The sequence below is a fragment of the Pholis gunnellus genome (genome assembly GCF_910591455.1).
Source record: "Pholis gunnellus genome assembly, chromosome: 18".
Lineage (NCBI taxonomy): Eukaryota > Metazoa > Chordata > Actinopteri > Perciformes > Pholidae > Pholis > Pholis gunnellus.
The window spans coordinates 20,291,787-20,361,786 of record NC_136545.1 but is presented as its reverse complement, the minus strand read 5'-3'; the positions used below and the strand labels follow the sequence as shown (position 1 = coordinate 20,361,786).

The 70,000-nt window shown below is 40.1% G+C and overlaps 7 protein-coding genes across 9 annotated transcripts in view; 2 read left to right on the top strand and 5 right to left on the bottom strand.

The window, feature by feature from the left end:
- The first annotated feature begins 5,450 nt into the window (after positions 1-5,450).
- il1b (interleukin 1, beta) lies at positions 5,451-11,352 on the top strand. Its single transcript, XM_079179322.1, has 6 exons — positions 5,451-5,489; positions 7,049-7,100; positions 7,870-8,059; positions 9,826-10,002; positions 10,482-10,612; positions 10,896-11,352. The coding sequence occupies exons 1-6, from the start codon at positions 5,455-5,457 to the stop codon at positions 11,109-11,111; spliced, it is 801 nt and encodes a 266-aa protein (XP_079035448.1). The 5' UTR covers positions 5,451-5,454; the 3' UTR covers positions 11,112-11,352.
- A 6,637-nt stretch (positions 11,353-17,989) lies between these two features.
- Positions 17,990-20,733, bottom strand: purbb (purine-rich element binding protein Bb; the record flags this gene model as incomplete). Its single annotated transcript, XM_079178775.1, has 1 exon — positions 17,990-20,733. The coding sequence occupies one exon, from the start codon at positions 20,731-20,733 to the stop codon at positions 19,804-19,806; it is 930 nt and encodes a 309-aa protein (XP_079034901.1). The 3' UTR covers positions 17,990-19,803.
- A 3,527-nt stretch (positions 20,734-24,260) lies between these two features.
- ved (ventrally expressed dharma/bozozok antagonist) lies at positions 24,261-26,734 on the bottom strand (the record flags this gene model as incomplete). Its single annotated transcript, XM_079178740.1, has 3 exons — positions 24,261-24,587; positions 25,309-25,568; positions 26,515-26,734. The coding sequence occupies 3 exons, from the start codon at positions 26,732-26,734 to the stop codon at positions 24,261-24,263; spliced, it is 807 nt and encodes a 268-aa protein (XP_079034866.1).
- An 8,767-nt stretch (positions 26,735-35,501) lies between these two features.
- Positions 35,502-42,663, bottom strand: polm (polymerase (DNA directed), mu). 2 transcript variants are annotated; one of them, XM_079178961.1, is made up of 12 exons: positions 42,330-42,663; positions 41,523-41,688; positions 40,658-40,756; positions 40,393-40,563; positions 40,233-40,304; positions 39,378-39,498; positions 39,170-39,302; positions 38,530-38,632; positions 37,900-38,211; positions 37,739-37,822; positions 36,491-36,601; positions 35,502-36,306 (listed from the first exon to the last, which is right to left on the bottom strand). In XM_079178961.1, exons 1-11 carry the CDS (start codon positions 42,518-42,520, stop codon positions 36,515-36,517), a joined length of 1,539 nt encoding a protein of 512 aa, XP_079035087.1. In that variant the 5' UTR covers positions 42,521-42,663; the 3' UTR covers positions 35,502-36,306; positions 36,491-36,514. The 2 variants fall into 2 exon arrangements, with proteins under 2 accessions (XP_079035087.1, XP_079035086.1); XM_079178960.1 differs by having other exon boundaries at positions 35,502-36,601.
- A 3,158-nt stretch (positions 42,664-45,821) lies between these two features.
- LOC306710679 (piggyBac transposable element-derived protein 4) lies at positions 45,822-47,935 on the top strand (the record flags this gene model as incomplete). The annotated part of the gene is made up of 3 exons (XM_079179321.1): positions 45,822-45,955; positions 46,135-47,418; positions 47,503-47,935. 3 exons carry the CDS (start codon positions 45,822-45,824, stop codon positions 47,933-47,935), a joined length of 1,851 nt encoding a protein of 616 aa, XP_079035447.1.
- A 1,597-nt stretch (positions 47,936-49,532) lies between these two features.
- Positions 49,533-61,332, bottom strand: cnnm3 (cyclin and CBS domain divalent metal cation transport mediator 3). 2 transcript variants are annotated; one of them, XM_079178955.1, is made up of 12 exons: positions 60,923-61,332; positions 59,745-60,086; positions 58,518-58,852; positions 58,260-58,436; positions 57,479-57,636; positions 56,863-57,006; positions 56,625-56,783; positions 55,505-55,674; positions 54,845-54,941; positions 54,007-54,137; positions 53,267-53,393; positions 49,533-51,145 (listed from the first exon to the last, which is right to left on the bottom strand). In XM_079178955.1, the coding sequence occupies exons 1-12, from the start codon at positions 61,292-61,294 to the stop codon at positions 51,096-51,098; spliced, it is 2,262 nt and encodes a 753-aa protein (XP_079035081.1). In that variant the 5' UTR covers positions 61,295-61,332; the 3' UTR covers positions 49,533-51,095. The 2 variants fall into 2 exon arrangements, with proteins under 2 accessions (XP_079035081.1, XP_079035082.1); XM_079178956.1 differs by lacking the exon at positions 49,533-51,145 and adding an exon at positions 52,182-52,669.
- Positions 61,333-68,779: 7,447 nt separating this feature from the next.
- The window catches only part of LOC306710419 (metal transporter CNNM4), a gene marked incomplete at both ends in the record, with an annotated part of 11,918 nt that continues 10,697 nt past the window's right edge, over positions 68,780-70,000 (bottom strand). Inside the window, 2 exons of the mRNA XM_079178949.1 lie at positions 68,780-69,319; positions 69,759-69,934. Coding sequence (XP_079035075.1) covers positions 68,780-69,319; positions 69,759-69,934 — 716 coding nt within the window. The remainder of the gene's footprint in view (positions 69,320-69,758; positions 69,935-70,000) is intronic.

Here is a 70,000-nt window from a genome sequence, read left to right as displayed (position 1 = left end):
ATTCCAAAGGATACTGTTATTTAAAAAATAAACTATTATATTGAAATGTATTATATTATCTTATATTTCATAATATTTTTTATATATTATAACAAATGTACTAGTGTACTAATTTAATATCATATCAATGCGATATAGAACGTCATTAAATTAAACACTAAATTCGAATTTACTAAATGAATATGATAGTATATCCAGTATAGAGACCCCACAAAAACGTGACAGTTTACCCAATACTATACTAATTTAATATGATATATGTATATAAATATATTTTATTTGATCTATTTATATCTATTTATTATTGCATATATTGTATTGAATTTTAAATGTAAGATAACACTTAATTGATCTCCAAGTCAACGTTTTATTTCATTTTATTTTATAGACTTTATTTAAAAAATGTGGTAACCATTTTGCCAATTTGGGATTTTTTAAGCTGATACCAATATATCGGTTAATATCAGACTTTTATTTCTTCCATGAATATATAATAGAGGAAGACAAAGGTGTTACATTAAAGTACATGTTTAAACACTGAGTACATAATAATGGTGTTGTACTGTGTGTTTGTTTTACATTTCCAACATGTTAACACAAGCGGAACATTATCAACTTAGCAAATGTAGAATTGAGAGAAAGCAGCCAGCCACTGGTGCCCCACTTCTGCTTTTAGTCTGCAGTGACAGGTGACTTGTGAACTTGTATGTTGTAACTGATTTTTTTTTTTTAAATAGTTGTGTACGCTACTACACATGTACATATGTAGGTATTGCCTAGAGATATGTATTATTTATTTGCCATGTTACAATGCGACATTTTATTCCTCGTTGTTGAGTAAACCTACGTGGGTGTAGATTGTGTTTTTGTTGCTGTTCTGATTTGGAACTGTATGGTATGGAAGCCCATTCCGCCCAGCAAAATAAAAAAAAGAAATCCACCCAACAAAAAAAAAAAGATTATGATGTTTTTTTTATTATTATTATTATATTTAACCGGATAAAAGTAAAAAAAAAGAAAAGATCATGATGTTTTTTTTAAATTATTTTATTTTATTTAACCGGAAAAAAGTAAAAAAAAAAAATAGAGATTAGAAGTAGCTCTATTTTTTTTTTCTACTTTTTCCCCCCCAATAAAACATCATGATCTTTTTTTTTTTTTTTTTACTTTTTTCCGGTTAAATAAAATAAAATCTTTTTTTTGGTATAACTGTTTGGAACGTCAATAAAGTTTTGGGAGTAAGAAGAAAGTGTTTTTGGAGAATGATCCAAAAAAAGATCAAACTTTATGAAGAGGGACATTGTTGTGCAGCAGCTGCAGTACAAACAAATGGGAAAGAGTGAAAATATATATAGTATAGAGTGCAAATAAAACCAAATGTAAATAGTAAAGATGATCAATAACGGACTATTATCAGTCTAACCTGTCTCTCTCTGACTTTATAAATCATTGGATTGCTCTTTTTTAAACCCTAAATTAAAGGTGTAGATATACTGCTGGGTTTATATTTCTTCATAATTTCATTTAAAAGGCCCTAAAAACACATTTTCTCAATCTGAGTATGAGTAATAACATTTTGGGTGCAATAAGGAGATGTTGTGCGTTGACAGTTGTGGTGTTTGTGATGGAGTATAACTAAATCCACTCGCAGTATTAGTGTCACTTTATACTTCTGCCCCACTACATACCGGACGGATATATTGTACGTTTTCCGGCACTAAATTTATCTGAAAGCTTAAGTTACTTTACAAAGTAAGATTTTTACACCATACAGATGAGCAGCTTATAAATAACAGCTGTTTTAATGATCTACATAGGTTTTCTTTTAGAACGGTTTCATGGTTCCAGCTTCAGAATGTTCTCGGGGTTATGTTTGACGCCTTTTCTCACTATTTTCACAAATCAATGGATTAATAGAGAAAACAGTAAAATCCTGCTTTTACATGAATGCATGAGTAATAATCTAATCTAATGATAGATGATATAATAGTACAACAGCCACAGTTTGAGTACTTTAATTACATTTTACTGATTATACTGACGTACTTTAACTTGTAACTTCATGTTGAATTAATTATTCATTGATTAATACTGTTACTTCGGTAAAGAATCGGACTACTTCCTCCACCGCTGGGCCGGTGTCAGTATGAAAGCAGAAGATGAGTTTTGGACTGTTGGTATCAGTCACGGATCAAGTGACTGAGTGAAAGGGCGACGCTCCAAGAGACAAAACCGCTTCCCTCAGATTATTGTTTTGGTTTGTTCGACCCCACAGGGGTTACTCTTCTGGTTCTCACACCATTGTGTACAGAGAATATGCGGTTAAAACTCGCTGTTCACTCCCTGCTCAGCAGCACACAGCAGACAGACTCAGGTGGAGACTCGCTGGTGAACATAGTGGAGCATTGAGCCGATAAAGAGACAGATTCTTCCCGATGTTTTTGGTGGTGGAGACCAAAAGCAGAGCTCAAAGAGAGAGAACATTGTACAATCAACAGGTGACACAAACACAACACAACTGTGAACCATCGCGCTGCTCTGTGACTGCTGGGTGTGTAAATAAAAATCAGTTTTTCCAGGTTTAGAGGACAAGGTGGAGACGTGGTTCTGAAGAAGCTTCACGATTCTCACAATGTTGTCGGCTTTTGGTCGCTGTGTTACACACAGCTGGCTTGACAATCTTAACAGTGACAGAGTCGCCTCTCTTTCATGTGCATTCAACAACAACGTGCCTTTCTCTGCGTACGGCGTGCTCCACCGGCACCACTTCCTGCCACAGCAGTGTTCGGCTTCTTGTCAGATAACTATGTAGGTCAGTATGTTGTGTAGTACTACTGGTCTGTCATTCATCTCCTGCTACAATAAAGACTTTGAAATGCTGCACTTCTATTTGATACATCTATTTGCTTATATTAGTCCAAACACAATCTGTTATTACCAGAAACACATTCAATTACGTACATTTTATAGCAACAATCCAGAAGCGTGTGTTCAGGACAGACGGCCCCTCGTCCCTCGACTCTGGGACATAAAGGCGAGTCATGTATATATATATAAGAATTACAATAATTATATAATTATTATAATGTTAAAAATTATCATTATTTAATGATATATTTTTTATTTTGCTTTAGTGCACCTGTGAGTCATTATGCTCATATTGATGATGTAACACATGAGAAATGAGTCATCAACTAACAGCTGTTGTGGAATATTTCTATGTAGATGCGGGATAAGAGTTGATTAAATAAACAGAGTCTGATGAATGCTCAAAGTAGTAAGAGTCAATTTAATGCTTGCAAGCAGGAGAGTGGACACACAGACACGTATCTCAGTGAACTGTGCAAACCACTGTCAACGAAGTACAAGGCACATCATATTTTATGCATACAAGAAATCACGCCTTTAGTTACCTCATAGGAAAGGAAAAGGGAGTATAGGCTTTTGGACAAAGGTTGATTTGTTCCGCTCATTATTTTGAGTCTTCCAGGTGCGTTCAACTGGGAGTCAGTTTCATACAGAGGTCAGAAACAATGTTTCCTTTCATCTTCTTCTTGTGTGTGCATATGAACAACCTTGGAAGATAGGACATTGGTTTCATGAACTAATTAAATACCTCTGTAGGACTGCAGTGATCTTTTCCTGTATCTCTGTACTTTCCCATCAGTAGAACAACATCTTTCAAAACATCCCAAGATACTAAAATATATTTTACCATTATTATACTTAATACATATTTTACCATTACGCAGCTGCACACACAGTGTTGAATTTCCTGTCGTGGAAACTACACCGCGGTGTGTTTCCCCCCCTCCCCCTCATGCTTGTAGTGGTTAAAATGCAGAGGTGGGGGCTCACTTAAGATGCCGTGGCATCTTGAAGATGACATCATATTCCAAAGAATGTACTAATATAATCACTGTCGCTGTTAACCTCAGCAGGAACAGAAGAAGGTCAGAGATGTGAGTCATCTCTTTCTGGGGCATTTGACACCGAGTCTGAATTTATATCTTTTATTAATAATCAGAATCTGCAAAGTCACTAAAATGTAGTGGAGTAAAAAGTACAATATTTCTCTCTGAGACTTCGTAGAACAGCAGAAAACTGAAATACTTAAAGTACAACAGGGTGAATAAATCCCCGACGGGTCGGCAAACAGTTAGCTCGTGTTCGCTGGGTCTTTTCTTTGTCACCACAACATTTCCCATCAAAAGGCGGTTTGTCTGTTTGTATCTGTGACGGCGCTATACAACATGTTTTTTTTACAATTTCACTCCCCCCTCAACTAACTAACCTCCTGCCTTGAAACTGGACGATGTGGGGAAAGTTTTTTCTGTGTTAAAGAAGTTTACTGGGTTAGGGTTAGGGTTAGGGTTCAAAACAAAACCTCAATACATCAAAACCTCAAAACCTCAAATCATCACCTGCAGCAGTGAGTCTCTGAGAGCAGCAAGCTGAATGTAAAACGTCTGAACTGTTTCATTAAAAACAATCATTTTCTGCAAACAAGAGAAAAGCATTTCAAACATTGTTTAAACCCATAAAGCCTCATTTTAGGTTCCAAAAGTGTGCACCACCACCGACGACATCGAGCTAAACGTGTCTAAAAGGACGAGCTGGAATATTTACATCGTTGTGGCGTAACGTGGGAATAAAAAAAGGAAAACAGTCGAGTGTAAAGACAACATGATGTTACACAGTATACTGTTTATGAGATAGCTTTTTAAAGGAGAAATGAACTCCTCTAATAAAAGTGATGCGTGGTTTCACCTGAACAGGAAGGGGAAGAAAAATCATCTGAGAAGAAATTAAAGCTGTCAGACAAATGTAGTAAAATGTACATTATGTACCTCTGAGATGTAGTAAAAAGTACATTATGTACCTCTGAGATGTAGTAAAAAGTACATTGTGTACCTCTGAGATGTATTAAAACGTACATTATGTACCTCTGAGATGTAGTGGAGGAGAAGTAGAAAGTAGCATTACATGAAAATTAATTTGTAATTAAATAAACTACTGGATAAAAGTTGGACCACCATACATCGGATTACATGCAAATTGCCAGATTAGGAACAGGAACTTTATTATTTCCTCTCATAGATAACAGACTAATCTGTCTCGTTATTGTCTCGTGTCACAACATCACAACAGGTTTGACTTGTTTTGTTAATCCGCATTGGCCAGAAATGAGTGGAAGGTATTTTGTTCCATCTGCCCCGGGGAAAGTGTTCCCTTCATGTGGTTCCTGATGTCATCGTGTGTGTGTGTGTGTGTGTGTGTGTGTTTGTGTGTGTGAAGCCACAACCTACTATCAGGAAGCTGAGAAGCTGTGAAAAGAGAGACGCTGGGACTGAGGAGCTCATTCAGCCTGCTGGTGGGACGTGGCTATCAACTGGAAGCTTCAGCGATATCACTGGCTTCTCATATTCAAGCCTTCTTTAACACATCAAGACAATGAGCGACTTTGATCTATCTCAAGCTTTAGACAGGTGAGTTCTTTGTGCCTAAACTTACATTATTTTCTTTAAAATGCCTGATTGGAAATATCAAGATTACAAAAGAAAAGCCTGAAAATAAAATGTGATTTTTAAGTAAATAGTTGAAGTATTGAGGTAAGCTGAGAGCATAAAGAGACGTATTTTAGTGAACTTGAGTTCCACTAAAGATATTTGTCAAAGCAGCGTTACACTGAGAGTGAATGTGTCCAAAACGGAAACAGCGGTCTGTCGGTCTGTTTCACTTCTCACTAACAAGTGTTACTGAACACAACATGATGAAAAACTGGGACAACTGGCAGCGGTGGAATGTACATTTACACAAATAGCAATGGGAAAAAAAAGGTACTTTACTTGTGTATTTTCATGTTCTGCTACTTTATACTTCTCCTCCACTACATCTCAGAGGTACATATTGTACTTTTTACTTCACTACATTTGTCTGAGAGCTTTAGTTTCTTCTCAGATGACAGTTTTTTTTGTGATGACTGAAGGATGAAGTGTTCCTTTATGTGTTGATGTTGAATGTTTGTGATAAACTGAAGGATGAAGTGTTTCTTTATGTGTTGATGTTGAATGTTTGTGATAAACTGAAGGATGAAGTGTTCCTTTATGTGTTGATGTTGAATGTTTGTGATAAACTGAAGGATGAAGTGTTTCTTTATGTGTTGATGTTGAATGTTTGTGATAAACTGAAGGATGAAGTGTTTCTTTATGTGTTGATGTTGAATGTTTGTGATAAACTGAAGGATGAAGTGTTCCTTTATGTGTTGATGTTGAATGTTTGTGATAAACTGAAGGATGAAGTGTTCCTTTATGTGTTGATGTTGAATGTTTGTGATAAACTGAAGGATGAAGTGTTCCTTTATGTGTTGATGTTGAATGTTTGTGATAAACTGAAGGATGAAGTGTTCCTTTATGTGTTGATGTTGAATGTTTGTGATAAACTGAAGGATGAAGTGTTCCTTTATGTGTTGATGTTGAATGTTTGTGATAAACTGAAGGATGAAGTGTTCCTTTATGTGTTGATGTTGAATGTTTGTGATAAACTGAAGGATGAAGTGTTTCTTTATGTGTTGATGTTGAATGTTTGTGATAAACTGAAGGATGAAGTGTTCCTTTATGTGTTGATGTTGAATGTTTGTGATAAACTGAAGGATGAAGTGTTCCTTTATGTGTTGATGTTGAATGTTTGTGATAAACTGAAGGATGAAGTGTTCCTTTATGTGTTGATGTTGAATGTTTACTACCTATTCAGCTAAATAAACTCTTTTAAAAAGGCTCTTGGATCAGATATAAAATGCATCATCACAAAACTGAAAACAGGCTTTTTAGAGATACGAGGTTCTCACAGGACAGAGATAAACGTATGATGATCTCATAGAATATGATGCATTGATGTAGATTAAACTAGTACTTTTGCTGAAGTAAAGCATCTGAATACTTCTTCCACTGCTGGGAATTGGGCGAGGTAAACAGAAGCCTTGTAACTGCTTATTAAGAACATTTATGTTTACGGTATTTCTTTAATATTTATCCGTTTTCTATTTCAGCTCATCCGACTCAGACGAGACCGAATGTGAATCCCGCTGCTTTATCATGACGGTAAGACGATATATTATATATTTATTCGAGAATATGCAAAACTGAATTCACTATCGCTCATGTATTTTCACTCTCATATTCCTACATTTTCGCTCTCTCATGTATTCTAACTTTCAGATGTCCTTATCTGATATTATAAAGAATATATGTATGTGAGATGAGAATGTTTGTATGAATACACTAAATGTCTTTAATAGGGATCGAGGTCATGTCCTTTAATACCGGGCGTCTGCTGATCTTATATTTACATAAATAATGATTAAATATGCTTCTGCATAAAGAAAAGCTTGTTCACTTTACACTTCCTCACTGAGACTGTACGCGTTCTGTTGTGATGATTGAAGCTTCTCTGCGCAGAGAATAAATACTAAAAAGACAACCTCTGATTTTCAGTAGTCTTTATTTTAACATTAAAATACTTTTTATTATTAGCATTAAAGGATTTTATCCACCACACTACTTAATCTGATACACCTCTTACTTTTAACTCGATACTTCATCCAAATACTGAAGTTCCTGGTTCAAAAACATTATATTTAAAATATTTAATATGTGATTAGAGAGATTATACATCACGCAACAGTCTAAATGTATGTGAGGTTAATGGTTTACAGTTTGCACAGAATAGAAGTGTGTATATGCAAGAGTCAAAATACACGATATGTGGAAGAGTCATCACAAACTTTGTGACTCAGATTAGGGGAAGAATCTACATGATGTGATGGTTTCTATTCTATGTGTGTGTGTGTGTGTGTGTGTGTGTGTGCAGGAGGTTCAGGAGGAGATCATCAGACTCCACGAGGGACTGGATCTGGTGGTTTCCCGCAACCCAATAACGCTGAAGTCTGTCACCACCCTGCTGATGGCGGTGAACAGGATGAATGGCGCTCTAACTCGCTGTGGCCGGGGGCTCAGCAATGGCGAGCTCTGCAGCGCCATCATGGAGAGCCTGGTGACCGGTGGGTAACGGCAACGGGACGCGCTGTTTTTTTACATCATTAAACGTTATCCAGAGCCGAAGTGTAGCCAGAACCGTTGGCTCCAAGAGTAAGAAAAACCTCATTGAATATCCCATTGACTTTTGACGGGTTAAACGCCAACGGCTCAAAAGAAGAGGCGATTCTGTGTGATGAGGGCGGAGGTGGAAAGTATTCAGATCTTTCACCTAAAAGGTGCAGAACTCGAAATTCAGAGCATTTTGATTGCCTCCACACGGCTCTCAACATGGCGACGGCTAACAGCTAACTGTGCTAACAGCGCAGCAGGCCCGGCTTTTGTCAACAAAAGCAAGGAGAAATACAAATCTAGCACCTTTAAGTAAAAGTAGTAATGCCACAGTGTAGAAATAGTCCGTTACAAGTAAAAGACCTGTTTTCAAAATTATACTGAAAGATACAGTGTGTGGTATTTATTGGCAGAAGTGGAATATATTATTAATAAGTATGTTTTATTTCGTGCCTAATCACCTGAAAATAAGAATGAACAAACAAACAAACAAAAAACTGTCTCTAGAGGGACATTCCCGTTTTTCGTATCGCCCACCGGAGTCGCTTGGCACACTGTAGAAGTTTCAGTTGGTTGCAATCTGAAAACTCACCACTAGATGTCGCCATTACTACAGTCTGGATCTTTAAAACTACTACACGAAACTTTCAATTTTGGCGACCCCTGTAGATAAAGGTGGTAGTGTTTACGATCATCAGAGTCTCTTCAGAAAACCTCTCATTCTACTGGCGGCAGGGTCTGATGGATGGATGGATGGATAGATGGATGTATGGATGGATGGATGGATGGATGGATGATGGATGGATGGATAATAGATAGATGGATAGATGGATAGATGGATGGATAGATGGATGTATAGATGGATGGATGGATGGATGGATGGATGGATGGATAGATGGATGGATAGATGGATGGATGGATGGATGGATGGATGGATGGATAGACGGATAATAGATAGATGGATAGATGGATAGATGGATAATAGATGGATGGATAGATGGATAGATGGATGGATGGATGGATAGATGGATAGATGGATGATAGATGGATGTATAGATGGGTGGATGGATGGATAGATGGATAGATGGATAGATGGATAGATGGATGGATAGATGGATGTATAGATGGATGGATGGATAGATGGATTGATGGAGCAATGGATGGATGGATGGATGGATGGATAGATGGATGATAGATAGATGGATGGACAGATGGATGGATGGATAGATGGATGATAGATAGATGGATGATAGATATATGGATGGACAGATGGATGGATGGATAGATGGATGATAGATAGATGGATGATAGATAGATGGATGATAGATAGATGGATGATAGATAGATGGATGGACAGATGGATGGATGGATAGATGGATGATAGATAGATGGATGATAGATAGATGGATGATAGATAGATGGATGGACAGATGGATGGATGGATAGATGGATGATAGATAGATGGATGATAGATAGATGGATGATAGATAGATGGATGATAGATAGATGGATGATAGATAGATGGATGGACAGATGGATGGATGGATAGATGGATAGATGGATGATAGATGGATAGATGGACAGATGGATGGATGGATGGATTGATGGAGCAATGGATGGATGATAGACGGACGGGCTTCTTTTTGTAGCCTGGATGCGATGACTTCAGCTTTCTATAAGACGCTCGGTTCTCATTGGCCTCCATCATGTTTCTCCACAGAAACAATCATCACGATGACCGAGCGCTCGTCTGCGGACCTGAAGAGGAGATTCCTGCGTATGAGCAGCGAGGAGGTTTGCACTCTGTGTGACATTTCACAGAAAGATATCGTCCAAACATCTGGAGACATAAAACTACAGGCCATCACTCTGAAGGGAGGAAACACTGAACGCAAAGGTACCTCAAAAACTATTTCTAAATGTACTTCACTTGAGTATTTCCAGTCTCTGAGACTTTTTACAACATTTCAGAAGGACATATTGTACTTATTACTACATTTATTTGATACATTTTTACAGAAACGTGATGTACTTTGATGATGTGATGCAGTACTGTACTACTAACCTACCCAGTAGTATACAAAGTATCTAAAAGTGGCTCCACATTGACGAACTACAACATTGAAATACTCTTATATGGATTTATAAGTGATAAAAACAGAATAATATAATAAAACATGTGTCATTCTCCATGATGAGTACCATAACATTTGATCTTTGTGGTATATTTGACTGATAATACTTTTGTACTTTTACTAAAGTGACATATTGAATGCTTGTCATAACGGAGTATTTTCGGCTGGTATTTCTACTTTTACTGAAGTAAAAGACTCGAGTATCAAAACAAACTCTGTCCTCTCTGTTTTCCCTCATCAGTGAGTTTTAAAGTGGCGAAGTACCTCCCGAGCGTCTCACCTGGAGACAGTCTGACCGTCCTCCTGTCCCTCAGCAACAACCAGCACATCTGCTGCTCCATGGAGGACGGAAAAGCCGTGCTGAAGCTGGAGGTAATACACACACACACACACACACACACACACACACATACACACACACACACACACACACACACACACACACACACTCTGACTGTTATGACTGACCGACTTTTATCTCATATTCTAACTTAAATCTCATATTTCTGACTTTTTATCATAAGTCTGACTCATCATGAACATTTAGTTAATAATGAATAACATTTCATCTCTTTGTTTTTTCCCCCTTTTACTGTTAGAACTGTGCTTTCATACATCAAATAATGACTAAGATGTATTTTCTGTGTTGTGTCAGGAATGCTGTAAGCAAAAGTTACTAAACATCAGCGCCGATGAAGACATGGACCGGTTCCTCTTCTACAAGAAAACCGAGGGAGTCTCTCTGAACACGTTCGAGTCCGTTAAGTGTGGCGGCTGGTTCATCAGCACCTCCTGTGAGGGTGAAAACCAGCCGGTGGAGATGTGTAAAGTGGACGCTGCCCAACGCCTCACCTACTTCAAAGAAAATTAAAACACGTTGCTGTAGTACAGTTTGAATGTTTCCAGAAAGATGCTGGTTTATATTTGACCTTTATTCTGCTTCACCAGCAGATGGAGCAACTGTCTGCTAACGTTCCCTCCGTCCTGTCTTCAATAATCCACTAACAATAGTTTGACTTTATAACATTTTTACTCACTGACAAAATGTTTTGTACTAAATTAATTTATCTCCTTTGAAAGAGAAAGTTGTAACAGGATATTCCTCAAAATGTTTTCGCTTATTATTGTAAATAAAGTTAAATTTGTTTCCATAATTACTATAAATCTCGTGTGTGTTCTGTTTTGTTGAAACCGACATGAAACAATTAAACCAAGTTTAAATGTGTAATGTGTTTCATCAATATGAATATTTATATATTTTAGGTGTGTTCATGTACTCTCGTACTTTATTAAAAGTGTTTCCATGAAGGATACAAACGACATGTTAATCTTTGTTTTTACAAATCATATGTTGCAACAAATTGTCACACCGATGCATCAAATAACGCAGTTTAATGATGTCATCAAATAATGTTAACGTGTGATAAATTCAGATTGTGTGTAAACAACTCACAGATGAAAATAAAAATGTAGAAATTCAAAGTCATGAGATACAAAGTCAAAACTATGAGATTAAAGCCACATTCTTTAGATATAAAATCATAATTATCAGATTAAAAGTCAAAGTTATCAGCTCAAAGCCAAAATATCAAAAAACAAGTCAAAATGTTAAGATGAAAAGAAAAATCTAAATTATGAGAAAAAAAGCCAGATTCTTGAGATAAAAAAATCACAATTTCTGAAATAAAAAGTCAGAATATCATTCAGTTACATATCAGAGAAACATGAATAACGTTATTATAAATGATATGTATGTACAACGGCCTGTAATCTGAAATTCACAGCACGGTCCAAATTAAATGTCAATCTGCACTTCACCAAAAAAACAAACAGAAACAGCCAAAAAGAAAGTCCGGCCAATCGGAGGCGGCTGAGAGGACGTGGACTCCCCGCTCATTGGTGCAGCCGGCTCGGGTTTGCATGGCGACACCTCGGGCTGTCTCCTCCGCCTCGACCTCCCCACCAATCAGAGGCGCTGCGAGGCTCCGAGGCTCCGCGCTGCGTCGTGGGTGCGTAACGCAGATTACGGAGCGATGTGCATTTAACTTTAAAGTGGGCAGAAAAGTGGAAACCGACGAGGTCAAGTGAAGAGGGGGGGGGGGGGGCTTGTCGGAGCATGCACGAGGCTCCGTCCTGCAGGACGCATCAAAGGTTCAATTCATCTTCTGCAGCTTTTATAATTTATGGACACACGAAAACCTTCACAAACCCCCATTCCTCGAGTTATAGTGATGAAAAGAATAATCACGTGTCAGTATGTGTGAGCAAGAGGGACACACTGTGTGTGTGTGTGTGTGTGTGTGTGTGTGTGTGTGTGTGTGTGTGTGTGTGTGTGTGTGTGTGTGTGTGTGTGTGTGTGTGTGTGTGTGTGTGTGTGTGTGTGTGTGTAAACTCTGCATGCTGACGATCTGAAATTACGAGAAAAACTCACAGCCCTGAAACTGCACACACACACACTCCCATGTGCAGGAGTGCATGCCCGGTACTAAACCTATTGTGTGTGTGTGTGTGTGTGTGTGTGTGTCTCTCTCTGCCATGCACATTCCCGGCACATGGCAACAGAAGCTAAATATAGCCCCAGCAGCAGCTCGGCCTCACAGCGGGATCATGCTTTCCCTTCTACCGTAGGATCCTCCCCGCCGCCGCTGCCCCTGTTTCTCTGTTTCTCTGCTTCAGACAGACATGGGTTCCTCTCGTACACCTCCCCCCCCCCCATCATCCTCTGCAGATTCTCTCCTTCGGTCTCTGTGCATTTCTTATTCTTCAACCTGATTGTCTCCTTTGTTGCTGCACATTAACACTTTAACCCAAATACACGCACATGATGGCAGCAAATAGTGTTCTAAACATCACTATTACGTAATAATCTCTTGAATCTGATGCATTCAGATAGCAGAATTGACTTCAACGTGTAAAGAACTCTCAGATGTACGAGGTTCGATTTCCATCTTGAGATTAACAATAAATACTTCTGCAATAAAAAGCACAACATTCTGAGATAAAAAGTCAAATTTATTGAATAAAAATCACAATTTATGAAATGAAAAGTCAAAGTTATTTGATGAAGTAAAATGTATAAAAAAAAGGTCAAAATTATGAGAAATTAGTTGCTAAAAGAAGTTTGGTTGTATAGAAGTCTATGAGAAAATGACTCTACTTCTCTCTTGATTTATTACCTCAGTAAACATTGTAAACATGAGTTTATGGTCTCAATCTCTAGTTTCAAGTCTTCTTCAATACAGCATGATGTTCATTTAGTAAATGATGGTCCATTTAGAGTCACACAGACCATAAAGCAGGGGATGCTTTAGGGCGGGGCTTAATGTGATTGACAGGTCTCTACCAGAGACGTGTACGGCGTCTCTACGTCACTTAAATGTAAAATGTTAATAAAATAAATAACACTGAGTGAAGTTTATAAAGAATGAAGAACAAAGACATCCTTCAGTATCAGTCTGTCCCTCTGTCCTTCTATCCTCTGTCCTCCTATCCTCTGTCCTCCTATCCTCTGTCCTCGTATCCTCTGTCCTCCTATCCTCTGTCCTTCTATCCTCTGTCCTCGTATCCTCTGTCCTCCTATCCTCTGTCCTTCTATCCTCTGTCCTCCTATCCTCTGTCCTCGGCTGCTTCGTCTCAGCCAGGTGGGCGATTGAATTAGGTTTCACTTTTGTTTACATGTTCACCGATGTATTGCTGAAGTATTGGCTTTTTACTCACAAATATTTTATTGCACGTAAAACTCGAGTATCCTTCACTTCACGTGTGTGTGTCTATGTGTGTGTCCGTCCATGTGTCCATGTGTGTGTGTGTGTGTGTGATGTTGGAGGCGCTCAGCCCAACAGCAGAACAGATGCAGCGTGATAATAAAGGAAATACAAACATAAACCTCGAGGCTCATCAATACTACGATCTTTATGAACTCATCCGATCCTTCAGATAACGTCAGGATGAAGTTTGTCTGTTCTGGGCTGCCGTAGAAACATGACGGTGCAAGATGGCGGACTTCGTGGAAGACGACCCGCTCCCTACGATATCAAAGTGTTTCTCTAAGCTAACGTAAACACTACTATTCTTAGTTTCAGGTATTTATACATAGTTCTGAATATTGTATTTCATTACCAATTAATCCCACTAAACGTTACACACTGTTCCTTTAAGTAAAGGATCCGAGTACCTCCACTGCTTGAGGGCCCGACACACACACACACACACACACACTTATAGAAGTCAGCGATGGGACCGATCCTAGCATGATGGTACTGGACTGCTGGAGTATAATCCGGGCTGGACTTGGCTCACTGCCTGGTGAGGTATTACATCTCACAGCCCCACTGTTCACATGTGCTGCTCGCACACATTACTGCAGCGCTGCCCGGGAGGAGGTGGCGCGGCGGCGGGGAGGTCATCGGGGACACGGAGCTCTCCAGCAGCAGGAGACGAACACGTTTAGAGAAGATTTGGCACATTTTTCATGGGCACAACCCACATAAAAGATTACATTTGAACACATCACGATGACTTTGTAATGTACTCCGATTGGAGCTTGAACGCACCACAACATAACTGAATGAACGCTCCACACGTCCGTTAAATCCAACAGACGAGATGTTTTAGTGCGGAACAAATATCGATCCTCGGAGCTGCACTGATGCAGATTTAAATCAGTGATTTCTACATTAATAAAGATGTTTTTCTTCCATTTGACGCCCGACTGCACACCGAGCCGGTCTCTCTGGAAAACGTGGAAATACCTCAAAAATAAAAAAGCCTGGTTTTATTTATGTGTGTTTTTAGACATACTGTGAAAAAGAACAACGCGTGAGTCACAGCAGAGACCACATCCGTCAATATTGTGCCGCCAGTCTGTTTTATTTTCAGGTACGATCTATTTCAACGTCGTTCTAGTTCCAGCAGCAGCCGGTTGTTCTCTGTGCTCTCATTAATGGGAGCACTATGGGGGGGGGGGCTAGATCTGCACATGTATAGAACTACAATCATAATAACACACTTCACACAAAGGTCTGTCGATAAAACTACTAAAAAATGCATTATTTCTTATCCTTACTCAAAGATAGTATTTATATTTGTCGAGTCAGATTGTTTCCAAACATTTCCAATAACTCCAGAGAAACCATCATTGTATTTATGGTTATGCAAACTGACCAGATATTCCGTATATGTATATAAATACACATATATACATAAATATATACATACAATATATATATATACAGTATATACTGCTGGGTAGCTGTCCCGCAGGAAACCAATAAGCTTTATTAATGTAATTCATTATTTTAACCACAGCTGTCAGATAAATGTAGTGGAGGAGTATAACGCAGCAGAACACGGAAAGTACAAGTTTCAAGGTACTTGTACTCAACTTAAGTACAATATTTGAGTAAATGTAAAACCTAAAAGGATCAAAATGAATGAAGCTGACGACCACGAGCAGAACATCTCGTATGATGCACAACCAAGTATCTGCTCATTCAGAGAGTGTGTGTGTGTGTGTGTGTGAGGAGGTCCCGATGGCACAGCTGAGTCCTGGACCAGGAATGTTGGGTCTGTGGAGGCCTCGCACATTAAAATAGCCGTCGTGTCCCGTCAGCGACACACACACACACACACACACACACACACGACAGCTGCCAAATATACAGAGGGGGGAGAAGAAGTAGCAACAACAGGAGACGGGAGGAGGAAGATCAAATTACCCAGGAGCCTCTTCTTCTTCTTCTTCTTCTTCTTGGGAAACAAGTGGACAGAATCCTTCCACCTCACCGTCGGAGGACCACGACTAACCGGCGCATCGCTTTGATTCAAGTCTGGAATCGAGAACAAGCTCGTGTTGTGTGAAGCGTTTCCCTTCAGAGACAGCTGCTGTGTGTGTGTGTGTGTGTGTGTGTGTGTGTGTGTGTGTGTGTGTGTGTGTGTGTGTGTGTGTGTGTGTGTGTGTGTGTGTGTGTGTGTGTGTGTGTGTGTGTGTGTGTGTGTGTGTGTGTGTGTGTGTGTGTGTGTGTGTGTGTGTGTGTGTGTGTGTGTGTGTGTGTGTGTGTGTGTGTGTGTGTGTGTGTGTGTGTGTGCAGCAACTGTATCAGCACATGCTCCTCATACTCTACTGGAACGACTGTGACACAGAAATACTTTCAGAGCTGCAACGAGTGAATTCAAGAGTAAAACTTCTATAGAAACGGTGGAAAATGTCTTTTATGTTCTTATGAAACATAAATATTCATATGTGATCAGTGGGGCAGAGTACATTTACTCAAGTACTGACTTAAGTACAATTTTGAAATACTTCACTTTCACAATACTAGTGTAGAAACTATGATTGTTATTTTGTCATTTAAAATATTACCTTAAAATCTACAGGTATACATTATATTTAGTACAGTACTCAAGTAGGTGAATATTGTACTTTTCACTGTACTACATCTCAGAGGTACATGTTGTACTTTGTACTGCTCTAGTTACTCTGCAGATAATTATAATACGACACCGACATGGTGAGTACTTCTACTTTGATACTTGAAGTACTTCCTGTTGCTAATCACTGATGGAAGTACATTTACTTCAACTAAACTACAATTGTGAGGTACTTTACTTGAGTATTTCCATTTACTTGATACTTGATTAGATTTGGAGGTAAACGTACTTTAACTCTCCTCCAGTAACGAACCGGCTGAGTTCAGATCAACACAAAGACACAAATCAGCTCAAACTGTTGATTCATGAGCTGCAGTGACTCATTAACGAGACATTTCACATAACGTCTACTTTACTTTTGAGTTCATACTTGTGTACTTTTACTTATGTATAATATACAAACTCAGGACTTTTACTTCTATCAGTTTGTGGTTTTAATGAAGCTGAAAGAAAAAAACTCAGAATCTGATGTCAGTTTATTTACTGTTCAACTAACATTCTGTTTGACATAATACATGTATGTGTATGTATATATATGTATATATATATATATATATATATATATATATACATACATACACATACATACACACACACACACACACATGTATGTATATATACACATATACATGTATAATTTACTCACGACAGTATCATTTGTCACAAGAGTTTATTGAAACAAGCTGCTGAGGTTTTTGAATGTTATGAAAACTAAAGTGAATATTTAATAAATCGATTTCTGTCTATTGAAAGAGAAACATTTCACGGCTCATTTGTGAGTATTTGTTTCTCTGAAGACGTCGTCTCTGCTTTTAGGAACAAAATGAGTTTCAGTCTGAAATCAGATGAAAGCGTTTAAAATCCTCTTTGAGTGAAATCTGGATGATCTTCAGTCTCAGCTCAACGAAGCAGAAACCCGTCGATGAGGAACTACTTTATCATCATTCATTCATTCATTCATTCATTCAATCATTCATCGAGTAACAACAGAAACTAAAGATCAGTTTTCATCTTCTTTGATGCTTTTGCATCTTATAAACTGAATATCTTTGTAAAATATGCAACTTAAAGAACTTAAGAAATCTTTGACTAAAGGAACAATAATTTGCTGCAAAACGAACAGTTGAGCTGCAACCATTCGTCAGTAAATCGATTATAAATTAATATGCAAATACTTGATAATCAATTCATCGGTTTGAGTAGTTTGAGGGAAATGTCTTGAACGTTCTATCGACTAAACTCGACGAGTAAATAATAATCACGTTAAACAATAGAACGGATTATAAGAACACAGGTTAAGAACATACAGTCACAACAGCATTGCATTTAAAGTTGTTTTAATTAAGGTTATACTTTCACGCTCAGGAAAACAAAAGAATCTGGAGCTTTGGGTCACAACTTTGTTTTAAGAAATTAACCTTTTTATTATTATTATTTTTAGATTTGAAATTCCTTTACACAATACATTTTCCTTTATACGTATTTCAAAATATCTTCTGCTGGTTTGCGCGGTAATATTTTTATGTTCCTATAAGTAGAATCTCTTTTTTAATATAGTTCTCTTTTTGAAAACAACAACAACACAAACAAACATCCATCGGCGTGTTTCTGTCCGGGGTTCACGTGTTGGAAGACGTCAACGTCGGGCCGAGACGGCCGTCTTGCCCGACTCCGACCGAGACAGAGAGGATGATGGGAAAAAAAAACAATGGCCGACACTCCGGAAGAGCTCGAAGGTCAGAGGAGCTCCCGTCCGAAGCGCCAGATATTTGGACCCTTGTAGCGGCACAGAGGGAGCAAGAAGTCCTGTACGGAGGTCTGGATGTTGGCCCCGTGGTGGTGGGGACCCAAACACGCTCTCAGACACCAGGGATGCTCTGGTGCCGGGAACTCCCGACTCTTACTGGAAAGTTATGCTTTTTTGTAAATACGGCTAAGATGGTACATGTATGACACAGAACCCAGCTGACCCGCTCTGTGGTCGACTTCTGGAGTCAAAGCTTCACGTTCTTTGACGTCGGCACACTCGTGCTGCTGTTTGGGCTTTAAAGGATAATCCTCAGGAACTTCCCCTCTAATGTTTTGCATCATCTTTTTTTTGATTAACTGCACTCGCATCCAAACATCCCAACAGCGCTCTATACATGTATCTCAGGTTCTCGTCTGACTGACCTGCTGCAACAACAACAGAACAATAAAACCCCCACAATCTGCCCCGAGGAGAGACCTGGACCGGAACAGGAACACAATGGGTGCTTTTTAGTCATCTCTCCTTACACCGGAGGAAGAAACAACTTAAAACACGCCTCCACGCTTTGTTTAAATATAAACTATGTTGCAAATAGGAAAAAAGCATTCATTGGCTTTATTTCTAAGTTATAAAAACCAAATCTGCTGGTTTTAGTAGGTTCTCTCTCTCCGCTCGTTTATTATTTTAACAATAAAGCACTCTTCTTCTTCTTCCTCCTCCTCCTCATTTTACACATTTCATCCACTTTCTCAGAGATCACTCCAAACCCTACGAACGTTTAGGATAAAACACCAAATATTCCCCCTGCACATGTATTTTTTGTTAACGCCACGTTACTTTAGAAGGCTATTACAGCACGATTTGTCATGCACTTGTCATTTTTCTTGTTTTTATGTGAAATACACCCTCTATACTGCAGATGTGTCTGCAACTAACAGCTGGTTTCTTTATTCTCTAAATCAAAACAGAAACATCTTCTCAAATGGGAGGATTTGATGCTTTTTCCTGTTTTCTATTATTATAAACTGAATATCTTTGTAAAATATGCCGCTTAAATAACTTTAGAAATCTTTGATGGTGATTTTTTCTCCATTTTAAAGTATTTTTTATGGACTAAAGGAACAATAATTTGCTGCACAACGAACAGTTGAGCTGCAACCATTTGTCGGTAAATCGATTATATAGATTAATATGCAAATATTTTGATAATTCATCGGTTTGAGTAATTTCTCAGGGAAAATTCTCTAATTCCAGCTCGTTGGGTGTGAATATTTTCTGGTTTCTTTGCTCCTCTGTGACAGTAAACTGAATATCTTTGAATTTACTAAATACCCCCTAAATACTGCAGATGTGTTTGCAACTACCAGCCGTTTTCTTTTAATCTTCAGTCGTCTTCCACGTCGTCCCCCTCGGACTCCTCGTCCCTCCTCTCGTACACTTTATCCCTCTGCCTCTCCTGGATCTCCTTCATCTCCTCCGCGTACCTCCCGAAGGCTCCTCCGAACTTGCCCCAGGCCTTCAGCGGCACCGTGATGGAGTTCCTGTAGCTGGGCTTCACCTCGCTCACCCGCAGGAACACGCCGTATTTGTTGGAGCCGACGTCGAAGAAGAACCGCTTGGAGTCCACCATGATGGAGGTGCCCTCGGGTAGCTCGCTGCAGGAGGCCGCACCTCCCGCGGCCAGCTCCTCGTCGTCTCCTCCGTAGTCGTCTATGAGCTTCGCCAGCGCGTCTCTGAACTCTATGAGCCCCTGGGCCGGAAGCGCTATGGTCTGTCCGGACAACATGCCACCCGTTGGGCCTCCGACGCCTCCGAAGCCGGGGCCTCGATTTACCGTCTGCCGGATCCGGAGGAACCTCCCGCGCTGGTTCTCCTTCAAGTCCAGGTAGTACTTGCGATTCTCCCGGACGAGAAACTCGCTTTTAAGAGCTCGCCGAGGACCGCCGTCCTCACCCGCGGTGCTCTGGGCGATCTGCTCCGGGCTGCTAGGCCCCAGCTGCGCGTAGTGCTCGATGAAGTCCCCGAGGTAGTCGCGGAACTCCGCTGCCACGGACAGGGAGAGGGTCAGCCGGCTCTTGGAGCCGCCGGCTCCCACCTCGGCGATTTTGATGAACCGGCCTTTGCTGTTCTGCTTCACGTCCAGGTAGAAGCGCTTGTTTTGGATGTCGAGGCGCTTGGACGCCAGCTCCTGGGTCTCCTGGTCCCTCTGGAAATGCTGGAAACCACCACCGCCGCCGCCGCCGCCACCACCACCGCCACCGCCGCCTCCACCTCCACTACCTCCACGCTCACTCCCGCTGTCGCCATCCGCCATCTTTCAGCTCCACCATTCGGCTTCTGCCGCCTCTCTCTCCTGCGTAGCTGCTTTCTGCGTGCACTTCCAGCCAGCGCGCGCTCGTTATGGGTGCACTCCAGGGGAGCGTCGTGATTGGTCCAACCGTCTGTCACTTTCACGAGTTCACACGGTTACGGCTTTGCCATTGGTTGCTTGATTTTTTATCTGTCACGCCCACATGTAAAATATCTCATTAGCCGTTGGTCAGATTGCGGTTCCGTTTACGTGCTTCTTCTTCTACAGTTTTTTTTTTTTTTTTTAAATCGTCGTGATTGGTCCAACCGTCTGTCACATCCACGAGTTCACACAGGTTATGGCTTTTCCCATTTGTACATTACCGCCACCAACTGGTCTGGTGTGTGGATCAGGATGTCTAGTACTTATAGTATAAAAAATAAAGAAAATATACCTGTATAAGAAACTAAACAAAACTTGCTTGATTTTCTCTGCCACGCCCACATGCAAAATCTCTCATTAGCCATTGGTCAGATTGAGGTTCCGTTTGCGTACTTCTTCTTCTACTGTTTTAAAAATAAATCTACTCCGTCTTGTTGTGAAATCTTTGTTTTTATGACATAATATTATGGAAATTATGTGTTTACTTCTGGCTGCAGCTGGTAAACTGTGTCGACATACTTTGTTTTTCCTCACAAAGTTGTAGTGGAAATAACTTTAGAAAAAAAAGAAAAGTGAAATAGTTTTGTGACCGACTCTCATTTGCCAATTTCTAATAATAATGTATTCTGTTATTGTTAGTGGTGGAAGAACTTAGAGTTAAAATAGCAATACAACAGAGTAAAATACTCCATTACAAGTAAAGGTTTTACATTCAAAATGTCACTTAGATATAACAGTACACAAGTGTTATCAGCAAAATAAGTACCACAAGTAAAGTATTAGTTATTGGAACATGAACTCGTGCATGAATGTTAATTAGAACAGCTGGATAGTTAAATCTATAAATATACTGTAGAAATACTCAAGTTACAGTATTGCATTAAAAATCATACTCAAGTCAATGTACGCAAGTATTCACATCAAAATATAAAGTACCAAAAGTAAAAGTACTCGTTATTTCAGAATAGAATAAATTACATAATTATTGGTTAATTAATGTGACCATCTCTTTAATGGGGGGATTAAAAGCCGTATAAAGCAGCATACAAGTGAAATACTCAATGTACAAGTACCTGAAAAGTTACTTGAGTAAATACTCTGTTGGTTCCCATCACAGTGGTACATGTACATGGGAATACTGTTGTTTAATGCTAAGGCAAATATCTGAAAATAGTATTTGTACTACAATAGTACGGTCAAACGTTTTCCTGAAAAACTACCACAATTATGGTAAATGTTAAAATAGTACAACAATACCAGAAGTAAAGAGTCGTAAAGAAGGTGAGCTGACTCAGAAACGTCCTTTATACATTCATCTGTAGATACTTAAAGTACCAGAAGTACTTATTATGCAGAATGACCCATTTCACAATAACATCATATAATATTATTGGAATATAAATATTGATGAAGTACTGTGTTGATTATACTTTAGCAGCCACATTTGTGAATTACATCATCGTTTATTTCTAGATTATGTTTTGTAATATTAATTTGAATCTGAAAAGTAACTTATTAACGTAAAGGAGTAAAAAGTACAATATGTACCTCTGAGATGTAGTGGAGTAGAAGTATAAAGTACCAGAAAATGGAAATATTCAAGTAAAGTACAAGTACCTCAAGATTTGTACTGAAGTACTGTGCTTTAGGGACTAAATATTACACTTACTGCATGTATACAAGTATTACATTATTGCTGCAGTACCCATCTCAGCCCACAGATGGCAGCAGAGTTTCATTTTCCTCTCAGAGATGAAACCACCAGTACCACTCTGGAGGTACTTATACTGCTGTTTGTGTCCCTTTGTGTTCCATCTTCACCAGTACCACTCTGGAGGTACTTATACTGCTGTTTGTGTCCCTTTGTGTCCTATCCTCACCAGTACCACTCTGGAGGTACTTATACTGCGGTTTGTGTCCCTTTGTGTTCTATCCTCACCAGTACCACTCTAATCCAGAATGAAAATAAACACCAGTTGTAGTCACTTTGTAAGAAAATATGTGAAACTGTTCTACGATTTCAAAGATATTTTTTTGTCTATATACTATAAATAAATACTAATACAGCAGTTTCTTTCCTGGAGTGTCAACACAAGACACCCAGTTCATAAAATACTGCAAATATATAAATACTGCAATACTTTCATCGATAGAAAGAGACTAAAAGGACATTTATTCAAATGAAAATCTTCCAGTTTGCCACAAGTCAACATGAATCAATTAAACAATATCTTCCTTTTGACATTATCGGTTACAAACAGCTTCCCTCACGAGACAACACGCACATAATTAGAATCATTAAAACGTCTGGAAGTTTAATTAAGACTCATAAATAAATGACCTGAACGTTAAATCAACACCAAAGTGTTGTTGTTACTCACCTGTCTGACGTCATCTATTGGAGAGATCCTGTGAGTCTCGTGCACCGCGAGGTCCTCCTCAATCTGCACGAGCTTCAACTTCTCTGCTTATTTCCCCCCCGCGTGCATAAAACCAGTCCTCTCTCTTCTGACCCAGCACAGACTAAAGTCCACCTGGTCCGCCTGGACCCTCTGGTCCCTCTGGTCCCAGTGAAACCAGTGAACGGTCCTCACGCGCCTCACTGGAGGTGAACTACTCCAGCAGCACTCACCTGAGCACGTTAGCATGTTAGCACCACACCCCAGCATGCACCTGTTGATGATGCAGCATCTTAGGTGTGTTTCATTTGTCTCACCTGGCGCGCGGGAGGTGTGGTGCACTAAAACCCGGATTCATGATAGGAGATGTCACTATTATATTTTTACATTATGCATAAGGGCAATACTTGGGATAATAAGTATAATTAGCTATATTTAAAATATTCTCAATAAATACAAGTATGCACGCAAATAAATGTAATAAATAGTAACTTTACAATCACAGACTTTTTTAACAAAAAACATTATGTATAGAGATATATTCTATCGATGATCATTAATACTGATGTATATTATATATAAATGTAGTGGAGTAAAAAAAACAATACTACTTGAGTTAAGTACAAGTACCTTTAAAAGGTACTTAAGTGCAGAGATACTTGAAGAAAACACATCAGATGATCTGTAAAGTTTTAATAATGATTTTATTTTAGCGATCTGATTTCACAGAGACACAAACAATTAAAACACTTCATAGATTCCAATTTAAATATATTCAAACTATACAATCAGTTACAAGCACACACACACACACACACACACACACACACACACACACATGTAAACCACATTATTGCACACCACCCTGTTGCATTAGAGCTTCACAGCAGTACCTGTGCCACGTTCCTGATATTCCTTATTGATCCTATTAGGATACGACGAGTACAATCAATACGGTTCTGACAGAATATCACAGTACTGATCACCGTGTCAGTAGTACTGAGGGTAAGCGGCGTAGGACCCCATGAGGGGAGTCGTGGACAGGACTCCCGGGAGGCCGCTGTACTGGTAGAACGAGTCCAGCGGCAGAGAGGGGACGCCGGGCAGAGAGGAGCCGTACTGGAGGCCGTGCGGGTGGACGTCCTGAGCTGCTGCCGCCGAGTGGTACCTGGGGTAAGGACCCGGCCTGTAGGCCTGCAGCTCGGGGTAGTGCAGGAACTGAGAGGCCATGTTAGCGTTAGCGTGGCAGGCGTGAGCCAGGGCGTCCTGCACCGTCCGCTTCAGCTTCATCCGCCGGTTCTGGAACCAGTTTCTGATCTGAGAAGAAGAAGAAGAAGAAAAGGTCTCATGAGGACAGAATATTAACGTAGAGAGAGTCTTAGTGAATATCAGGGAATGTTTTTATATATATATATAAATACTGAAGTTCAATGATGTTCCTCTGTAACTAATATAGATTAAAAATATATGGAAAAATACAACTTTACAAACAAGTAGAAGAGTAAAAACATCAAACAAACGTATATATATATATATATATATATATATATCTGCAACTAAAATATTACGTACATGCCCCCCTAATAATATAAATACATAAAATGAAACAAAGAGTAAATATACAAATAAAATAAAATACAAAAAATGTAGGAAAAATAAATAAAATATAAACTTTAAATAAATAAAATAAAACAAATAAGTGAATACATAAATAAAATGAAAATAAAACCGAATATAAATTAAAAAAGAGCCCCCCCCCCCCCCCCCCCCCAAAACAGTCCAACAAAAAAATCTTGAAAACGTTTAATTACATTATTATATTTTATTTTGATGTATGCAGTTATTCAGTTAATTTGATGTACAACCTTAAAACTGTATTTACTCACACTGACAGGAATTATATTTATGTTTTGAGTCTTAAAATACTGGAATAAGCTGATAAATCAGAGGACATGAGATGTCTCAGGCCACTGATGACCACACACTGACACACTGATGACCACACACTGATGACCACACACTGATGAGAGCTGTTTACCTGTTTGTCGGACAGGTTGAGCTTCTTGCAGAGCTCGGCCTTGTCCTGCGTTCCCAGGTACGCGTTCCTCTTGAAGGACTTCTCCAGGCTGCTAATCTGCTCCGCCGTGAAGGCCGTCCGAGGCCTCCTCCCCAGCGGGGGAGACGGCGGGGAGGTGGAGGTGGAGTCGGCGGAGGCCGGGGGGGAGAGGGAGCGACCCCCTTCACTCTCGTAGCCGGAGGTCTCCTCCTCCGTCCCGCTGCTGAATCCTGCTTCAGTCACTGCAGAGAAGAACCAAGAGGAACCAAGAGGAACCAAGAGGAGCCAAGAGGAGCCAAGAGGAGCCAAGAGGAACCAAGAGGAGCCAAGAGGAGCCAAGAGGAACCAAGAGGAACCAAGAGGAGCCAAGAGGAGCCAAGAGGAACCAAGAGGAACCAAGAGGAGCCAAGAGGAGCCAAGAGGAACCAAGAGGAGCCAAGAGGAACCAAGAGGAACCAAGAGGAGCCGAGAGGAACAAGAGGAGCTCATGTTAGACCCAACCATCAGAGTATTCAGATCCTTTACTGCAGGAAAAGTACTTATACTACACTGTAAAAATACTCCACCACAAGTACAAGTAGAAGAATGTCCCGTGTGAGTGTTGTACTATTATTATATATTCTATCATTAGATTATTATGACTCATGCATTCATGTCTCCATTAATCGATTGGTTTGTACATATTATGTAAAAAAATAGTTAAAAATGTCCAAAGTGACAATGATAAAAGTGAGATAAATGTAAACAACTCGTACGTAGAAGTAGGAAGTAACTCATGTAAAGTACAACACATATGTATTTAATTACAGTACTTTAGTAAATGTACCTCCAATAAAAGTCCCTGCATTCAAAATGTAATAGTTAAATTTGTAATAATAGTTTTCAGACGAGAATTCATGACTGCTGACAAATCCTTCACATGAATAAACACCTCAATGGTCTTTAAACTACATTACAGAGTTTTAAACCGTGTATTCATCGTGTGTGTACTTATTTGATCAAAACGAAGGTTAAAGTGTTGCAAAGTTATGGATTTATAAGCTGATGATACAGTTTGTGCATAAAGTATCATTTGTAAAGTAACTATTTTCAGATAAATGTTAAATAAAAGTGCAGTATTTGCCCTGAAGTGTAATAAAGTGTGAAGTAAAGTAGAAGTACTTGAGTAGATAACCGGACTGAACATACCGTGACTATCACAGCGTTGGTGCTGCAGGCTGAAGGCGTCGAGGCTCCTGCTTTCTTGCTGCTTTGGGGAATTTTCTGACTTCTGTCTGCAGTAAAAACCCGGCAGACTCTCTGAGTGAGTCCCACAGGCGGCGGGTCCTGGTCCAGGGGACGAGCCGGTCTCCGTCCCTGCAGGCTGGCTGCTCTGAGACATCCACTCGATGGAGAAATGTCCCCTCATGGTGACGCTTTGCCCAGAAAAAAAAAGGTCAGAAAAGAGTAAATCCGTGTTGTAAAAGGAAAAAGCAGATTCAGCAGAAGGAAGATGAGCTGGTCTGAGCCGGTCCTGGTCCTGGGGGAGTTTTGAATGCCCCCCTTTTCACAGCTTGTCTGTATTTATAGGAGGCATGAAACTCCCTGAGCCCCCAAGATCAAAGCACACATCCTCCCTCCTTCCCTCCCTCCTTCCCTCCCTCCTTCCCTCCTTTAGTTTTCACAACTGGAGTAATTAAGACGTCTCATTCAGTCTCAATGAGGCTGTTACAACAAGGCTCCAGTGAGTCTGGAGAGGCCCCCCCCCCCCCCCCCCTCCTTCCTGCCCCCCCCCCCCCCCCCCCCCCCAAAATAAGAGATAATAGACTCACCTCTCCCCAAACTGTCTGCATCTCCTCCACGAACCCTCCTCACTGTAAACACATGATATCTCCCTCACACAGTTTAATAATCAATAAATCAATAAATAAATCATGAATAAAATTCACATTAAAATCTGATTCAGAAGATTTATCTTCTTTTGTTTACAGATAATTCTCCTAAAATAAAATGTGATTTATTTACTTTGTTTGACAACAACAATATTTATCATTAAATCCTCATTAATGTGATTATTGGGTTCGTTTTGGATATTCACAGAAAGCATGCTCACTATCTTATTATCAAAGAAACGTTTGTATTTAGTTTAGACTTCGAGTTGCTCATTTCATTTATTTATGTAATATAACTTTATTTAAACACCATGCGGAGACAAAACAGTTGCATGTGTTTCACAGTTTTAATGTTTAAACATTTGAATTACTCAAATAAAAGCACTTCACACGTAAACAGTTAGATTCATTTCTGACATTTGAATTTAAACACTATTGTGAATAACTTTAATAATAACTTTTTACATTTGTACGGTGCTCGTTTCATTTATTTCCTGCTGAATCAATATTTAGATCAAACACATGAAGTTTCATTCTCTTTTAAAGCAGCTGTGTGTTACATTCAATGTGAAATAAACCTGTTTTGATTTTAGACGTTTTTTCATAGAAAACAAGAGTAATTCTTCATGATCAGTGAATATTATATATATATATATATATATATATATATATATATATATATATATATATATGTATACATAGTCTTTATCTCAGGATTAATGATGTAGCGTTGATTAAAGTATAAATGCACGTTTTTACTATTTTATTTACATTCTGTGATGCGAAGAAAGTAAAAAACATAAAAAACATAAAAAACATAAAAAAACATAAAAAACATAAAAAACATAAAAAACAAAAAACAGGATCAAATCAAATCAAATGAGACATTTTAATTTCTAAAGCAACAACTGGACACAAATGTTTCGTTAAAGCTTCTAAGATGAAACATGTTTCTGTGTTTGTGAAAGTCATCTGACTGTCAGAAACATCTGAACTTCTCACAATTTCCTGATATTTTAAAGATCAAAAGATGAATTTATTCATCAAAACAACATCTGCAGACGTCACACTGAGCGTTGTGATAACGAGGGTTTTCTCTCTTCTTTCTGCAGATTCATCGATAATCAAATATTCTTTCTTTTCTTTCTGACATTCATGAAATATTGATGCTCCTCATTTACTGCCGGCACTGAAAACAAGAAGCTGAAAGGAGCCAATAAGTGAGACAATGAGCAGCGAGTGGATCAATGTCCCAGAGGATGATCCCAGAGGATCATCACAGAGGATGATCCCAGAGGATTAAAGTCTCTGATAGAACGAGAGATTTAACGTTGTTCTCTTTGTTTTTATTGATCAGGATTGAAGTAAAGGATCCATCAATGATCAATAATCATGAGAAATATATCTGATTCTACTCGTCTCACATTATTACCAAGAAACAGACATTAATAAATATCATAAAGTAGTTCAGACACTAGTATAAACTCACATTTAAATATCAGATCCTGTTCTTCAGTAAAAGTAAAAATACCACATTTCTATCTCTGTTACAAGTTAAAGTATTTTATTCAAAAGTATTTACAGGTTAAAATACTTAAAGTATCAAAAGTACTTGTTATGGAGCCAGAATGTGCTGTGATATGTAAAAATATTCAAGTTAAAAACAAGTACTTTAGTAGTACTTCCTATTTATGCAAATAAATACCTTTCAACAGGACAAAGTACCCAAAACTCACAGAGATATTATAAAAGTCTGATATATAAATAAAACATGAAATAAAGATAAATCCTACAAAACATCACAAGATTACTACAAACCAGTGTATTCACATCATTTACATAAGTATAAGTACCTCATATATATATATTGGGGATAGTACTCAGATGAAGTATAAGTACCTCATATATACATATTGGGGATAGTACTCAGATGAAGTATAAGTACCTCATATATATATATTGGGGATAGTACTCAGATGAAGTATAAGTACCTCATATATACATACTGGGGATAGTACTCAGATGAAGTATAAGTACCTCATATATACATACTGGGGATAGTACTCAGATGAAGTATAAGTACCTCATATATACATACTGGGGATAGTACTCAGATGAAGTATAAGTACCTCATATATACATACTGGGGATAGTACTCAGATGAAGTATAAGTACCTCATATATACATACTGGGGATAGTACTCAGATGAAGTATAAGTACCTCATATGTACATACTGGGGATAGTACTCAGATGAAGTATAAGTACCTCATATATACATACTGGGGATAGCACTCAGATGAAGTATAAGTACCTCATATATACATACTGGGGATAGTACTCAGATGAAGTATAAGTACCTCATATATATATATTGGGGATAGTACTCAGATGAAGTATAAGTACCTCATATATATATATTGGGGATAGTACTCAGATGAAGTATAAGTACCTCATATATACATACTGGGGATAGTACTCAGATGAAGTATAAGTACCTCATATATACATACTGGGGATAGTACTCAGATGAAGTATAAGTACCTCATATATACATACTGGGGATAGTACTCAGATGAAGTATAAGTACCTCATATGTACATACTGGGGATAGTACTCAGATGAAGTATAAGTACCTCATATGTACATACTGGGGATAGTACTCAGATGAAGTATAAGTACCTCATATGTACATACTGGGGATAGTACTCAGATGAAGTATAAGTACCTCATATATACATACTGGGGATAGTACTCAGATGAAGTATAAGTACCTCATATATACATACTGGGGATAGTACTCAGATGAAGTATAAGTACCTCATATATACATACTGGGGATAGTACTCAGATGAAGTATAAGTACCTCATATATACATACTGGGGATAGTACTCAGATGAAGTATAAGTACCTCATATGTACATACTGGGGATAGTACTCAGATGAAGTATAAGTACCTCATATGTACATACTGGGGATAGTACTCAGATGAAGTATAAGTACCTCATATATACATACTGGGGATAGTACTCAGATGAAGTATAAGTACCTCATATATACATACTGGGGATAGTACTCAGATGAAGTATAAGTACCTCATATATACATACTGGGGATAGTACTCAGATGAAGTATAAGTACCTCATATGTACATACTGGGGATAGTACTCAGATGAAGTATAAGTACCTCATATGTACATACTGGGGATAGTACTCAGATGAAGTATAAGTACCTCATATATACATACTGGGGATAGTACTCAGATGAAGTATAAGTACCTCATATATACATACTGGGGATAGTACTCAGATGAAGTATAAGTACCTCATATATACATACTGGGGATAGTACTCAGATGAAGTATAAGTACCTCATATATACATACTGGGGATAGTACTCAGATGAAGTATAAGTACCTCATATGTACATACTGGGGATAGTACTCAGATGAAGTATAAGTACCTCATATGTACATACTGGGGATAGTACTCAGATGAAGTATAAGTACCTCATATATACATACTGGGGATAGTACTCAGATGAAGTATAAGTACCTCATATATACATACTGGGGATAGTACTCAGATGAAGTATAAGTACCTCATATGTACATACTGGGGATAGTACTCAGATGAAGTATAAGTACCTCATATGTACATACTGGGGATAGTACTCAGATGAAGTATAAGTACCTCATATATTTGGGGATCATCTGTTCTTTGTGTCTGATAACGAGCTGAAGACGATGATCCAGACCTGTGAAGTGGTTCATATCATCATCATCATCATCATCTTCATCACCAGCAGCAGCAGCCTGGATGGACCCGATACTGAGGAGGAAGAGGAGGAAGAGGAGGAAGAGGAGGAAGAGGAGGAAGAGGAGCAAGACAGGCGCTGTTCTGTGTGCAAATAGAGCGAAACAAACACATTGTGTCTTTAATCAGGTCAAACATGAAACAGAGCTTTTGATTAGATAAAGAGAGGAGGAGAGAGGAGAGGAGAGGAGAGAGGAGAGGAGAGGAGAGAGGAGAGAGGAGAGAGGAGAGGAAAGGAGAGGAAACAAAAGGAGAAAGGACTCTTCATATCAGCTACATAGTAAAAGTATTATCAGAAAACAAGTATTTCTGAAACAAAATCCTGTTAAAGTGAATATTTGTAGTAAAGATGTGATCAGTTTATCAGACCAATGACGACCTCGTTGACCTTTGAACTGATCCGATCAGCTGTCTATGGTTCATCATCAGATAAACTATATAAGGACTTATTATACTTATATATACAGATTATACTTTGTAAAACATAGTATAAATGTTATAGATTCTGATTTCACAGTAAAATGATGAATCAGTCGGTTTGAACCTTTGTGACCTTTGACCTTTTGATTCACAATAAAATGTTTGTTTAAACATGAAGTAAAAGTACCTGATATATACATATAGGTAGTACTCAGATAGAGTAAAGTACCTGATATATACATGTTAGGGGTAGTACTCAGATAGAGTAAAGTACCTGATATATACATATAGGTAGTACTCAGATAGAGTAAAGTACCTGATATATACATATACTGTAGATAGTACTCGGGTCCTTAAGGAAACACGAGGCCGACGTAGTTTTACATTTTATTCCCGGCGGCCATAAAGCAGCGGAGGAGCCTCAGGTCGGCTGAGTTCTTCTGTTTTTGAGGAGGAGAAATTTAAATGTCACAATCTAAAGACATCTAGACTCCCCCCCCCCCCCCCCACCTCCCCCCCCACCACCTCACCCACGTGAGGAGGGGAGTCGCAGCGCCTGCTTGTCCACCGGGACCGGTCCCACCGGCCCCCCATCAAAGCCCCGGGAGCCTTTGATGGGGGCTGATAGGGATCAATGGGGACAGAGGAAGAGGTCCTAACTGAGCGCGTCACAGACGGGCCGGCAGAGGAGATCAATGATTATTGGGGCGTCATCAGAGCGCCTTCATCTGCATCAGCAGCCATCGACCGCTTTACATCTCAGGTCACATTCAAACGGGGAAACATTTACTTTATTCTATTTATTTTGAACTGAAGTGTTTAAATATGTATTTAACATTTTTAAAAATACAAATGTAACATTTTAACATATTTGTATTTCTACTTTTCCTCTTAATAATTTACATTTTAGGTGTTTTTTTAAGCTCCTTTGTGCTAAACTGCAGCAATCATGTTTTAAATATAGATCTTTAAATGATTAACAGCAGGACGAGCGTATCACAGAAACTAAAGATGATTGAAGATGAACTCATGCAGCGCATTGATCTCTACATTTGAGTAGAATAAGTAGTGAGGTCACATGTGGATTCATCCGCCGCTGAAAACAGTCCCCCATAAATGCCCCATGCTCTCTTTTTAAAAGCAGAAACTGTATATTTGTGATGAATTGTCGTATCTGGAGCCGAGACTCAGACAGGAAGTCAGAAACACGTCGACTCATCAGGTTTGATGACGATAATAAAAACAAAGCAGATTCTCCTTCAAAGCTTCTGTATTCAAGACGCGTTTCAGCGAGTTATTTAGGATTTTATCTCTAAAAAAAGCTGATAAAGACGGAGACACGAGCTGCAGAGATGTGAGCGCCGGGTCGGGACATGTGTCTCCCTCTGGTCTCCCTCTGGTCTCCCTCTGGTCTCCCCCCTCGGGGGGGTCGAGGTGTGTTTGTGTCCATAACAGAGCAGCAAACAGGCCCATTAGAGATCAAAGGCTCTGAAGGGAGCCAATCAAAGACGAGCTCAGCAGGAGACGGTCACCACACAGACAGCAGCAGGGACGAGACACACACACACACACACACACACACACACGGTGAACCAGACTGTGATCCTGACGTGTGTGTGTGTGTGTGTGTGTGTGTGTGTGTGTGTGAACACAACAGATGTAAACAAGGATTATGCAGAAAAGAAACCCTCGAAAAAAAAGTTAAAAGTTGCAAATAAACAAAGATTTTAAGGCTCATTTCACTCAAATAATATAATAACTAATATTGAGAAATGCTAAATCTGTGTTTAATGGAGGTCGATGTGTTTCTGTTTGTGCTGAAATATTCACACAGACAGAAATAAGAAAAGAGTCCTGGTAATGAAATAAATACTGATGTAAAAAGATCTGATGACTCGAAGGAATTAGAAGGTATTTTGAATTACGCATCATCATCAGCGGAGCGAGTACTTTTACTTTAAGTACATCAAACTGAGAATACTCTGACTCTGCTGTATTGGTTCTTTTACCACTCGGTATATTCACTTTGTACTATTCTGAAAAGTTGGTTGTAATATTGTACCTTTAGTTCTGTAAATATATATTTAGTAAAAGCTATTTTCCAGAGATGGTTGATACTCTAAAGCAGAGCTTTGCAGGACGTTTACTCGTATCGGAGTATTTTTATTGTACTTCCTCTTTGACTCTTTGTTTTAGTAAATACGTGATTACGTTTCTATTAATTGCTGGTAACAAACAGAAACTAGACCTCATTAGTTTGAAGAAGCTGAAAGAATTAACATTTCCACAGAGAAGTCTGCGCTCAGAGCAGACTGAGAGTCTCCTCCGTCCTCCTTTTGTTCACACATACGGCGACAAAAACACAGACGTGTCGATGGAGACGAAGAAATAAAAGTTCTTCAGACCCGAATACAGACACGCCGTCACAACGCGGAGGTCACTGCTCCTCCTCAAGAGACGGAGATACACAGGAGGAGGAGGAGGAGGAGACACAGGAGGAGAAGAAGAAGGATTAAGAGGAGGAAGAAGAGAAGAAGAACAAAAGGAGGAGGAGGAGAAGAAGGATTAAGAGAAGGAGGAGGAGGAGAAGGAGTGTGTGTTCATGTCAGAGAGGAGAAGGAGGCGTGAGCACCGACGCTGTCTTTGATGTTAAACTGGTATTTAGAGGTTAATGAGGCTGTTAGGGAGAGGTGAAGGAAACACACACACACACACACACACACACACACACACACACACACACACACACACACACACACACACACACACACACACACACACACACACACACACACACACACACACACACACACACACACACACCTTTGCTTTTTCTGTTAAATGATGGGTAATTACATTTTTCTTTTTCTTTTAACGGTTATTTGAATGAAACACGTGAGAAGTTTGAAATGCGTCTTCAGAGGAACCGAGAACATCTGAAACACGACGAGGAGACGCAGACTGATTTATCTCTAAAAGGTCAAAAGTCAAAGTGGTTTGATCTTTAACAAAGTGTTTTATTTCAGTTTATCTCCTGTTTTTAAATGTTGAATCTTAAGCCGTCAGATTAACGCAGCGCAGCAACAAACACGACATTTCCTCTAGAACGGAGCAGAACGTAGCAGCAAATATAAATACTCGAGTGAAGTAAAAGTAGCTCAAACTTTAACCGACTCCTCGCTGCTCACACTGTGGTTTCATCTGGAATGTTGAGATAAGAAGAAGCCGTTGTAGAATACGGGTCAGTAGTACACAGCTGCGTGTGTTTGAGGGGAAACGTTCCTTTAAAACGCAGTAAAAACACAGTAAAACGCTGTAAAACGTGTCCCGATTACCAGTTGTAGGAAAACATCAAAGTAGAAACGAGCTCAGTCGTTATCTTCTGGATCAAACTAAAGTGTTTCAGCTTCTTGTTTGATTGAATTGAACTCTTATCATGTCTGTTGTTGTTTATCATGATCCCGTCTCTGGTCCAGACTGTAATATTTAAATATATTTGATGTACTTTCAGGATGAATGCTCTGACTTTTCCTCTGGCGCCACCATGAGGTTCACCTTTAAGATCAACACAACAACAAAAAAGACCTGGTGAAGCAGCGTGGCATCATGGGAGTTGTTGTCTTCAATGCAGTGTTTTTACCACAGAGGTCTCGAGCTGATTAAAACTCTGAATAACAGGAACTTCACGTTAAAAACATCTGAGTTTCTCCGGCGCTTTCCGGAGGACGCAGGAATTCCTGGAGGAGCTGAGAGATGAGCTGATGCTTAATTTAACTTAAGATCCAGACGTCCGACAACTAAAATATTTAATCTGGTTCAAAACCACCAAGATCTAAAAGGTGTGAATATGTGGCTTAAAACTGGTTAAATATTCAGTTTATAAAAGCTTCTATCAGAAAACAACACTGCTGATACGATGCCACCGACAGGCGAATAAATATATTATATATATAAAACATACGGCTAGTTGTTTTTACACATTTTAATGTAGAAAGGTAACATATTATACCTTTAATGTGAACATCTTTTATATAACAGTTCAGCAGATTAACGTAGAAGCGAGATCACAGAACTTCATCGCTCAGTTTTCAATGTTTAATTGAAGATACCAGTTTATTAGGGACACCTATCGTTATATATATATATATATATATAAAAATATATATTTCTTTCTCTATATATACGTATATTTCAAAACACAAATAAAGCAACAAACAGACAAAAACAAACATAAGACCTGAATAAAACAGTTTAATTAAACAGTTGAAGTAAAACTGATAAAAATTAAACAAACGACCAATTTTTCTGTAGAAATAAATTTTGAGGAGTGATTTAAAAGAACTGATTGCTTCTTTTAGTTCCTTTCATTCGTTTTACCTCGGTGTACCTAATAAACTGGCAACTTCACAATTAAGTCCACCACAGCGTTGTGCAGCAGTTTATAGTTGTATATAAATCTACTGTCCACCAGGGGGCGACTCCTCTGGTTGTATAGAAGTCTATGAGAAAATGACTCTACTTCTCTCTTGATTTATTACCTCAGTAAACATTGTAAACATGAGTTTATGGTCTCAATCTCTAGTTTCAAGTCTTCTTCAATACAGCATGATGTTCATTTAGTAAATGATGGTCCATTTAGAGTCACACAGACCATAAAGCAGGGGATGCTTTAGGGGCGGGGCTACACAGTGATTGACAGGTCACAGCGTCTCTACGTCACTCCTCCTCAGTCCAAATATGGTCATTTCCTGTTCACTGGCTGCCAAAAAAAAAACATGGCGACGGTCGCAATCCAAGATGGTGACGGCAAAATCGTCAAACTCGAGGCTTCAAAACATCAGTCCAGAAACCAACGGATGACGTGTTCCTTTTACTTGAGATTGTTGCGATGAAAGATAAAATGTATTTATTAAAGAGGTTCAAATGAGTCTCATAGTTTAAAACATGTGATTTGTTTTGGTTGTCAAATAAACTTTTAAACTTGTTGATTTGTGAGTAAATATTCATCCGGGATTATGAACGGACCCTTATGTGTTGTTACGTTCAGCTTCCTGTACCTGCTCGGTCCTCATCAGGTGTGTTCAGGCGTTTCTCTCTGACGGAGGAATGAACTCCAGACCAAGATGAGCAAATATCTCCTCCTCTGACGAAGCTCTCAGGTATCTACTCTGTAGGGAGTAGTGATTCAAAAAAGACAAACTATAAACTGTGCAAGGAAAGAGACGGATAACGTGAGTTGAATGGTTCAACGTGTTCTCAAACAACGCTTCTTACGATATCTTAAGAAAAAGTTACTCCTCATTATTTGTTCGTTTTCCTACAAAAGTCCAGCAACACGAGTCAATTTCTGCTCATTACATGAAAAATATAAAACATACAAAAAAATAAGCTTCCGTCTTCACAGGAAACAAAAAGATCGTGAAATACGTAGTTAGGTTTAATAAAAGATAATAAAATACGTAGTTAGGTTTAACAAAAGATCGTGAAATACGTAGTTAGGTTTAATAAAATATTGTGAAATACGTAGTTAGGTTTAATAAAAGATCGTGAAATACGTAGTTAGGTTTAAGAAAAGATCGTGAAATACGTAGTTAGGTTTAATAAAATATTGTGAAATACGTAGTTAGGTTTAAGAAAAGATCGTGAAATACGTAGTTAGGTTTAATAAAATATTGTGAAATACGTAGTTAGGTTTAATAAAAGATCGTGAAATACGTAGTTAGGTTTAAGAAAAGATCGTGAAATACGTAGTTAGGTTTAATAAAATATTGTGAAATACGTAGTTAGGTTTAATAAAAGATCGTGAAATACGTAGTTAGGTTTAAGAAAAGATCGTGAAATACGTAGTTAGGTTTAATAAAAGATCGTGAAATACGTAGTTAGGTTAATAAAAGATCGTGAAATACGTAGTTAGGTTTAAGAAAAGATCGTGAAATACGTAGTTAGGTTTAATAAAATATTGTGAAATATGTAGTTAGGTTTAATAAAAGATCGTGAAATACGTAGTTAGGTTTAAGAAAAGATCGTGAAATACGTAGTTAGGTTTAATAAAAGATCGTGAAATACGTAGTTAGGTTAATAAAAGATCGTGAAATACGTAGTTAGGTTTAAGAAAAGATGGTGGCTTGGGTTAAAATAATTCCTGTTTTTGTGTGAACAATCCACCTCCCTTCCCAACCGCCCTTTGTGGTTTTATTTGCAGTCTTTATACTTCCTGCTTCATGATTACATGAATTACGCACATAACACATTTACTTTCGTAGTTATATCTACGAACGCTGTGAGCGGTGCATCAGAAGGCTCACCTGTCTGTTATCGTACAGAGCGTGGCTGCTCAGAGACATGGCCTTCTCGTGACCCGCCCAGCGTCGCAGCTCTCTCTCAAACAGCTGCAGAGAACATGGAGTCAGTGAAGGCATCGTTCACCGTAGAACATGTTACAATAGGTCACTTATGAACGGGTCACCTTGGATCCGGTCCAGCCCAGCAGAGCGAAAGCAAACTGGCTGATGGGAGAAACCACCAGGTCCACTCTCACAGCTCTCCACGGCTTCAGTCCTTCACCTTTGACCTGCGACACGGCCGCAGGACTACTGCTGCACGGCTCCGTCTCCTCGGCTCCTCGTCTCGCCTCCTCGGCTCCTCGTCTCGCCTCCTCGGGCAGTTTGAAGACGGAGAAACACCTCTCGAAGCGGTCCATGTTGGAGGAGGGCCGGCCGGGACCATCCTCAGCCTCCAGGTAAGAGTTTCTCGAAGTTTTCTGGTACAAGAGGAAACCCTGGAGAGACATAAAACTGTTACTGTTAGATTTTCCTCTTTCCAACGGTCCTTGAACACATCATGTGTTACTAATGCTTCCATCAGAAAAAGCAACAAAAACAAAGCTTAAAATTGTGATATTTCAAGAAAAAAACTATATTCTGCGTGTCTCATTTAAAATGTTGTCTCAAATAAACAGTCATGACGGGTCTGTTTCTATAGAGAGGAACAGGACTTTTATTTTGAAGTGAAAATCAAGACCACAGAGAGCAAAATGTGACGGGAGCAAAACACGAGGGTTCAAAAGAAGCACCAACATGTTGACATGAGACTCTACCTGAGAGTCCAACCAGGAGACGACTTTGGGCATCAGCCCCGCCTCTCTGCCCTCCTCTGGGTGCGTTATCAGGAAGTCGACGTCGTGGCCCGTCAGCTTCCCTCTGGAGAGACGGCGCCGTAGAATAAAATGTTTAACGTGAGTGAAATGAAAAGAGTCCAACATCGGAGCAGGGGACTCCTCTGGATGATCTGATGATAAAGTCCCACCAGAACATAACAACAACCTTTATTAATAGAAATTAAATTCATTAATGCAAACTGGACCCAGATCAGCGGCACTATATGCAGTTATTTAAGATTCTTTTCTATGAGACAGATTATTTTATAAAACGTCTCCCGACAGCCTGCAAACCACATCCAGAAACATTTAATAACCAGCAGATGATGAATACATCCTGAGGCTTAAAAAGACTACAGACATGCAGACACGTAGAAGTTACATCTGTAAATGCAAAGAGAAGAATTCTGTTTCCAAAATGTGTTTTTCCATCAACTATCTTGACGATATGTTGAAAAGATGTTTAGTTGAGCCCGTGGCTACGTTTACCTCGGAAGCCTCCGGATTATTGTAGCGTTCTGATGAACTTTCATTTAAACTTTGAGCGTCGTGAGAGCGTTGTGTGATTTTACTCTTTTACCTCCTGAATCCTCCGATCAGAGTCACCCGAGCCCCCGGCAGCACGGACGCGACGGCTTCCTCCACGACGGCGGCGACGGCGTCGGCCTCGGCCCTCGTGACGGGCTGGTTGAGGTCTTCGTAGTGCCGCAGACCTAAAGAGACGACAACGCGCTCGCTCAGAAGAGGAACGAGATGAGCTGCAGAGCGAATGCAGACGGAACACTCGCCTGCTTGTTGAGCTCGGTTGAGTGTTTGCTCTGAATCCTGCAGCTGCTGGAGGCCGACGATCCGCTCTCTGATCCACCGCTCGGCTGTTTTCACTCCAACTCCAAAGATACCTGTTAAAACCTGAAATACACACGAACTCCTGTGTGATACAGTCAGAAAAAACTAAACTAGAGTGTGATGATGATGATGATGATGAAGGAACAACAGTGAGGCTCATTGGTGTGACTAATAAAACGTGTTAAATAAATGTACTGTAAAGAAAATAGAATATCAGCAGAGCGACTCGAGCCACCAGGTGGAGCTCAAGAGAAAGACTCGCTGCAGGATAAAAGCTACTGCAAGGCATTGTGGGTAACTCGACATGCAACGTCTAGCTGATTATTGTTCAAGAAATCTTTTTAACTGAAAAACTGACGTCAACGTTAAGACTTCAAGAAAGACAAACGTGGAAAAAGCATTTAAATTGTTTTGTTCTTGTTTTCTCAGCATCATTGTTTCATCGGAAAGATTTACAAATTTACAAATTTTACAAATAAAGACTTCAGTGGAACAAAACTAATCTGAGTCTACTTGTGACTCAATGACCTGATGAGACGTTTAAACAAAGAGCAGGAAGTTAAAATAGTGTTTTTAAAACAGAATTGTGTGAATGAGTAATATCTTGTATCCTCATGACGTTATGATTCATCACTGATATTATTCTAGAATGTTCAAATGTTTACTTTAAGAGTTTTAAACATATTTTGATGATTATCTGAATAAAAGATGGCTGATCGCAATTATTTTGGACGTGATAATCCTGACATGTGATTTTAGAACACTGCATTTGAGTTTATGGGTAAAAAAAAACAAACCTTCAGCGCGTTAAACCGCTCAGACTGCTTCGTAGCTTCAACTTCACTCGACGCTCCGTTCTCCAAGACGTCCTACGAGGAGAGAGACAGAAACGAGTCACTGGAACCTCTTTGAAATGTGATGAAGTAGATCAACGGCGTATTAATCCTTCATGCTGACTTTGATGACTCTGAGCGAATGTCCTCCGAGACACGGGAGACCTCTGAGCTGCGTCAAACCCGTCACGGGTTCGGGGAGAGACTTCAACACGGCGGCGGCTCGTCGAAACGCGACGCCTCGTCCGTCCTCGTCACTGAGCTCGGCGTTTTCAGCCAACAGCGACAACGCGTCCTGAGACAGAAAACACGAGATTTAATCTAGATTTATATTTAGTTAACGTCAGTATATTTATATATAGGAGATCTGGGGGGGGGGGGGGGTTTACGGTGAGGACGGCGTTGTGGTTGTCCAGAGTGGTTCGTCTCTGACAGGCGTAGCTCGGTGTAGAAAACGCCTCGACCTCCACTTCATTAATCTGCTGCTCCTAAAAGAGACAGAAGGACTAAAGGGACAGTTCACCCAAAAACAGGAAGTGACCATATGTGGACTGAGGAGGAGTGACGTAGAGACGCCGTAAACGTCTCTGGTAGAGACCTGTCAATCACTGTGTAGCCCCGCCCCTAAAGCATCCCCTGCTTTATGGTCTGTTTGACTCTAAATGGACCATCATTTACTAAATGAACATCATGCTGTATTGAAGAAGACTTGAAACTAGAGATTGAGACCATAAACTCATGTTTACAATGTTTACTGAGGTAATAAATCAAGAGAGAAGTAGAGTCATTTTCTCATAGACTTCTATACAACCAGAGGAGTCGCCCCCTGGTGGACACTAGAGAGAATGCAGCTTTAACACATGAAGCTGTGACTTCACTTGACAAAACCGAAGGTTGTCGCCCGGTTTGGATATTTGTGGAGCGCTCCGCTCTCCTTAACGCTACTCAATAGAAACCTTTTTTTGGATGATGGGTGAGCAGAATGTTTATTTATTTGGGAATAAATCAGAAGTACCTCCATGAAGGATTATTAGACTGCATTGGTGTTCTCCACATGAGTATAAATAATAATATATTGTTGTTGCATGATAATTGCTATTGGAGCTATTAAGGATTTCACACAAATAATTACAACTAAATTACATATTAATTGCTAAATAACATCAGTGATTGAAATGAATAAACAAAGGGGCCGATATAGAAGAAGTGAGTCTCGTGATGATGCGTCTTCTCGTGAGTTAAAGTGAAGCGTACCTGTAGTTTGTGTCTGTCCAGTATTTCAACGGGACGTCCCGCCCGCATGCTCTCTGTGAACCAGCTGACGTCCAGCAGGTGAGCGGGTGATCCGACCTGAGACTCCAGCCACCTTCTGACCTCCTCACCGGAGTTATTCTCACAGATCACGTGTGTGACTCTCTCACTGTGGACAGACACACACAGGTGGTATTATTTGTGTTTAATGCTTTCAATCAACACATGATAGGTTTGTATGTTTGATTTAATAAGTATTTAAAGAAGAAAAATGTCCCCCGTGAATGTTCTACTGCTATTTATTCTGTGATTACATTATTATGACTCATGCATTAATGTAAAAGCAGGATTTTACTGTTGGTCGAGCTCTTTTTAAACTATTAACTCATTTTTTCACTAATATTTGAATATAATTAAAATCCCTACGAATATATTAATATTATTCAAAATATCACTAATATATTCATATTATTAAAAGTATTACTAACCCATTAACATTATTAAAGTATTACAAATAAATTATTCACATTATAAAAAAAGATAAGCTGGAACGTGAAATGTTTTAACATTTATTTGTCAAAATAGTTTTTAATTTATTTTCATCAATCGACTAATCCTTTCAGCTGTGCTCGGTAGTTTAAATTCACACAAAACATATTTTATAAACTTTTCGTGTTTTCTTAATTTTGTGAAGTAAAGCTGTCAGATACATGTAGAGATATAAAAGTATAAAGTGGTACAAGTACCTCAAGTACCTCACCTGAGTAAAAACTATAAACTTTAATTTCTCTGCATATCATTAGACGTCACCTGCACAGCTCCTCCACCTGGAATCCGTTCTTTCCTCCGAGCTGAGAGAGGAAAGCCCTTCGACTGGCTCCCATCTTCCTCTCCAGCAGAAACAAGACCACCTGAGGGAACCTGGTGGGTGACGTGACGTCATCGCTCCCAGCGCTCCCAGCACCGGAAGAGACGACTTTCCGTCTCTTTAATGGCACCATGTTGTTCAATAACACGTCAAAACCAACAGATAACACGACGAGTCCACGGCTCTGTCTGAGGCCGGTTAGCGGTGCAGAAAGCCACAGAAGAAAAGCTGCAAACTTCTCCTGTGCGAAGAGCGCAACCGGATGCAGCTGTGACGCTGCGCCGACTCCACCGACTCCACCTGCGCGTCACAAAAATAGTTCCGAGTGGAAACTGCGCGATACGCTCAGACTGCCCGTTTAACGGCTATGGAACCATTTTTGTTATTATACATATGAAACAAAATCATTGTTCAAACTCAGATATGGTATGTCCGAATTCATTATTATATGTTATACTACTACTACTATCATTAATGATAATAATAATAATTTGATTTGGTAAATCAACATTTTACTTACCATCTCATAATCCTGACGTAGTATTACATTACAATTTTTTTAATTTAGTATCTCAAAATTTGTATTAACTTCGTTTAGACTTAGCACCAGTACATTTTTTGCAAATTGCAAATTATTGGATAATTGTTTCCAATATATAAAACGTATATTTGCCTCAGAGATGTAGTGGAGTAGAAGTATAAAGTTCAATAAAACTCAATACAAGTTCAAGAACTTCACAATTGTACTTAAATATACTTTCCACCACTGACCTTGGCTGATAAATACTGATTCTTCTCCTATAATGACATCATAGTACAGATGACGAGGACCTTCAGCTCTTCGTTCATTACATGGTCAGACATGACTGCACTGATTACTACCTGCTGCACGAAACCTCGTCATCAACAGCTTCAGGGAAATACAAATGAACTGTAAGTTTAGTCTCATAATCACTTTTATCAGTGTACAGTCAGATAGTTTAGTCCGGTGGTTCCCAACCTCTGGGTCAGGCCCCTCCAAAGGGTCACCAGATAAATCTGAGGGGGGCTTGAGGTGGTTAATGGGAAAGAAGAAGAAGACACTAACTGCGGATAGACAAATTTGTATATATATGTTTTTTTTTGTGTAAAATAGAGGAAAATGTTATCCAATATATAAAATGTACTATATCTGCCTCAGAGATGTAGTGGAGTATAAGTAAAGTTCCAAACTTCACAATAGTACTTTATTATATATACTTTCCACCGTTGAATGTGGTTGATAAATACTAGTTCTCCTCCTATAATCACACCATAGTACAGATGACGAGGATGATAAGATGTCTGCTGTTACTGCAGCTCTGGGCTCATTAATGGTCAGACATGACTGCACTGATTACGACCTGCTGCACGAAACCTCGTCACCAACAGCTGCAGGGAAATAAAAACGAGCTGCAGCTAAATTCAGAGATTGTTAAGACATCGTGTGCGGATCATTTAGTTCTCACTTCTCCTCATTATGATTTACAGAAAAGCTCACTGACTCGTTACGTAACTTAAGGCACATTAAATAATAAATAAACTATGATGTTTTTGCAAAATAATGTCATCTTGTGTTTGGATTTGAATATTTTACTCAATAAAAACTTAATATGTATCTTCATTGGAAGTGCTTCAAAAGGAAGATTATCCTGCTTTAAATGAAGAGAATATAATAATGTCAAACAGTGAAATAAACCATTTGATGTACAGTAACTCTGAAGCTATTTAAGAATACAAGAGGAAATACAAGAGGAAATACATGCGAATATTAGTGGTAGATTGGTGTCAGATCCTCTTTCTATTTACATTTCAGTTTTATTTTTCATGAAACGAAATCTACAGCGAGACACTAACATCTGGCAATATATCAGCAATATTCATATTACATTTATGATATTGTACAAAATATGTTTGATGTCTTTTTTTAGAAACAGTGATCACCATTATACAATTTAAATTGTCAAACTGTAAAAAATACAAATGTTGGTGACATTTCTCTTAATAGCTGAATCTAAAGGACCTTAATGAGAGTGCCAATACAAATGTCACACGTACAACGTAATTGGCATCATAGAAGTCGACTTTATGGCATTAAGGTGCAGCTATCCGGGTCTGATATTAATAACCAGACTGACAATGAAGACCAACACTGCTGCCATCATAGAGCAGTTTATGTGTTGTGTGTCCTATAACTGCTTCTATCCTTTTCCACCAATCTCCTCCAAACGTGGCCCTCCCAAAACAACGTTCAGTGGGTCGGCCATTGCGTGGTTTACTATCGGTGTTTTTTTAATCATCTCTCTTAATTTTACACTTTTAATGTTAAATTAAAACTCAAAGGCGGAACTACTGTCACCCGGAACTAGGTTCTCCACCGGACCAATCAAAGTTGCTACCATCTACCGGAAGTGCAACAGCAGAAAAAGACGCCGAAGAAAAACAACGCTCATTTTTTTAATCATGTCTAAAAAAAGAAGCGCACGTCACAGTCGTTACGTCGTGAGTTGAGAATGGCGGGCGGAAGTTCATCTCCAGAGAAGTCCGGTAAGAATTCTGAACGTTAGCGTTAACATGCCAAGTACAGGACCTAGTTAGCCTAGCATCCGTGTGTAACGCTATTTGCGGTCCGCGCTGTTTTACCGTGCAAACGGTCCGATCCAAGATATAGAAATTATTTAATAATATAATAATAATAAATAGTATATATAACAAATACAAATAAAAATGTAATATCACTATCAATAAAAATATAAAATAATAATAATAATAATAATAATAATATAAATAATATAATCCGATTTTATTCAAACATATTAATTGTGTTTGTTTTTTGCAACTAGTTCACAATTGTGATTATGCTTAACGCCATGGTGTCCAATGTAACCGTCTGTTTGACCTTTCTTTTCTATTTAAAGTACAAAGCTATCTGATCAATCTTACAGTAACAACATTAACAGTTATTAAAGTTAAGTTAGTGCTTAAACCTGTCACCACGATTAAGGAACAAATCAAAAAGATATGGCAGAATGAATGGAATAAAGGGAGCAAAGGAATTATTTTTATTTTTATGTTTTGTTTTGTTTTGTTTCGTAGTAGAGATTTATTTTCCTTAAGTCCACACTCCAGATCAGTGGGTGGCGGTAATGCACCCGAAAGCTGTTTGCCAACTGCCATTAAAATCAAAAGAAGAAGAAGAAGCCACCTGTCACCACTCAGACGGCCCCGCCCCCTCTTCTTTCGTGTAAAGCTGGAGCCAATCGCAACCGATCGTTCTGATGACTCACGACATTCAGCTTCAGTGGGAAGATTTAAAGCCTAAACCAGGAAGTCACTGCGGAGCAGCGAGAGTCTGCAGCCAGTTGCTCGTGCGTGAAAGACGAAAAGTGTGCGGTTTCAGACTTTAGTAATGAATAATGGCGAAACAGGAAGTGATGGAACTGTGTCTCCGCATAGATGGGGACAAGTCTGGAGATGAAGAATCAGATGAAGGGAGCGAAATGTCGGTTGACTCCGAGCCAGAGGATGGAGGAGACATTACTCTCGACAAGTACGTATTTTATTATATTGAATAACTTATAAATTACTGTATTTCGACATAAATAAGCTTTAGTGTGTGTGTGTGTCATTGTGAGGCAGCGTGCTGTAAAAAAAGTAGAATGCAGAAAAGATGGAAACATTTTGTCTAGTTGTGTAAATAACTGTTATTTCTTTATTTTCACATCGTAGGCGATCATCTGATGTAGATTCAGATCAGGATTGGGAGCCGGATACTCTGCGCCCGGTCAGCAAGCGGCCACGTAGAGCGGAGCAGCAGGACAGCACCTCCTCAGGAGAGGAGCCCCGTCCCCCAACTCCCCAGAGAGGTTCTGCCAGCAGAAGAAGACCAAGAGGGAGAGGCAGCAGCAGCACCAGCCGTCAAGCCGGGTTGTCAAACGGCACATCTGGAGAGCGATGGAATGATATTGACATTCCAGACATAACGCCACCACAGCCCACCTTCAGACCCGCCCGTTCACCAGGACCCCAGCTCACACGCACCGCTACGTACACGGCCCTGCAGCTTTTCCAGCTCTATTTCACAAACTCTGTTTTACAGACAATCATTGAAAACACTAATGACTTCGGCTCGACTCACTACTCGCCGCCCTCCAACCCGTGGATTGATGTGACGCTGCAGGACATGTTTTCGTTCATGTCCTTGATCGTCTACATGGGGGTGCTGAAGTGCTCTGGGTTTACTGATTACTGGCGAGGGGGTAAACTGTACAGCTTGCCGTTCCCGAGGCGCGTGATGACGGGTAAGAAGTTCCTCAGGGTCAGCCAGTCCCTTCGCCTCGGTAGCTCGGCGGCGGACGCCGCTAACGAGCGAAGCAGAGGCACGGCGGCCTTCGATCGGCTCTGCAAAATAAAGCCGCTCTACGAGGAGATGAGGGACGCCTGCAAAAGGAACTATCACCCGAGCCAGGAAATTGCCGTCGACGAGCGAATGGTTGCCTCCAAAGACCACGTTGGGCTCAAACGGCACAAACTCTTCGTTCTGGCGGACTCCAGCAACGGCTACACGTGGGACTTCTTTGTGTACGAGGGAAGGTTCCAGGGAAACGGTGGCAAGGGGCTCAGCTACGACTCGGTGATGGCGCTCGTCGACACCGCGTCGCTGGGCACCGGCTACAAGCTCTTTGTCGACCATTTTTACACCAGTCCCGCACTTTTCCGCGACCTCCTCCAGAAGAGGGTCTGGGCGTGCGGAACCATCCGCACCAACAGAATCGGATTTCCCAAAACCGAAGTGAACGGTCTGGTCTCTGAATCTCCCCGCGGCAGCATCCGCTGGATCAGGAAGGACGCCCTCCTCTTCGTCCAGTGGCGAGACGCGAAGGACGTCTTCTTGTGTTCGACGCTCCACACGGCCCACGCGGAGGACACGGTGCAGAGGAGGGTCAAAGGTGCAGACGGGCACTGGGCACTGAAGGACGTCCCGGTTCCACCAGCGGTGAAGGAGTACAACCAGTGAGCACCATATATCCTGTTTCATGCCCTTTGAAATGTAATAACTTGTGTGCTTGATATATTTGTGTATTTCTGTCCATCCAGGTCCATGGGTGGAGTGGACCTCTCTCACGCCCTGATCGGGTACTACAAAGTCCTCCACAAGACCCAGACGTGGTACAAGACGTTCTTTTATCACTTCATGGACCTCGCCATCGTGAACGCCTTCCTCCTCCACAAAGACGTCGCCGACGGTAAAGGAGAGGCGCCGCTGCACCAGAAGGCGTTCAGAGAGAAGCTCGCCGGGGAGCTGGCGGAGGCGGGGTCGCCCTCCACGGCCAGACCCGTACCGCCTCCCGCTCCCAGCGGAGCCCATCACAGGCCGGTGCACATCAGCGGGCACAGCACCGCCGGGCGTCTGAAGTGCCGGCACTGCCACGCAAAGACGCCGCTGAAGTGCTCGTCCTGCGAGGTGCCGCTGTGCCTGCTCCCCGCTCGGGACTGCTACAATAACTGGCATGTTGCCAATAACCTGTGAAAGTTACAATTGTACATTTTGTAAATAGTTTGCTGTGTGTTTATTAAAAACTATGAACTGCTTTTCCACCATAGCACTAGTTTTGACTCTTTTATATGCACAACGTTTAGTTTCCATGAGGGGGGGAAAAAAGTACTATAATGTGTGTTACGTGTTGTGTTTTCTCTCTCGTTCATTGGTCATTTGGGTTGTTATGTTCGTTCCTAATCCTTCTCTGGACCAACTGAACTGGGATGTAACGTGTTTATGCTTCAGTCACTGTCAGTAGTAATGATGGTCATTAGAGTGAAAATGATGACTGTGCGTTCAAGAACAGCAGCCTTTTAGTCTCCAAACATGCTCTACAATGACTTCCTCCAACATGTTTTATTAAGACTCTATAATATGTATGAAGGTAGGATGTATAAAAGCACTGTTGTATAGTTTTAGATGTGTAAATATAATAAACACAGAGAAGACAAACAACACATTTTAGAACAGGATTGAGTTTATTTTCTAAGAAAGTTGATTATTGAACGTGTTAGATGGAATGAAGTCTCAATAACAAAAGAAACCGCAGCATTAAAAAGAGAAGTTCTAAACAAATGCAATCCGGACAGAAAGGAGTTCTTCTTTAGCTGAATATCTTAATAACTTCTGTCGTAACAGCGTTATTGTACCTGAAAACCGATTTCCAATAAACTCCATCCTCGTTCTGCTCTAATCATATATTAATACATATTATAATGTTAATACACGCATCCAAACATTTCTCTACAAAGTAACGATTCTCTTTTTACATTCAGTCAGAAACCATCGAAATGAACTTATTGCAACAAAACTAAAATACAAAGTAAACAGCTGAAAAATATTTACTCAAAGACTCAAAGACTCCTGGAACATGGCAACGATGATAATAACGACGACAACACTGAACAAATCAAACGCACACAACAGAAGCAAAGTAGAGTCAGAAAGAGACGGAACGCAGAGACAACCTGCTGCTGCATGACGGGTCGGCACCTTTCAAGCTTATCTTCAACATAATACTCACATGTCATACTGCGTGTACTGTATGTGTACTGTATGTGTACTGTATGTGGAGAGAGAATACTCTGTCTCTTCATGCTGTGTCGTCACTACACTGTAAGAAATCGAGGGAGTATTTCTATTTCATGTAGCGCTACAACTCAACCTCTCAGAGGTAAATATTGTACTTTTTACTACATTTGTCTGACAGTTTCTTCTCACTGATCAATACTTTTACTTAGATAATAATACTAGGACGGTTTTGTATGCAGAAGTATTTTTCGCAGTGTGGTACTTTTACTGAAGTAAAGGATTTCTTCCACAACTGCACTAATGTTATCCTTAAATTTAAAATAAGTATGTGTGGTTGGATTATACGTCTTACAAACGAGTACTTTTTTTTTTCAACACCCCCCCGCTTTAAACTTTAGTTACATTTTTTACACTGAACATTTCTTTTGCCATCTATTTCTTACAGTGTAGTTTCAGTACAAAGGAGCCAGTATGGACGGGATGAGAGTACTGCATCAAAATACACTTTAAAAACACCGATCTTTAATTATTCAGTGAAGCGGATCACGGAGAGAGAGGCCCCTTTATTTATTTATATATATATATATATATATATATATATATATATATATATATATATATATCGTTAATATATTAATGTACAAATACAGGGAACACAAAGGGTTATTTAGAGGCTATTTTATGACATATTCCACGTGGTTACACACACACACACACATGCAACAATGAGCGTTTAAGATGAGCGTTTACATCGAGTCCGGTTAACGGAGGGAGGGTGAAGACATGAAGGAATGAGATATTGTACGACACACACACACACACACACACACACTCATAGACAGACGGATAAAACAAACAGGTTCTGGAATGTTGACTGAAATAAAATAAATGATAGAAGAGAGACCAGGACTCGCTGGATGAAACTGATCAGGTAAGTTAGAGTTACGTCTGTGCGTGGAGCTAAGCTAAGCTAGGCTAGGCTAGGCTAGGCTAGGCTAGTGTTGGTGGCGAGAGACGTAGAGACTAAACTAAATGACAACAACACAATGATTTGACTTTTAAATTGACAAACGTGTGTAATTTCATGGCACAATTTAAATAATATGATTTGTCTCATTGACTACCGTACATATTTGTATTTTCAAAATAAGGTGGAAGGGGAGGGACTTATTCTCTCTATAGGGAAAGATTTCCAAAATAAAGGTCAAATTAATTGTTTGACAACAAAAGATATTCATCACATCAGATAACGGCAGCAAATCCTCACAACTAAGCCGATTAATTGATTATCAAAATAGTTATTTTTCTGAATCGACTAATTGTTTCCGCTCTACCTCCGACCTCGATTAGGTTCGTCTTCATCTTCATCATCAATAAAAACTTTCACTCTTTGTTAGTAAGGAGCGTTTACTCTTTTTTACTTTGGTTACTTTGTAAAATCCTCATTTTTACCTCTCACGTTCTAAATGAATATTTAAAGTATGAACTACCTCTGAAAGATTGTTTTTCAGCCACACACACACACACACACACACACACACACACACACACAGTTATGTGAGGGTATAAAACGTGGACGTACCGTACAGCTTGTAAAACAGCTTAATACTATCAGCAGTGCACACGTTTAATGTGCAAATCTGCTTTTGACTTTCTTTCTTTTTTTAAGTGTCTCAAAGGGACGGATGCTTCAGTGCACACACACACACACACACACACACACACACACACACACACACACACACACACACACACACACACACACACACACACACACACACACACACACACACACACACACACACACACACACACACGTGAGGAATCATGAAGAGTTTAGGATGAACCCGGAAGAAAAGGCACGGCCAAATTAAAATAAAATGTATTTATGTATAAATATACATAAAGTTCAAAGTGTATAAAACAGCATGAAATTATAATTGCAATGAAAATCACAAAAACAAAGTAAAGGAATGAGGAAGGAGATCTACGTAACAAATACAATCTCTCACTCCAGTTTTGTCCAATAACTACGTTCCAGCAGTAAATTATTCATCAGTTAAAATAGAAACAACAAAAAAAAAAATCTCTACTTGTTTGGAGCAGGTTCAGAACCGCGTTACCCATGAGCCTCCTCTTCTGTGGAGCTCTCCTGGGCGCTACTGCCACCTGTGGAACCCGACCAATGAGAGGGGAGAGCTGGGGTGAGTGAGGTCGTGATGACATCACGGCGAAGCACAATCACGCAACAACGGGGTGTTAAAGGTGACGGAGGGCGGATAACAAAGAAGAAGAAGAAGAAGAGAGGAAACACGACAAGATGGAGCAAGAGAGACAGAGAAGAAGAAGAAGAAGAAGAAGAAGAAGGGCCAGAGTTTAAGGAGTAGAAGAAGAAGCCCAAAGCCAGTTTCTGCTCCAGAACAAGAAAAACCTCCTTTACTAACTATTCTACTTACGGATCTCCACAGTATGTCGTGCGGCTCGTTTAATATATTTAGACAGCGATGGTAGTTTGAGTAGCGTTTGACATTTAACTCCATTTCCCATAAGCCCGAGGACTCTGAGGGCTCAAAGTCAAGGCTCGACATCTCGAGATATTAAGATATTAATTGAGGTTATAATCAACTAAAGCTTATTTTTCGCCATCTTGTCCACGTCTTTATTATTTATTATTTAATTACTTCAAGATTTTAAGGGGATGATTAATGGATTGTAATATATTATGGTATTTTTAATAGATTATTTGCATATTTACAGGGATTTTTAATAGATTATTTGCATATTTAAAGGGATTTTTTAAAAGCTAGAAATCAATACAAATTAAAAAGTAATACATGAAGCCATCCCATAATTTATACCTTAAAGGGAATTTTTGAGTTAAGGTAAAATTGTCTTTCATGCATCTTTCTGTGGGATTGTTAAATTTCTTTAATTTGCGCCGGACAATATATCCGACCGCTAAATTAAACCTGAACATCTTACATATTGCCTCCATACGGCTCTCAACATGGCGACGGCTGAGCCAGCGGCTAGCGGCTAACGGTGCTAACTACGGCAACAGTGCGGATATTTGGCTTTTTTAAAACTATATTTGTTCACATTTTGACAAAGTTGTCCCTATTTAAAATATGTTAAATGAATTATTAGCAGCGTAACCATGGAAACACAAGCAACCGTCACTGAGTCACTCTGATATTAAAAACGTGAGTATTATTAGTCGTACAGAGCGTCTTTCTTCTCTAAGCACCTGTCCCTGAGCCTCCAATGTGGACGCCAGAGGACACATCTCATCCCTTTAAAGTCTTAATAATGTCGTAAATATTAATTATTATGAAGTGAACAGCTGATCAGACTCAACGTTTACAGAGAGAAGTGAGAAGTAAGAGACAAACACAAACACACACAGAGAGGAATGAGGGCTGATTGTTACGAGGTAAAGGTGACAACAGTCCAGTCTCACTTTGAAGAGGAAGTGTGTGTGTGTGTGTGTGTGTGTGTGTGTGTGTGTGTGTGTGTGTGTGTGTGTGTGTGTGTGTGTGTGTGTGTGCGCTCTATGTACAGTCTGTGTTCGCTGTCATGCCACAGACGGGCTGCATTTTCATTTACCTCATGCAAAAACAAAACAAAACAAAACAAATAAATACTAACAGTAGTTCTCAATGGTATCAAAGAATGAAAAGTTTACAGGGAACTCTGGACGGAGCAGAGAAGAAGACACGGCGGCACGAAAGCAGGAAAAAAGAAAAGAGAGAAAGAGGAAAATTAATTATCGTTCAGCTGAAAGCAAAAACAGGAAAGTGCAGTGAGGAAATACTACAAAGATGTTCGTATTCAAAGAGAGATGCAGTGTGATTAAAGGACACGTCCACCAAAATGTTTCTCCCTAAAGACAACGGCTGGTTCTCCAGGCTGCATTCTCTCTAGTGTCCACCAGGGGGCGACTCCTCTGGTTGTATAGAAGTCTATGAGAAAATGACTCTACTTCTCTCTTGATTTATTACCTCAGTAAACATTGTAAACATGAGTTTATGGTCTCAATCTCTAGTTTCAAGTCTTCTTCAATACAGCATGATGTTCATTTAGTAAATGATGGTCCATTTAGAGTCAAACAGACCATAAAGCAGGGGATGCTTTAGGGGCGGGGCTACACGGTGATTGACAGGTCTCTACTAGAGACGTATACGGCGTCTCTACGTCAGATGTAGGAAATCTTTTTTCTTTTTTAAACGCTGTCCTCGGGGAAAAACGGTTTGGTGGACTCGGTAAATGTTAGTTTTTTCAGGAACCGACCTTGTTGAGAGTTTCTGTCGTTGAGCAGCTTGGTCTGACTGTTGGGCAGGATCTTAATCTCAGGAGGATCTGGACTCTGACCGACCCGCGACGCCATGAGAGCGTTCAGATACTGGAGACGAGTCACCTACAAAACAAAGTCAGAGTTTAGTGTTTCCTCTAAACCGGCTCCGTACACACGGTGTGATAACAGGGACGGTGCAGGTTTAATAAATCTCACTCTCCTATTCTGAATTCATGCGATATCAATATTGAATGTAAAAACAGTTATTTAAAGAATACATGCATATGTTTCCTGTATGTGTGTATTATTAGCAAACTGCTGCAGTAAGATGAGAGGCTTTCTAAGCAGTCTGGTGCTCAGAGACACTACCACGTTAGTCCACAGGGGGCGCCAGAATCAACACTAAATGAAAGTTCCCATAGAAGCTCTACACGTATTATCCCTTTACTTATTTTTGTTTTTGTTTGTGCATGTGTGTGTTTGTGCTTCACACAGTGTTGGGAAGAAGTATCCAGATTCTTTACTTCAGTGAAAGTACTAATACCACACTGTGAATGGATTTAAGTAAAAGTGTGAATCAGGGCGTCATCTTTGAGTCTGATATCCAGCTCATATCATACTTTTGACACAACTTTGGTCTGTGACATCCTCAAATCTCAGTGTGTAACACACACACACATCACACACACACACCACCCACACACACACACACACACACACACACACACACACATACCCGTATGAGCTGCAGGTCGGTGAGCGCTCGGACGGTGTAGTCGGGACAATAGCTGGACGGGCTCGTGGCGTCCGCTGACTCAAAGGGATCCCTGGGAGACTGACACTGGGTCGACACTGGAGACTGGTGCACTGCAACACACACACACACACACACGCACAATGAGTCAGCACAATATCTGCAATCCTGCCACTTCTTCTTCTCCTTTTTATAGCCATGTGCCGACTCGTATAAAGCTCAGTGAAGTAAACACAGGAAAAACTGCCTCGTCATCATTTTACACAACATGATGTCACCGCACGATGAAGGAGACAGAAACTGTAATAATATAAAATATAATAACGTATCATTTCTTTAATAGAAACATCAAAACATACATTTGTATTGTATATTATACCGTACTAATATATATACATATATATATTATACTTTATTTTACTAATATAAATGTATATATTAATTAAATATATTTATTAAACTTCTGTTCTTTTTAACTCTAATAATAATTATAGTATAAATATAAATATAAATGTATTGATTTCTCACTCAAATTATAATCAGAATGTTGTTTTTTTTCACATTCAAAGAATGTTTGTTGGTATTTTGGTGACGTCACAATAAACAAAGTAAGAACAAATTTAAATAAACAAGTTCTGCAAGAAAAGAGCCGCTCAGTTTTTAAAAAGTAAGAGGATGTAATGTACAGATGTTCCGTCTTAATCACATGAGCAGTAAAGATTTGCGTTGATGTTAATGTAGCGTGTAAGTTAGAGGTCAGAGGTCAGACTCAGCAGCAGCTGTGATCGCTGACGTCACTGCCTGTGATTCTCCGTCTCACCTGAAGAGGGCAGCGTCAGCGCAGAGACTCCGTAGTACGTGAACGCTCCGTTCTCAAACTTCAGCCCCTCTTTACCGATCTCCACCTCCACCCGACCCTGAACACAAACACCTCCATGTCAAAGTATTTCATGTTTGATAAACATAGTACACACAAAAAAAGTACTTCTTTTCTTGCTTCTTTCACAGTTTTTCTCCCCAGACTGCAGCTCTTTGGGTTTTCGGTAATAGATCATAAATAAACCATAAAGTAAACACATGATGTCATCAAGAGAAACGTTTGAATGTGATTTAAAGAAAGTGATGTTTGTTTGTTTTGAGATGTTTCGAGCGGGAGTTGACTGAGAATCTTCACTTTTGAAAGTTTTCTTTAGTGTTAAAGGACTCCAGAGAGAGTCATAGATTCATGAGTTCACATATATATATATATATATATATATATATATATGTCTAACCTTAAACTAGACATAAACAGTATAATTTAAATAAAGTTTAGAGCTCTTTTTTTCATAAATACGATGCATTAACCTTATTGAAAATCAGTGTTTTATGAATGTAGTGTGTAGTAATCCACTGACTGTGGAGGAGAACCTCATACACACACACTCTAAACACACTGCTGGCCCTTTAAGGTGACTGTGTGTGAGCCTGCAGCACTGACCTGCAGCAGCAGGATGAAATAGTCCACCGGGTGGTTGCGGGTGTAGAGATAGTGATCCGGGCTCTGCCGGTTGTTTGGATCAAAGTGGACTTCCTGGTTGACGCTGGGGTGACGGAGCAGGTGGAACAGGACCTTCTCCGACATGCGGCCGGGGCTGAAGTGTGCCACCTCTGCGGGGGAGGGGGGGGGGGGGGGGGGGAAACAGATCTGAGTCAACTTGAAGAAGCTCGTTTCTGCCATCGATCCTCAGAAGTATAATACGTAACGAGGAACATAATCATTACATGTGTGAAGTTAAACTGTGACAGATTCAACCGGTGAGAGAAACACGGTCGACCGATCTGTCCACTGAGTTATAAACCAGCTGCTGTGTTGATGTTCTTCTTATTTTCTTTAATAACAAACATGCTTTATTGACATGTGTCACATGAACTAGTTTCATTATTGATTTGTAAATATTGATTGAAGAGGTTTAAACTTATCTACAACTAACCTTCTATTTCTACTGTGAAGTCTGAAGAAGAGCTTTGATAAAGTTAAATCCAGCTGGTTCTTGGCTGCTTTTATTGTGAAACTCTTGACACTGAAACAGGAAGCTGCTCCTTATAAAATCGAAGCCATTTAGAGTCGTCCTCTCAGACCACAGAATATATAAGAAGTGGACGTAGTCGTCATGACATCACCTCATTGGTTTGTGGCTGTTTTGAAGCCTCGAGTTCGGCGCCTGGCCGTCGCCATCTTGACTTGCAACCAGTGAACAGGAAGTGACCACATCTGGACTGAGGAGGAGTGACGTAGAGACGCCGTATACGTCTCTGGTAGAGACCTGTCAATCACTGTGTAGCCCCGCCCCTAAAGCATCCCCTGCTTTATGGTCTGTTTGACTCTAAATGGACCATCATTTACTAAATGAACATCATGCTGTATTGAAGAAGACTTGAAACTAGAGATTGAGACCATAAACTCATGTTTACAATGTTTACTGAGGTAATAAATCAAGAGAGAAGTAGAGTCATTTTCTCATAGACTTCTATACAACCAGAGGAGTCGCCCCCTGGTGGACACTAGAGAGAATGCAGCTTGCCGTAGTGAACATACGGGTATGCAGGTAAAGCCTCACCTCTGGACAGGAAGCGGTGTGTAGCCAGCAGGAGCTGTGGTGACGTCCTGATCTTGGGTTCTCCTTCTGGGGGCTTGAAGAGAGAAAACTCCTCGTGGACGCTGCGAGGCTCCAGAGGAATCTCCAGCGGAGCGAGAGGTCGCTTCACCTTCCTGTCCACTGCAGGAGGAGACGGAAACTTTGAATAAAAGACATCAGACGCTAAATGAATAAACACATTTACAATAAACAAACTTACGGTAGCCGTCAGACTCATCCAGGATCTCTGACTTGATGATCTCCTCGATGACGTCCTCTAAAGTGACCAATCCCAGCACCTCGTAGAACGGATCCCCCTCCCCCTCGTTGTTCACCTTCTGGACGATGGCCATGTGAGAGTTACCTGAGAGGAAAAGTCTCCACATTATACAAAATTGCATTCCTCCTGCCTCAACCTGAGCTTCCTGTTAAGATAATTAAATTCTGGGGCTTTTATTTTGAAAAACTAGGTCCATCGCTAGTTGCTTGTTAAACATACAGTGAGAGTTGTTGGGCTTCTATTTAGTAAAACAAGCCTCGGCCCCTTCAAAAGAAAAGCACCAGAAAGTATCTTAGCTCTTAAGATACAGACACTTTCTGGTGCTTTTATTTTGAAGGGGTGGGGTGACGTAATCAGATCTGACAGGACTGGATAGGTAGCCAATAAAAGGGAAGCTTAAAGTGAGGGGTGATAAAAACAAGACTTTTTATACCGTCTAAGACAGAATGAAACGCTTCTTAATGCTTCTCGTCCTGCAGACACTCTAAATAAATCAGAATAAAACGTAGAAAACATTGAACCCAAGAGGCCTCTGCTGTGAGGGGTCGCGTTGCACCTTTCTTGAACTCCTCCAGCATGGCGTCCAGCTTGGTGTCGTTGAACACGTAGTGCAGCGGGTGGTTGTAGAACTTGGTGATGGTCGTCATGGGGGTGGAGTCGTCCGGGTCCACCAGAGCCAAGTCCTTCACGTACAGGATTTCCACGATGTTGGACCTGGAACATCACACACACACACACACACACACACACGTGTTGATGAGAGTGTGTGTGTGTGTGTGTGTGTGTGTGTGTGTGTGTGATCATGGGTCACTAAACCAACATCACTGAGTGAAATCTGAGTAAAGAAGGTTTAAACAATAACAGGTTCTTTCTTTCATTATGAAAAGTTTAAACATTGAACTGCTGTGTTTCTGCTGCAGTTAGGAGAAAGAACCAGAACTTATATGTATCTTTCAGGACCTTCACATTACTTACATTCTTATCGTAAAAACGTTACTTTAGTGAAACGAAATTCAGACGGCGGTGAATCTATGACTCTTCAATCTCACAGAATATTCAGTTTTTTTCTCAAAAATTTACAATTTTAATTTTAGAAAATATTCGTTTTTTCTTCTACATTTACAAAGTTAATCTTGGAAATTGTGATTTTTTTTTCTTCAGAATATTCCCCCCCTCCCCCAGATATTTGTTTAACCTAAAATGCTTCCACACCTCTCTGACTGTGAGTACAATAACTCTGCCCTGCTTTGACCGTTTTCATCAGTAAACTATAACTTCTGGTTGGATAAACTTTCGGGCAGAGCCGTGTTCCCGTGTTCCCGTGTTCCCGTGTTCACCTCTCCTCCTCGTAGATGGGCACCCGGGTGTATCCGCTCTGCATGATCTCAGACATGGTGGAGAAGTCCAGGACCACGGAGCTGGGCAGCATGAAGCAGTCCTTCAGGGGGGTCAGGATGTCCTCCACCGTCTTAGTGCGCAGCATCCCGCGGCTGAACTCCTCCTTCACAAACTCACTGGGACAGGAGAGCAAAGGATGAGCCGACACAGCGCTTCTTCAAACACACCTCGGGGTCTCCGTCGCGGTCTCTTCTTACCTGTACGGGTCGTTGACGCTCGTGCGGATCATCTCCATGGCCCGCTCCCTTATCCCGCAGGTGCTGATGTCCCTCCTCAGCGCCAGGTCCAGGATCAGCCCCAGAGGGCAGGACAGCGGGCAGGTGAGCACCAGACACACCTGGGCCAGCCAGGTGAGTCCCGGCGCCAGCTGGAAGCCGTACCCGGAGCACAGGATGTGAGGAGCCAGCTCGGCCACGAAGAAGACGAGGAAGCCGCTGGTGAAGACAGCGGAGACGATGGTGCCCAGCGCGCGGTAGAGCAGGACGCCGAGGGCCGAGTGTCCCACGGCGGTCAGGAACAGCAGAGAGCACGTCTGGAAGGACGGAAGGAACATTTAGGAACATTTAGGAACAGCTGGTTCATCTCGTTCTCTGCCTGAAGTACATGTACTCAAGTATTATACTTTGGTAACATTTTGAGGTACTTAAGTTGTACTTTACTTCTACTCTACTACATCTAAAAAGGGAAACGTTGTACTTTTAACTCCACTACATTTACTGGTTACTTTACAGATTTGGATTATTAATACAAAATACTTTAAAATAAATATATATATAGTAGGTATATACTGTATAGTATTAGAAGTTTATAAAGCAGTAAAAATGTAAGAACATGTACTCAAGTATTGTACTTTAGTAAAACTGTTAAGGTGTTTAAATTGTACTTTCATTTGATTCTTTTACGTCTCTACATATCAGAGAGAAATATTACACTACATGTATTTCAAACCTTTATTTACAGATTCAGATGATTAGTACAACATATTTATAAATAAAATATATATAACAGCAGTGTAAACAAAAGAGCTGCAACATTAAAGTGATGAACACATAATTATAATAATATGAAATATATGAATCTGAGACGAGCCATTCTGCATAATTAGTACTTTTACTTTTGGTACTTCAAGTACATGTTGATGCTACTTTAGTAAGACTTTTGAATGCAGGACTTTTACTCGCAACAGAGTATTTATACACTGTAGTACTGCTACAAAAATACCAGGAAGTTAGATTTCATACAAAAGAGTCATTCATCACTCCGGTGGACTCATAGAACCAATGCTACTTTAATCACACGTCACACAGGTGAAGTGAAAACTGCATAATTAGTACTTCTACTTTTGGTACTTTTTGAATGCAGGACTTTGACTTGTAACACAGTATTTGTACACTGTATAATCCGAGTACTCCTCAGAAACTCACCAGGAAGTTGCCCCTCCTCCGGATGGGCTCCAGGCGCTTAGCGGCCCGCTTCTCCTCCTCGGACCCGCAGCTGTGGAGGACGTAGAGCTCCACGGGGTCCAGCCACAGCAGGCTCAGGTTCACGGTCCTCAGCAGCGCGCAGACCGGCAGCAGCACCACGACCAGCACGGCCAGAGCCCACGGTGGGATGTAGTCCGCCGGCAGACCCGTGTCGGTGTTGATGCGCAGCCGGTCCGGGATCCCCGCGGACGCCCATTTCCCCTCGCTCAGCACGCACAGGTGGTGGTACGTCTGCTGCTCGCAGCCCGCTGTGTTCTCCCCAGAAGAGACGCTCCGCCGGACCTAAAACAAGACAAGACCAGATCAGACGACCCTCATCTACCTGCATGTCTTTAGAGTCTCCTCAATGATGATACTACTTATATTAATATTCTCACTTCTTTCATTGTGTCTGCACGCTTTGTAAACGGTCAATATTGCAGAACTTTGTAAATGTAATCTTATCTTCTGTATTTATATGTTTACTTTGTAACATCTGCCTCTTGGCTTTAACTCTGGAGCATTTACAGCGATGTTTGTACTAATGTGCACCGTCCCTTATCAAATAAACAAATACATGAAATTTTTTTTTAAAATGGTCCCGTAGTGGGGTAATATACAGGATTACAGCAGCATAGTGGAGTAAATATATATATGTATATGCATATACACATATATATATATACACACACACACACACAGTATAGTGCAAACAAGAGACAGTTAAAAAAACAAGATCAAAACAAGTATTGTAAATAAGTAATAAAACAGTAAAAAATATTAACTAAGAAAAAAAGTAAAAAATCCACAATAACTAAAATACTATATATACATACAGTATAGTAGTATTGCACCGTGTATATCGCACTGTGTATTTATACTGCACAGTGTATTTATATCGCACTGTATTTATATCACACTGTATTTATATCGCAGTGTATTTATATTGCAGTGTATTGATATTGCAGAGTATTGATATCGCACAGTGTATTTATATCGCACAGTGTATTGATATCGCACAGTGTATTTATATCGCACTGTATTTATATTGCAGAGTATTTATACACTGTATTTATATCGCAATCTATTTATATCGCACTGTATTTATATCGCACGTGTTGTTCGTGTTGTTGTTCTACCTCCACCGTTATCAGCCCGCTGTACGTCTCATCCGGTGTGAATCCGCGCGTCACCTGGAAACAGGACCGTTGACGGTTGTGCACGCACGGGTCGGGCGCGTCCCCGACAGCCGCCCCGGCCGCTCCGCCGGATGCCCCTGCGAACGCCACCGACGGCCAGCTTCCATTCAGCTCGGTGGCGAAGAGACGGAGCTCGAACGTGGCTCCCTCTGGCGCCGAGATGATCCGATCCTTCATACACACCAGACCGGTCGGAGCTTCCAGTCGCAGCCCCAGGACCGGCGGGGCTTCCCGGCCGCAGTCGCCGTACCTGATCCCGCAGAACAACAATATCATCAACAGCAACCGTAGACCTGCCAAGCTGGCCACCATATTGGAATTGGTCGGCCTGGCTCTGCGCGCGGATCATGTGACTCCACAACGGCCCCGCCCACTGAGGGGGGCTGCGCCAGCCAAACAAAACGATCACAGCAACTGAGCTGCCCTGGCGGCCATTTTGGTTCTATTCGTTTGAGGTGGAGCGCTGAGATTTCTCTTCATGTTGGGGCTTGATTCTGATGTTTTTGTTTTTTTTACTGCTCCGCCTCTTCTCTAGACCAGCGAATTACAGTCAGTGTTCGTTAATGGCCAATAAAATGAGGAAACAAGAGGAGCGAACGCCCTTCTTTGTTAGTCATATAAAGAAGTCATTCATCACTCTGGTAGACTCAATACACATTCATTGAATCAATGCTAATTTAATCACACCACATTTACATACAAGGATTGGTTCTGACTTGTTTTTTTACAAGTCTGACTTAAAACAAGTACTCATGTGCATCACGTTATTTATTGCCTTATGAACTACATTTACAAAGAAACAGTTGTAAAAATTTGAATCTAAGACACAAAATGTTGCAGAAGTTAAAATATAGGGATTAAAATACAGTATGTGTTAAGTCAATAAACTGAATGTAAAGAAATGTAGTGAATGTATGCCCAATGAGAAGTAATAAAAAGGTCTATATATATATATATATATATATATATATATATATATATATATATATATGTATAATTGAATAATTGATAATTGATATTGATAATAATTGAATAAAATAAAATTCACCGCAAGATACACTATAACTAATAAAAAGCTTTAGAAATTCATGAGTCAAGTCTTTTTCTGTATTGAAGTTCCTCTTTATGTTTCTATCTGTATATCAGGTCAGCAAGGAAACAATAATGGAAACAGAGGGAATTTTAAACTAAAAACAGTTACTTTTGAATACACTTATAAAAGCCTGGCAGCTACGCTAGTTGATGAGCTACTTTGGCTAGCATGATAACGGCTAAAAAGCTGGCTAGAATTTAACATATTCAAACATATTAATTCCTTATTTTTTCTTTTCTGTGCTGCTTGCTATCCTGTCAGTATTGTTGTCAGTATTATAGATTATTCTATTGAATGAAGAGTTATTGGCCCCGGGATAAAATGCTACGCTAGTCGATGAGCTACTTTGGCTAGCATGTTAATGGCTAATATGCTAGCCAAAGTAGCTCACCGACTAGCGTAGCATTTTAATATGCTAGCTAGCTTTGAACATGTTTTTTTTCTTTTCTGTTATACTTGCTATCCTGGCATTTTGTTGGCAGTATTGTAGATTATTCCAGTTATGAGCCCGGTAATAAAATAATCTAGTTTTACTAATTCTGTCAGGTTGCTAGGTTGCTAATGGGACAATAAATTGAGTTTACTCAAGAGATGTAATACTGACAGCTCCTGAACTGTCAGATTTATGTCTCTTGGGTTATACTCTGACAAAGAAGGCTAAATGGGACAACAAAGCTAAGAAGCTATGATCACTTCCTTCATTTTGGACTCTCAAAGGTCAGAGATCACATGGCAGTTAGCTAGCGAAAGTTTTTCACAAAATGATTTTGAGTTAATCCACTTTATGCGGACTCCTTCAATGTGCTTGTGAGTATTGTTTCAAGACAGACTGATCTGTGCAGTCAGTGTATGAGAAGAAGTGCAGGATTGGTGATGACATGAATATAATAACCGGCTTCCTTTTGATAACAGAATTTGAGGATCCTCCCACACGTCCTGTAAACATCTCTCACATCAGTTAGCGTGAAATTAACAAATCCTGCACGCGGAAAAAAGAAAATCCAGCAATCCAAAGAAACCTTGAATCAAACAAGAGACAGATTTTCTGTAGAGAAATATATCTCAGGTTTATTAACCTTTTCTTCAAATGCCTTACAGTGGGCTGCTTATAAAACAGTATGTACACATTGCTTTAAAGTTCCACTATCCGTGTTTGGAACTGCTCCTCCATCTTTGCTCAGTCATTGCAATAAATAAAAAACTCACAACCAAGTCAAACATACAGCCTTGTCTGAATATTAAAACATGCCAAACAGATATCTGCTTTACGTAACCTGGGGGAAATAACTTTACCTCCGTATAATAGTTATAAATAGTTAAATATTTTTGTGTTTCAGAGGCTTGAATTATCTCATGTCTGCACCGCAGCTCTTAAATATCACGGCCCGATCTCTCTGCGTGCAAATAATAACATGCAAAAAGACACGTGGGGCTTTTTCACTCTGCTGTTTCTGCATCGCTCCACATGCATGAAACCCGAAACGACTCAAAACAATCCACGTGTGAATGATACATCGAGTGGAAAAAACTCCCTGGCCTGAGAACCCTGCGCCAGAAAATCTTTAACCTTCGTACAGGTCTAATCATCACACCGCCGCAGGGCTAAAAACAACACGACGGGAGTTGCTGATAAGCCCCGCTCAAGTCCCATGACAGAAAAAAAAGAGAAAAGTCTGAACAATAAAAACGGCTTAGCAGATTCAGACCGGCAGTCAGAGCTGCAGGAATTTCAATATTATTAAATGGCGGGAGAGGAGTCGAGATAAGAGGCAGGGAGGAAAAGGAGATGAGGAAAAGTGAAAAGGAAGCGTGGGAGGAGAGGAGACAAAGAGGGAGATACAGGATGCTGAAAGAAAAGAAAGCTTTGGTTATCACGTCTAACGACAAGAAAGATATATGAGTAAATTATTATTTGAGGTCAACTCTGTGCAACGTTTATTGCTATTTAATGCCTAACAAAACAATGGAAGTAAATGAAATAACATCTCTCATTATAAATAGAGCTATTTTCAACATCTCGTTCAGTTATCTTTTCAATGTCCATCTCTTCATGTACAGTAGTATTTACAGTAACATCACACACACAGCACTCAGGGAGCTGAACACAGTGTTTCTGGGTAAATTAACCCAATTAAAAGCTGTGTTTTACAGCTGGAAGCCCGTTTCACAGAACCACACCCCCAGGTGCCTATAACCCCCCCAAAAAAAACAATAAATACAATGTTTACAATAAATACAACATCAATAAGTAGAACAATTGTTTGCACATTTCCCAGTACACAGACTGGTAGTCACACAGCCAACCAGTGGCTTCACTGGAAACCAGTATGAGACCAATTGCTACATGAGACCTATGAACCAGCAGGCAGGTCTAACTTTTCTTAAGGCTATGTCGACTCTATACTTCTATTTATTGAGCAGGTTTCTCCTCTAAGGTAAGTGAACTGGAAGGTCCTGCTGAATTATAACTACGGTTTTCACAGAGTGCCGATCTTCTATATTGCCGGATTCACCTGGTCGGGGGACCACCGGGGTCAAACTGAGCACAAAAACTGAAATAACAAAAAGGTCTGGAAACTAGATTTTGAAATCTTTTAAGACCTCAAGGTAAGAAACAGCCCAGTAAACATGTTGCCATTGTACGTTTCTGCAAACTGCGGATACGTTATTACCGTTATTGAAAGTTACGTGGTATTAAAATGATTCTAACAAGCAAGAAACAAACCCAGGACTTTCACCCAGGAGGCCGATGTTAATGTCCCGCGTGAAACCAAAAGTTTACTTTTACATAACGTTGTTTTACGTAACGTTGTTTTACGTAACGTTGTTTTACGCAATGTTGCTTGTTACATAACATTATGTGAGAAATGATGCGGTGTTGTTGTATATTTGCTGTAGTACTGTTACAGTTATTTAAGTTGGTAAATTATTGTTTAAACACAAAACATTTTTCAGACCGTCGGATCCGGAGACGACCACATTATGGGTATTATTGGTTGTAATTTGTTGGTACGAGCACAATTATTTATATTTAGTTTTTTTGGGGGAGAAAAGATTATTTGATTTTGATATAAAAAAAATACAAAGAAATACATTGCATATATTGTTAAAGAGGGGAACAATACGCCCGGAGATGTGATCTAAAAGGATTAAAAATACATTTTTCATTTCATCTCAACTCACACCAGCATTGTGCGTTTTCTACCAGCGCGGCTGATGTGAAACGTATTTATGAAACGTGTTTTTGTTCAGAAACGTGGACATTCATCGTATTCTGTGGTTTGCAAAAACGTTCAATGGCGACATATTTTATCTGGCAACTGGGTTTAAAACCTAAACCTCCTCTGTACCTTTAAATGACCTTAAGTGCTTTGGAATATTCATTGTTTCGGACTCAAGCTACGTGACTCACATGTTTAAAGTGTTTTTCAAACCAGTGCTAGCTTATACAACAGTTGTCATCATTTCTTTTAAATAAATCACTATATCATCAACAAAATAATTTATCTTCACAGTCACTTAAAATTGTTTCAGTGTCGCTGCATATATGGGAAATATAAATAAATATGTAGATTACGAGCTAGCAGCTTTAGCATCTGAGCTCAGTCCGAGAGCTTCACTTAAATCTCGTTCTCTCCACTGGAACACAACCAAACGTCCTCCAACTCCTCGTCTGCTCTGAACATCTTCATTTACAAACACAATAAAATCGACTTCACATTGGTTTTGAGTGCCATTCAGACACACACACACACACACACACACACACACACACACACACACACACACACACACACACACACAATTGTCCAGTTACAGGAAGCCACCGTGAGGTTTTTTTTTCCAACCCCGACAGGGTTAACATCACTAGTGTGAAGACATGCAGTGGAATGTTTGTTGTCCATTAAATCTCATCGAGTCGTTGTGCTGTGAGTGTTTCCAATACTCAAGTGTCAATCCCTAACCCGGGGCTTAACTACGAGCTCAAAGGTTAAACACACGTGTGAAACACAAGTTAAAGACACGCTTTCCCGCTGAGATGAATTCCACTCTCACGTCTGTCCGTTAAATATTAAGTCACAAGTTTGAACTTTGGAGAGAGACCATGCTAGCTGTTTCCCCCTTGTTTCCAGTCTTTAAGCTAAGCTAAGCTAACAACAATGTCCTGGCTGTAGCTTAATGTTTAGGCTATTAATCTCGAAAAAGTTTCATTTAAATAAATATCTGCTCAGTCAATGATGAAAGGGTGGCAACGTTCCCGGGAAAAATCCCGAGCGCCAACAAAACGTCTTTGCGGTTGTAACTTTAACGGACAGATATAAGTGTGGAATACATTTCTTTCTTAAGTTTTAGTCGTAGTATTTCATCTACAACGGCTTATTACCATTTTAGGTCAAATATAAATAAGTCAGGGAGCCGGGGCAAAGGGTTAGTATTTAGAGAAAAAAATGTAAATTTCAAAAATTACAAATTTGCATGAAAAGTTTGAATATTCTCTGACATTAAAGTTGTAAATTTAAAAGAAACGTATGGAAAAAAACCTGAAATTCACTAAATCTGATCCACTGCATAAAACACGAGGTAAAACTAAATCTTTGACTTAAGATTCAGAGAATATTCCAGACTTTAATTCTGGAAATTCAATCTTTTTCTCGGCGTATTATCCCGTCCCGTGGCTCCATAATAGTGTTTTAATAGCAGTTATTTCCTCAGTCTCTGTGATCAGAGTCACGTGCAGCAAATATGTAGAAACTACTCGTGTCTCCGGGTTATTCGATCTTCACGTCTGCTTTTGTGTCAAAGTGAACCCACGTTTGTGTGTTCAAACATACAATAACTCAGTGGAAATAAATAAATAAATAAACAGCGCAGAGTCTTTTGACATCATCAGTCCGTGAACACAGTGTTTGAACTAAAGATGCAGCTTCAGCACAGAGCTGGTGTTCACAGTGAGGAACATTCAGAGGAAACAGTGTCTGAAGTCTGCAGCTCGTCCTTCAACTTCAAGAACCAACGAAGGCAAAACATAAATAAAATCTCTAGAATATAAAACAACTAATTAAATATATCTCTCTCTCTATATATATATAAATTAATAAAACAGAAAATAAATACTCTAGTTCTTAGAATTCACTCTTAGAATTAAATCAATTGAAACATATATTTCCTTATTGGTGAAGAGGTAGGCCTGAAGACACCTTCACGTCACGATGACGTCACCTTAAAGGAGCAATCCGCGTGTTTGCTCGTACTCACGTGTAACTCATATTATTGCAGATTATTTTTCATCGCATGAATTTATTTCTACTTTTCAGGATGACGATCGGTTTCAACTCATTTCTGTTTGTGTGTGAAAAACAATTAGCACTGAATTATAGTTTGTTCAAATGTGTAGTTTTTGTTATTAAATGTAGTTTTAAGCGTGGACATGAAATTAAATCTCACGATTTATTTGTGTCCCACGTTAAGATGAACAGTTTACATGTTGTGTTTGCGTTCATTTAAATATGTCTCTCTTTAATTTGAAATAACTGCGTGGGATCTGATTGGCCAGCTGTTATGTTGTTAGCCAATCAGAGTGCAAGTTGTTGCTCGTTTAATTTTTTAAGAGTTAAATTAAAGAGAGAGACAGAACGTGATATTCAGGCTTCATAGAAACCTGCTGGAGTCTTTATGTGCCGTTTTAGTGGAGAATATAACGCTAATATTCTAACTTTGACATAAATAAACACAGAAGAGACGTTTCAAGAGTCTCAGTGAGTTCAAGCTCAACAGACATGAATAGAAACCGACGGACGCCTTGAATCGTACTAAACTTTTAACGTTATAGTTTTTGGAAGTTTCACTCTTTGGAAAAGTAAATAAATAAATAAGAAGATCTTCTCCAGCACTGATCTGGACGCACCGTGTGGTGGAAACGTGAGTTTTCTGTTTAAGTCACACCGGCGATGACTTAAAGGTTCAGTTCACTTAAATTACACAAAAACAAACAAACTTACAAATAGTTTTATGAGCTTTTGAGATTTCTGCCTCTGAAAAAAAAAGTAGGTAAATTTAGTTTTTGTGGCTCTTTGGACGTATTTGTTGGTTTAACTATATTGAACGACGGCGGCCATGTTTGTTTGGTTCTACGTGGTAATAAGAGCTAACTCTGGTACATAAGACATGAACGCAGCGTAAGAAAAGGAACAATTTAGACCAAAACAAACAGCTTGGATATATTAATGCTGATTTCTTAGAGGAAATGCATTTTGATTGAGTCTTTCCCGGTTATTCTGGATGTAAAGTGGCTCCTATGAAGCCTGGAGGTCTGCAGATGATCCACAGAAACTAGTTTCTGTAAAAACACGTCGCTGTGAAGTTAATCTTTCACTGAGCTGAAGGCAGAAATCTCTAAAAACCTGAACAAATAAGTCTTTTTTGTAAAGCCGGTGAACTGATCCTTTACAAACACAAAACCCCATCCACGTTTCCACTCGTACTCACTAGCGTTCCCTCGGCCATCTTTGTAGTCTATTATGGATATTTTGTGGATTCTGGGGGGGGTTCATGCAGGACGGGTTAGAAGAGGATCTCTGTTTACAAAATACACATGAGGTGCTGATCCTCAGCAAGTTCAGGAGACAACGAGCAAACAGGAAGTAGTGCCAGTGAGTGAGTGAGTGCGCGGGTAGTTTAGTTCCCCCTCAGGGGCTTTTTTTACGTTATATGGTGCTTTCAGTGTGTGTGTGACCGATGTTGGTGTGGATGTGGGGGTGTGCCTGGGTGTGGCTGGGCCTGCGGGGGCCCGTACAGTTCTGCTGCTCACTGAGCAGAGTGGTGGTCTCTAACGGACCGGGAGAGGGCGGCGACAGCTGGGGCTTCGGGGAGACGGAGGAGGGCGGAGTCGGGTTAAAGGTGCACGCCGTCAGGCTCACGGAGGACGGGGGGGGCTGGGCGAAAGGGGCGTGGTTGCCCGGAGGGGGCGTGGCTTGGGGCAGAGACTGGCTCGGTCTGCAGGTGGTGGAGGCGGGCGGAGCGGCACGGCCGCTCGCCGCCGGCGGCGGTGGCGGCGGCAGCTGAATTTTAGACGGCGGGCGCTTTGCAGGAGGCGTGGCCAGCGGCAGCGGAGCTCGGGTCCCCGGTGGCGTCACGGGGGGCAAAGAGACGGACGTGTCCAGACGAGTGTGACTTCCCTCTGGAGACTGAGGAGTGCTGTCCAGCCGGGACGCCAAGAGACCGTTCTGGTACTGAGGACGAGTGATCTGAGGAGCGCCAAACAGAAAGCATAGAACCGTTTATTTTAACAGTAAATATCGTATCAGAAATAAAAGCCAAGATTCCATGCTTAAATTCACAACATCCAGAATCGATTACTGTAATGCTTTTGCACGAGTCAAGTCCAGACATTTTAATGCAGCAAGTTTAAAAACAACAGGAGTTGACTCAAAGCACTCTCTAGTAGAGGTTACTATCTACTATAAGACGTAAAAAAGGTCCAATAATATATATTATAATACAATGAAACAATGAGGGAAAAGTTGTACTTTTTACTGCACTACATTTATTTGACAGATATAATTACTAGTTACTTAAAGTCACTACGAGGAACTTTCATATTGTGGTGATTCTGATTCCTCACTGTAACTTTAGCAAAATAAGAGTTTACTAAGAAAAATACTCAGTTGTCTGACCGGTACTCACCTTGACAAACTGCAGGTCCGTGAGCGCTCGTACGCAGAAGTCCGGTATGTACTGGAACGGGGTTCCCGGGATCTGCGTGATGCTCCCGCCGACGGAGACGTTTTCCGGAGTGCGCTCGGTGCAGCTCAGAGACGCCGAGCGGTTGAGGTTCCCAGCGTGAGACGGAGAACGGAACTCTGGTGGTGGTGGTTGGGGTTGGATTGACAGAGAAGAGTGTGAGCGAGAGGGCGAGGAGGCAAAGA

Excerpts from the sequence above, each read along its gene's own strand:
- polm (XM_079178960.1), bottom strand. The coding sequence starts at position 42,520 with ATGGTGCCATTAAAGAGACGGAAAGTCGTCTCTTCCGGTGCTGGGAGC. Across the intron at positions 40,564-40,657 it reads ACCACAACGCCGTCCTCACC|GACGCGTTGTCGCTGTTGGC; the intron begins GTAAACCCCCCC and ends TTTCTGTCTCAG. Across the intron at positions 38,212-38,529 it reads TCTCCTGGTTGGACTCTCAG|GGTTTCCTCTTGTACCAGAA; the intron begins GTAGAGTCTCAT and ends ATGTCTCTCCAG.
- cnnm3 (XM_079178955.1), bottom strand. The coding sequence starts at position 61,294 with ATGGTGGCCAGCTTGGCAGGTCTACGGTTGCTGTTGATGATATTGTTG. Across the intron at positions 58,853-59,744 it reads GGAGGAGGGGCAACTTCCTG|ACGTGCTCTCTGCTGTTCCT; the intron begins GTGAGTTTCTGA and ends CCGTCCTTCCAG. Across the intron at positions 54,138-54,844 it reads GCTGACGCTGCCCTCTTCAG|TGCACCAGTCTCCAGTGTCG; the intron begins GTGAGACGGAGA and ends TGTGTGTTGCAG.
- il1b (XM_079179322.1), top strand. The coding sequence starts at position 5,455 with ATGAGCGACTTTGATCTATCTCAAGCTTTAGACAG. Across the intron at positions 8,060-9,825 it reads CATGGAGAGCCTGGTGACCG|AAACAATCATCACGATGACC; the intron begins GTGGGTAACGGC and ends GTTTCTCCACAG. Across the intron at positions 10,003-10,481 it reads AGGAAACACTGAACGCAAAG|TGAGTTTTAAAGTGGCGAAG; the intron begins GTACCTCAAAAA and ends TTCCCTCATCAG.